Source organism: Papaver somniferum, unplaced genomic scaffold, assembly GCF_003573695.1.
Source record: "Papaver somniferum cultivar HN1 unplaced genomic scaffold, ASM357369v1 unplaced-scaffold_177, whole genome shotgun sequence".
Lineage (NCBI taxonomy): Eukaryota > Viridiplantae > Streptophyta > Magnoliopsida > Ranunculales > Papaveraceae > Papaver > Papaver somniferum.
In genome coordinates, this window is record NW_020627374.1 from 164,014 (window position 1) to 236,102 (window position 72,089).

General features: G+C 36.1%; 2 protein-coding genes across 3 annotated transcripts; one reads left to right on the top strand and one right to left on the bottom strand.

The window, feature by feature from the left end:
* The first annotated feature begins 33,184 nt into the window (after positions 1–33,184).
* Positions 33,185–36,553, top strand: LOC113337737 (nitrate regulatory gene2 protein-like). Of its 2 annotated transcripts, XM_026583336.1 has the most exons (4): positions 33,185–34,182; positions 34,270–34,472; positions 34,598–34,821; positions 35,223–36,553. In XM_026583336.1, the coding sequence occupies exons 1-4, from the start codon at positions 33,459–33,461 to the stop codon at positions 36,004–36,006; spliced, it is 1,935 nt and encodes a 644-aa protein (XP_026439121.1). In that variant the 5' UTR covers positions 33,185–33,458; the 3' UTR covers positions 36,007–36,553. The 2 variants fall into 2 exon arrangements, with proteins under 2 accessions (XP_026439121.1, XP_026439120.1); XM_026583335.1 differs by having other exon boundaries at positions 33,185–34,472.
* Positions 36,546–40,538, bottom strand: LOC113337738 (synaptotagmin-1-like). Its single transcript, XM_026583337.1, has 12 exons — positions 40,235–40,538; positions 40,023–40,121; positions 39,880–39,930; positions 39,676–39,799; positions 38,828–38,946; positions 38,625–38,726; positions 38,277–38,351; positions 38,063–38,139; positions 37,727–37,973; positions 37,292–37,642; positions 36,944–37,075; positions 36,546–36,857 (listed from the first exon to the last, which is right to left on the bottom strand). The coding sequence occupies exons 1-12, from the start codon at positions 40,343–40,345 to the stop codon at positions 36,729–36,731; spliced, it is 1,617 nt and encodes a 538-aa protein (XP_026439122.1). The 5' UTR covers positions 40,346–40,538; the 3' UTR covers positions 36,546–36,728.
* Between the last annotated feature and the right edge of the window lie 31,551 nt (positions 40,539–72,089).

A 72,089-nucleotide genomic window follows, 5' to 3' on the forward strand; every position in this document is an offset into this window, starting at 1 on the left:
AACATTATTCACTAAATGGAGTGGGAAAGATGTGGTTATTTCTCAAATCTATGTAGATGATATCATTTATGGATCAACTTCTGAAATATTTGCAAAGGACTTCCAAGTCTCTCTTGCTAAGGAATTTAAAATGAGTAATGTTGGAGAATTAAAATCCTTCTTAGGATTACAAATTCAACAACATAAGGATGGAATTTACTTATCGCAAGAAAAGTATGCTCGAGATCTTGTGACAAGGTTCTGATTGGATAAGTGTTCTCCAAAGTTGACACCAATTCCCACTACCGATAAACTACACAGAGATGAGAAAGGAGCAAAAGTGGATCAAAAGATGTATCGATCCATTATTGGTAGTCTTTTGTATCTTACAGCTACTAGACCTGATATTTCTTTCAGTGTTGGTTGTTGTGCTAGGTTTCAGGAAAATCCAAAGGAGTCTTATCTTGCTGCCGCAAAGAGAATTATATGATATATTAATCACACTGTTGGGTATGGTCTTTCTTACACTTTCGACACTAACACTGATCTCTCTTCTTATTCAGATGTTGATTGGGCAGGATGTGTAGAAGACAGAAAAAGTACTTCAGGGGGCTTCTACTATGAAGGACTTAACTTGTTGGTTGCCATAACAAGAAACAAAATTCTCAATCCTTGTCTACATGTGAGGCAGAATACATTGTTGCTGGATCATGTTGTACTCAACTCCTGCGGATGAAACAAATGCTAGCTGATTATGGAGTTGATACTGGAGTAATGAAGATCTTTTGTGATAACTCTAGCGCGATTCTTATCACTGAGAATACCGTTGAGCACTCACGAACCAAGCACATTGACATCAGGTACCATTTTATTCATGATCTTTATGAGAATGGAATCATAAGTATGGATTTTGTACCTTCCTAACAACAATTGGCTGATATTCTCACCAAACCATTAGATACTGCCACTTTTCAACATTTGCGGTAGTCTATTGGTGTTGTTTTGGTTCATTAAAAGCACTTCTGTGACTCTTGCCCCTATGCTTATCTCTATCTTTTGGTCAATTAAGTCTGAAACTCTGGTAGATCTCTTTTAGTTCAGTGTTTGTAAAGTTGATTTTGTCTTGTCTATAAAAATCCTTCTTTTCTCTCGAAATTAAGGTCACTCTTGTTGTTCCCTTGGTATTGACATCAAATGGGGGAGAGTTCTTTTGAACTTGTGCTTAATGGTCATATCTTGAGGGGTGTGCGGCTGTGGAATTTTAGAAGGGTAATCTTGTATCTTTAAACTCCTTGATGAATGCTATTAGCTTCGGCTATATGATTGCATCTAAATTAAGATGATGTATGTCTTTTCTTTTAGTCATGAAATGTGTTGGAGCATAGCTCGCTCAACCTCGCATGCGTTGCTATCTCAATCATGTTTGTCAAAGTTAGTGATCAAAACTATAAGTCTTGATTTCTAGTCTATTATAGCTAAGTCTCGGACTAGGTTAGAAGGTGTAGTTGAGATCAAGGACTTCATGGCGATTCATCAGACAAGAAGAAGAACTACTCAAGAAACAGGTGGAACTTCTCGACAAAAAGGTATGTGAAGACTTGAACTTATCTGTCACTCCGAAGTCTATCTAATCTATCTCCTACTTCTTGAGACGAAAGTAGTATGCTATATATATAGACTATGATCATATACAGTAGATATTTCGAGCTGAGTATATCTCTCTTATCTATATCTAGAAATGTGTGTTGGTAAAGCATTTCGCTTCGACCATAGTTTTCTTTACCTAGTGACGAAAGTCATGAATGTTTCAATCACTTTGAAAATTATTTTGACGAGAAATAGTGTAACAACTATATAACGTCGTCTAAGTATGTTTCAATGATTGGAATAAGAGTTTAGATTACATAACCATGGATTCCTTGAACCGAAGTTGTCCAACTTTGTTGATCAAGAGAAATCGGTAAGATTGTGGAATTGGCTTGCCAAGTCCGAGAACCTAGTTCGCGAACTCAGTCCGCGAACTGGCGGAAGTTCTCATCCCGAGAATTTCTGTTGGGATTTCCAATATAACTCGTTTGTTGATAAGTCTACGAACTGGCGGAGGTTCTCGACCGAGAATTTCTGCTGAGTTTGGAAAACTCAACCGATGTACTTAAGTCCGCGAACTTGTTTGTGAGCTTAAGTGGTTATGATTTAAAGATGATTTGTGAACATAGATATTAAATTATCAAGGAATGCTTTACGCAAACCGTGGATATAATGTTCATGAACCGATTCAATTGTATCGAATCATCTTTGTTTCAATTGTGTCTTGTGTAGTTACATAAGATCTCATAGCAATTGAACGACTCTTTAACTAGTTCGTGTGAGCCATATGAACTAGTTATGGTGAAGGAGAAAATGGTTGGTATGAAACACTCATACGGTTAACCTTTGGTTACTGTATTGAACCAACATACACGTACACGTTTGGGCACGGTTTTCACAAACCCAGTAAACGTGTATGGTATTGTGTATGACAAGCTAAATATTTCGATCTAACGGTTGAGAGATATTAGCTGGAATCTAAATAAGGTTTTCATCTAACGGTGGATATGGTTTTCTTAGTACCTAAGGCAAAACCATGATTTGAAGACTATATATAGGGGACATCTAGAAATGGGAAAAACTAATCCCCACACGTCTGTGTGCTACTAGTGTGCTCGCTAGATTCGATCTCCATTAACTCTTGAGTTTCTTCTCTAAACTCGAGTTAACGACTTAAAGACTTCATTGGGATTGTGAAGCCAGACCGATACTACTTTATCGTGGTTGTGTGATCTGATCTTGCATCTTCTATCGTACGAGTACAATCTTTGATTGGCTTGAGATCGTGAGAGTTCTCCGATAGGAAAGATAAAGTAATCACAAACATCTTCGTCTCTCTGTTTGTGATTCCTCGACAAACCGCCTGTGTAATCAGGAAAGATTGTTTGATTAGGTGATTGATTAATTTAGGTCGTTCTTCGGGAATATAAGACCGGATTATCAATTGGTTTCTGATTCACCTAGATTTTATAATAAAAAGACGAAACAGAATTAGGGTTTATTTGTGGGAGACAGATTTATCCTCTTTGATAGACTTTTCTGTGGGAGACGGATTTGTTTATTGTTAAGCCTGCGATTGTGCTCGTAGCAACTCTTAGTTGTGGGTGAGATCATCTAAGGGATTCAAGTGCGCAGCATCCTGCTGGGATCAGAGGCGTAAGAGCATAATTGTACCTTGTATCAGTGGGATATTGATAGGGGTTCAACTATAGGCCAGTCCGAAGTTAGTTTGTAGTAGGCTAGTGTCTGTAGCGGCTTAATACAATGTGTGTTCAATCTTGACTAGGTCCCGGGGTTTTTCTACATTTGCGGTTTCCTCATTAACTAAATCTCTGGTGTCTGTGTTATTTCTTTTCCGCATTATATTTTTTTATATAATAGAAATAATACAGGTTGTGCGTTCGATCTAATCAATTGGAAATCCAACCTTTAGTTGTTGATTGATCCTTGGACATTGGCCTTTGATACCTTCCAAGTTTATCTCTCTCTAATCAGGACTCGCAGTTTTCTTGAGTAAGAATTAGATTGAGAGATAGAGATATTAACTCCTTGAGACACTATATTCTAGATTGAGTCTGACTGTCTAGTTTATTCTCTAGTAGAGTGTTTCGAAGATTGTCCATACAGATTGCTAAACGAAATATTGGGTGGTGTTGTTAGACCCCCGCTTTTTCAATTGGTATCGGATCGGGAAAACACGTTCAAGACCTAATCAGTCTGTGTTTGTAGCGATCTGCTTCTATGGACAAGAGTACTATCTCTGATACGCAACACCAATTCAGAGCCACTCACGTAAGTCTCAACTGTTTGTAACTTTTGAGAAGAACTCAAAAAAAATTCCATTGATTGAATCCCCTTTCGACTGGAAAAAATCCCTTGAGGATCAGTTGGATGATCTGTCGGATGATAGTGATTCAGAAAAAGGACAGAGTATTGATGAGGAAGTCTCTCAATATATCAATTTGTTCAATCGTGCTCTGAAAGAAGAAAGGACAACAGCTGCTCTAAGAAAAACAATGGTCCTCTCTGCCAAGAAAACAGAAAGTTGAGAAAACTCTTTAAAGGTTATGATAATGGATATAAGCTCTTACAAGCCACTGTTAAAGATCATGAAGAAGAGGCTCACTCAAAAAATTCTGAATGTGATAATCTTCTTCGAAATATTTTTTTGTTAAAAGAAAGACTTGCCGAAACAGAAGAAAGATGTGAATCTCAACATAAATGTTTTCATAATAAAGAACGCAGCTTTCTTGCTAAAGAAAAGTCCTTGGAAACTAAGCTCAATGCTGCCTTTAACAAGGTGGAATCACTGGAAGAAAATCTTAAGAGATTTAGCACTAGATCTACAAAGTTATCTTCTATGATTGGAGCATGTAAAGAACATCGTGACACACGTGGTCTGGGCTATAAAGAATAGACGCTCCAAAAGGTAGTAAGACTAACTTTGTCAAAGCTGGTAATAAAACTCCAGGTGAAAGACCCCTAACAGCTAGTAATGCTTCTGGTAACAAGGACCCTGCTTCTCCTAAATCCACTCAGAAGAAAACAAATAAGAATAAGTCCTTTAACTGCTACTACTGTGGGATCAAAGGACCTTCTGAGCAGAGATGTCGACTTCGGTTGCGAAATGAAAAACTTCATAACATGCTTGTATGGATGTCCAAGGAAGTTGTTAAACCAATGTCACACACTGTCAAAGTTAACAATGATAGCTCTTATTTTGACTATGTGTTCAGAACAGACAAAGGCAGTAGAAGGAAGAACGAGAGTGGTACTAAGCGTGTGGATCCACCAGGAAAAAGGAAAAGACACAGGAGAAAGAAAGAAGAATTAAGCGCTTCTGCTACTCTCAAAAGGGATTGTAATACTTCAAACTCTAATTGCTTACATGTCAACAATATAGTTTCTGATTTAAAAATCAGTATAAACAAACTCAAACGGAATATCAAGAAAACATGGAATACGGCTAACCCAGGTACTCCTAAAACTCCTCTTGATACTACTTCTTCATCTATAAATACCAATGAAAAAGAAAATGAAGAAGTAAATATTGGTGAGCAGAGTGCTCATCTTATTTCTCCTTGACATGGTCATATGCATCTCGTTCTAATTATGTCTAGTTAAAACGGGATGCTCATGTCTCTCAGGATCACTGTCTTTAAAAAGCTGTCAAGTTTACACTTAATTTGGTATTACTTCTGTTTGTTTCCTTCCAGTTTTTCTTTTTTTTTCTTCTTCATCTTTTTGGGCTTCATGGTCTATCTTAGGCCCGTTTTCCCCAGTTTGCACACCGACCTTCACGAACGTCTCGTCTCTAGGTCTTTGGATCTCTTCTTATTTATAATGAGAAAAGAAAGGTTTTCTAAACATCCTTTTTGTGCATAATGGAGAGAAGCTACAGGGTTGATGATGCTGAGTTATGTCCGGTTAATATCGGATGCTTTTATGCTCTTGATCATGAAAACGAAGACAAACTTCCAGTTCAGATCTCTTCACAGCTGGTGGGAAATGTTCTTCAAGATTTTAGGATAGTTCGTGAACAACTCGGGATCACTTCAAGGAATATAGATTATGTGAAGAATCTCTTGAGGAATGAAATTGATGAACTTGATCATGTCCGTTCTCTAGTTTCTAACAAGGCTTAGAATCCTTGATTTCCTTGTAGATACCTAGTATGTCTTCTTTTTGATTAGTTGGAAGAATAACTAGTGTTGAATAGCGATGATTGTGACTACACATAGCTATCTTTGTTTTCAACTTCTTATTGTTATTTTTTAGGTTTATGGTATTAAATTCTAAAAATATTTTGAGGATGATGGTTTGCAATATTGTTAATGGTTTAATGTATTACAATATTTTTATGGGATATGTATTGTTTGCGTCCGTGAACTTGAAGGTCCCATATTTTGTCAAAAGTAAAGTCGTTCATGATCGATATCCACATATTGGTTTAAAGGATGAATACACTTTTGACAAACACAAAAGTTAAGCCTATATTGTCAATTCTTTTATGGAAGATAGGTTAAAATCTTTTGTGAACAAGGATAAAGTCTATTATGTCATTGTTATGATAAAAAGATAGAATCGATCCTTGTATGTTATCCACGGTATTGATCTTTATCGATTCAATTTCTTTTGTTACCGTGAAGGCTCCTTTGTGTATCTTATGTTGAGAACGATACGACTAAGTCGATTTTTATTGGCATGGTTGGTTGTTCCATAAGATGCTATTTTTCGAGCATTAGAAACTAAGTTAATCAACTTGTTTGGTTATTTAGTTTGTACTCCGTAAGCTTTATCACTTATGTTGAGTACATGTACGGTTAAGGATGTCATATTCTATGATAATCTTAATCGGGGTTCCATAATTCTCTTATGTTGAGCCCAAAAAATTATTAAATTGATTATTTCGGTGATTAGTTTGGTAATCTGTTATCCAATTATATTAACTATAGGTTCTCTTGTAATTAATCTAGTTGAAGGTTTCATATATTCCACAAGTTCTTGTGTTGAGTATATCAACGGCTACACTATCATGTTCTATTGATTAATGTAGTCATATATTCCGTAAGGTTTTCCTTATGTCGAGTATTTGAAGGGTTAAGTTGTCACCTCCATATGACCAATTTAGTCGTAGCTCCGTAAGTTTACTTATGTTGAGCATCTTTCAATTAAATTAATCATGGGTTTACTTGTGATTAATTTAGTTGAATTTTGGATATCATAATCACTAATCATGGTTTTTGGTATTCATTCAAATCCTTGTTTCTTTCGAAATTAAGGTCGCTCTTGTTGTTCATTTTTGGGAATGCTATCAAATGGGGGAGAGTTCTTTTGAACTTGTGCTTAATGGTCATATCTTTGTGGGGAGCGCGGCTGTGGAATTTTTAGGGGTTATCTTGTATCTTTAAACTCCTTGATGAATGTTGTTAGCTTCGGCTATATGATTGCATCTAAATTAAGTTGATATGTGTCTTTCTTTTTGTCATGAAATGTTTCTCGTGGAAATTTCATTATGAACCCGTTCTTGTACGTTTGCCAATTTTATTAACAAAAAGGGGGAGAAATATTGTAGGTCACACTACAAATACATATGGTTCTCAGATCATTGTGTAAGGGGGAGTGGTTTCCATGATCGAGATGGAGTATTGACTAAGGGGGAGTGATACATATCACCATAGTATTATTGTTGAAGTCGTGATACAATTGAACTTTGAGGTAACATAATACTACTATGTCACTGTATAACATTGATCGAGAATTTTGAGTTCTCTCATTGTTATAGCGCTACGGAACTTCAACAATGGTGATGCTAAACTTACAACCTTTGGGATCACTGGAGTACTTGGAAAGGACGAAGATTTCAAGGAACGTTGAAGAATTGGACTTATGGAATATGAGCTTTTTAGTTTCATTATCTCTTTTGTATTCCATATGTATTGATAGTTTTGTCACTAAAATTGACAAAGGGGGAGATTGTTAGAGCATAGCTCGGTCAACCTCGCATGCGTTGCTATCTCAAGCATGTTTGTCAATGTTAGTGATCAAAACTATAAGTCTTGATTTCTAGTCTATTATAGTTAAGTCTCGGACTAGGTTAGAAGGTGTAGTTGAACTCAAGGACTTCATGGTGATTCATCAGACAAGAAGAAGAACTACTCAAGAAACCGGTGGAACTTCTCGACAAATATGTGAAGACTTGAACTCATCTGTCACTCCAAATTCTATCTATTCTATCTTCTACTTCTTGAGACGAAAGTCATATGCTATATATATAGAATATGATCATACACAGTAGATATTTCGAGCTGAGTATATCTCTCTTATCTATATCTCGAAATGTGTGTTGGTAAAGAGTTTCGCTTCGACCATAGTTTTCTTTACCTAGTGACTAAAGTCATGAATGTTTCAATCACTTTGAAAATTTCTTTGACGAGAAATAGTGTAACAACTATATAACGTCCTCTAAGAATGTTTCAATGATTGGAATAAGAGTTTAGATTACATAACAATGGATTCCTTGAACCGAAGTTGTCCAACTTTGTTGATCAAGAGAAATCGGTAGGATTGTGGAATTGGCTTGCCAAGTCCGCGAACTGGCGGAAGTTCTCATCCCGAGAATTTCCGCTGGCATTTCCAATATAACTCGTTTGCTGATAAGTCCGTGAACTCAGTCCTGAACTGGCGGAAGTTCTCGACTGAGAATTTCTGCTGAGTTTGGAAAACTCAACCGATTGTACTTAAGTCCGCGAACTTGTTTGTGAGCTTCAGTGGTTATGATCTAAAGATGATTTCTGAACATAGATATTAAATTATCAAGGAATGCTTTATACAAACCGTGGATACAATGTTCATGAACCGATTCAATTGAATCGAATCATCTTTGTTTCAATTGTGTCTTGTGTAGTTACATAAGATCTCATAGAAATTGAACGACTCTTTAACTAGTTCATGTGAGCCATTTGAACTAGTTATGGTGAAGGAGAAAATGGTTGGTATGAAACACTCATATGGTTAACTTTTGGTTACTGTATTGAACCAACATACGTGTACACGTTTGGGCATGGTTTTCATAAACCCAGTAAACGTATATGGTATTGTGTGTGACAAGATAAAGATTTCGATCTAACGGTTGAGAGATATTAGCTTGAATCTAAATCAGGTTTTCATCTAACGGTGGATATGGATTGCTTAGTAACTAAGGCAAAACCCTGATTTGAAGACTATATATAGGGGACATCTAGCAATGGGCAAAACTAATCCCCACACGTTTGTGTGCTACTAGTGCGCTCGCTAGAGTCGATCTCCATTAACTCTTGAGTTTCTTCTCTAAACTCGAGTTAACGACTTAAAGACTTCATTGAGATTTTGAAGCCAGACCGATACTACTTTATCGTAGTTATGTGATCTGATCTTGCATCTTCTATCGTACGAGTAAAATCTTTGATTGGCTTGAGATCGTGAGAGTTCTCCGATAGGCAAGATAAAGTAATCACAAACATCTTCGTCTCTCTCTTTGTGATTCCTCGACAAACCTCCTGTGTAGTCAGGAAGGATTTTTGACTAGGTGATTGATTAATCTAGGTTGTTCTTCGGGAATATAAGACCGGATAACAATTGGTTTCTGATTCACATAGGTTTTATAATCGAAAGCCGAAACAGAATTAGGGTTTATCTGTGGGAGACAGATTTATCCTCTTTGATAGACTTTTCTGTGGGAGACAGATTTGTTTATTGTTAAGCCTGCGATTGTGTTCGTAGCAACTCTTAGTTGTGGGTGAGATCAGCTAAGGGAATCAAGTGCGCAGCATCCTGCTGGGATCAGAGTTGTAGGAGCATAACTGTACCTTGTATCAGTGGGAGATTGATAGGAGTTAAACTATAGGCCAGTCCGAAGTTAGTTTGTAGTAGGCTAGTGTTAGTAGCGGCTTAATACAGTGTGTGTTCAATCTGGACTAGGTTCCGGGGTTTTTCTGCATTTGCGGTTTCCTCGTTAACAAAATCTCCAGTGTCTGTGTTATTTCAATTTCCGCATTATATTGTTTTATCTTTATAATTGAAATAATACAGGTTGTGCGTTAGCTCTAATCAATTGGAAATCCAACCTTTGGTTGTTGATTGATATTGATTGATCCTTGGATATTGGTCTTTGGTACCGTCCAAGTTTATCTCTCTTTAATCAAAGACTCGCAGTTTGCTTGAGTAAGATTAAATTGAGAGATAGAGATATTAACTCCTTGAGATACTTTTATCTAGATTGAGTCTGACTGTCTAGTTGATTCTCTAGTAAAGTATTTCGGAGTTAGTCCATACAGATTGCTAAACGAAATATTGGGTGGTGTTGTTAGACCCCCGCTTTTTCATTAACGACTTTAAGACTTCATTGGGAGTGAAACCAGACCGATACTACTTTTATCGTAGTTGTGTGATCTGATCTTGCATCTTCTATCGTACGAGTACAATCTGATTGATTGGATTGAGATCGTGAGAGTTCTCCGATAGGCAAGATATAAAAGTAATCACAAAAATCTTCGTCTCATCGTTTGTGATTCCACGACGTCTTGTTTCGCTACCATACGATTAAGATTGTTGTGAGGTGATTAATTAATCTAGGCTGTTCTTCGGGAATACAAGACCGGATTATCAATTGGTTTCTGTTCACCTTGATTATATATCAAAAGACGAAACAACAACTTTAGGGTTTTTCTGTGGGAGACAGATTTATCCTTTGATAGACTTTTCTGTGGGAGACAGATTTCTTTATTGTTAAAGCCTGCGATTTTGGGTCATAGCAACTCTTAGTTATGGGTGAGATCATCTAAGGGAATCAAGTGTGTAGTATCTTGCTGGGATCAGAGGCGTAGGGGTGCAACTGTACCTTGGATCAGTGGGAGACTGATTGGGGTTCAACTACAGTCCAGTCCGAAGTTAGCTTGGAGTAGGCTAGTGTCTGTAGCGGCTTAATACAGTATGTATTCAATCTGGACTAGGTCCCGGTGTTTTTCTGCATTTGCGGTTTCCTCGTTAACAAAACTTCTGGTGTCTGTGTTATTTCTTTTCCATATTATATTTGTTTATATAATATAAATAATACAGGTTGTGCGTTAGATCAATCAATTGGATAGTCCGACCTTACGATTGTTGATTGATATTGATTGATCCTTGGATATTGGTCTTTGGTACCATCCAAGTATATCTCTCTTTAATCGAGACTCGCAGTTTGCTTGAATAAGATTAAATTGAGATATTGAGATATAAACTCTTTGATATATCTTTTTATTGATTGAGTCTGACTGTCTAGTTGATTCTCATGAAAAGTATATTGGAGTTTGTCCATACAGATTGGTAAGTGAAATATTGGGTGTGGTTGTTAGTATCGCACTTTTTCAAAATCTGTATCACACAGAAAAGTCTACGGTAATAGATAAATTTGTCTCCCACAGAAATACCTACAAGTTTTGTTTCGTCTTTTGATAAATCAAGGTGGACATGAACCAATTGATAACCCAGACTTATATTCCCGAAGAACAGCCTAGAATTATCAATCACCACACAATAATCTTAATCGACACGGCGAAAGAAGATATCGAGGAATCACAAACGATGAGACGAAGATGTTTGTGACTACTTTTATATCTTGCCTATCGGAGATATCAATCTCCAGCCAATCGTTGCATTTGTACTCGTACGATAGAATATGCAAGATCAGATCACACAACTACGATAAAAATAGTATCGGTCTGGTTTCACTCCCAATGAAGTCTTTAAGTCGTTAATGAAAAAGCGGGGGTCTAACAACACCACCCAATATTTCGTTTAGCAATCTGTATGGACTAACTCCGAAATACTTTACTAGAGAATCAACTAGACAGTCAGACTCAATCTAGATAAAAGTATCTCAAGGAGTTAATATCTCTATCTCTCAATTTAATCTTACTCAAGCAAACTTCGAGTCTTTGATTAAAGAGAGATAAACTTGGACGGTACCAAAGACCAATATCCAAGGATCAATCAATATCAATCAACAACCAAAGGTTGGATTTCCAATTGATTAGAGCTAACGCACAACCTGTATTATTTCAGTTATAAAGATAAAACAATATAATGCGGAAATTGAAATAACACAGACACTGGAGATTTGTTAACGAGGAAACCGCAAATGCAGAAAAACCCCGGAACCTAGTTCAGATTGAACACACACTGTATTAAGCCGCTACTAACACTAGCCTACTACAAACTAACTTCGGACTTTCCTATAGTTTAACCCCTATCAATCTCCCACTGATACAAAGTACAGTTATGCTCCTACAACTCTGATCCCAGCAGGATGCTGCGCACTTGATTCCCTTAGCTGATCTCACCTACAACTAAGAGTTGCTACGAACACAATCGCAGGCTTAACAATAAACAAATCTGTCTCCCACAGAAAAGCCTATCAAAGAGGATAAATTTGTCTTCCACAGATAAACCCTAATTCTGTTTCGGCTTTCGATTATAAAAACTTGGTGAATCAGAAACCAATTGTTATCCGGTCTTATATTCCCGAAGAAAACCTAGATTGATCAATCACCTACTCAACAATCCTTCCTGACTACACAGGAGGTTTGTCGAGGAATCACAAAGAGAGAGACGAAGATGTTTGTGATTACTTTATCTTGCCTATCGCAGAACTCTCATGATCTCAATCCAATCAAAGATTGTACTCGTACGATAGAAGATGCAAAATCAGATCACACAACTATGAGAAAGTAGTATCGGTCTAGCTTCACAATCCCAATGAAGTCTTTAAGTCGTTAACCTGGTTTTTAAGAAGAAACCTAAGGTTAAAGGAGAATCGACTCTAGAAAATACAACTAGTATCACACGTAAGGTGTGGGGATTAGGTTTCCCAATTGCTAGAATTCTCTCTTATATAGTCTTTCAAATCAGGATTTGCAATCAATGTTAGCTTGGTAACAAAGCACTCAATATTCACCGTTAGATGAAAATCTAATTAGATTCACGCTATTATCTTTTCAACCGTTGGATCGAAAACTTAGCGTGTTACACACAAATGAAATGTACGATTTTAGGTTTGTGTAACCGTACCCAAACATGTACATTTGTTGGTTCAACAATATTTAACCAAATGGTTAGCCATATGATCACTTTCATATCAACCATATTCTTCTTCACTATAACTAGTTCAAATGACTCAAATGAACTAGTTAGAGAGTTGTTCAATTGCTTAGATCTTATAGAAGTATACAAGACACAATCGAAGCAAAAACGATTTGATTCACTCGAATCAATTCATGAACTTTATAGCCACGGTTTGCAATTTGCATTCCTTAATATAAATATAAGTTCACAAACAATAGTCTTTAGATATAACCAACCCAAGTTCGCGAACTTAGTTCGCGGACTTAAGTTCCCGGAAGGAGTTCACAAACTCCAACAGATATTCTCGGGATGAAAACCTCCGCCAGTTCGCGGACTGGGTTCGCGGACTGAGTTCATAGATCTTGTTCCGGTTTTCCTGATCAACAAAGTACGCTTACTTTGGTTCAAGGAATCAGGACTTGTACATATATGTATTGCCACACAATGCTTATATCCAACAATGGTTATATAATCTAAACTCTCATTTCAATCATTGAAACATTCTTGGAGGACGTTATATAGTTGTTATTCACAAACCATTTTTCGTGAACCTTTTGTATCAAATAAAAGTTCAGGCGTTTAGATCACGACTTAAATTAGTAGTTGTTAATTAGCTGCACATAGCTGATAAGTTAAATTTTAATCTCTGATATGATTCCAAGTAGAGGACGGAAACTGTCTTCTGCTAGTGACGTTGTATGTCTAAATTTAGACCCAACAGTAATCTATGTTTTAAAGCTCGAGATTAGACATTTATGCTGTTATTGGCAGACTAATTTTAGACTGGTTTTACATTTACAAACCCTAACCATAGGTGCCAAGCCTTGATTTGATTCTGCGTTATAAGGATCCTAAGTTGAACTCCGCACCTTATGTTAAGGTTCTATTACCTCGTATCATATAGTTAGAATTCTGCATAGGGAACAACACTAAAGTTATTCATAATTCATCAATAAATTTCTGAAGAACATTAGAGTCAGTTATGTAGGTTTCTACGTGATAGCGATCATGATTTAAATTTTAACTACAGCCAAGCTCCGCATCTTACGGTAAAATCTATTGTGGATATCCCTGGTAAAATGTTGATAATTTATTTAAGTTTTCTGCTCCGTTAGGGGTTTTACTGGGAGCAAGGGTACAAAGAGTATCTTTTGTGGTCTAGCTGACGGATATCAGAAGACAAAGGAGGGAGAGATTAAGAAATTAAAAGGAGGAGGCAAGCAATGATCTGCTGAGTAGGGGGGAGAGAAACTCAGCTAAGAAGATATTTTGAAGTTGCTTCTTGTGTTTTCCGTTTGTAGATTGTTTAGGCAGTTGGTTAGGCATTGGTGTTGCCTTCGGGTTTTTGTTTCTACTTTGTTAGAGTTTGGCTTCTGTCTTAGCTCTTTGTTGCACTGCTTATCTATGTGCATACTGTTAGAAACAGTGAAAGGAGTATCTATGTGCCAGTTTACCTTAAGTTGCAATACTGCAGTTGTCTATACAGTTTCCTGGCAGATCAACTCGATACATAGAATCGAAGTTACTCTCTACATGGACTCATAATTGTTTTACTGGATTGGCTCTAAACTTTTTAAGGTGTAGCTGTAGAATTTTTCTCCATCAACTTTAAACCCTCTCCATTACTTTGCTTCTGTTTAAAACCCCACACCTTGAATCAAGTAAGCTTCTAGGTCCATGATCATTCATGTACTTGAACTCAGAAAAGCTCAGAAGTTATGGTTATATGCTGAGTGTAAACATTAATAAATTTGCTATTAACATTCCTCTATTTGGCACTGGAAAAGTACTTTTTTGACATCTGACTTTGTATTTTGATTTCCCTGCAGGTTTGAGCTGCATACTGAAATTGGAATGTTTGAGCTGCATACTGAGATTGATTTCCTGCATCCTGTTCCCCGGATTTATACTAGTTTTCGATGTTCCACCTCACAACTTGGTTGGTTCTTTTGTTTCTCTTACATCTTTTTGGTTTAAATAAGAGGACTTGAAGGTAACCTGTGTTATGAACTTAGTGAGGGATATAGTTACGATAGGGCTGTCTTGAGAGGGGCAATACTATTTGCCAATTGCCACTCTTGCTTAGACCTTTAAATACAGACTTCTTCGATATATGAGTTTACTTGCGACTCTAGCCTTACTCATCCCTTTCCTTCACTCATGCTTTTGTTGGTTTTGTTTGTGTATCCATTTTGAGACTTCATTGTTATGAAGATCCGGCTAGTGGCATTTTTAATCTTTATGAAATAGATTCAGTGAACTTATAGCTGCAATCCTTGTTCTGCATGGAGTCTGTGTAATGTTATTTTCTCCTCCTCTCACTGGTTCTTGTCAAATTGCAACTAAGTCACCTGCATCTTATTGTTACCGGTTTTCCTTTTCTATCTTGTTATATTGTGAATCAATGATGAACCCTACTTGCAGGGATTTTGTCAGACCCCAAGCTGGATCCTGACTTTAGGATCACTTAAACTTGTTCATCAATGAATATAAGTTTTTATCCTCCTAGAGAAATATTGAACTGAAGGCATAAGACTTAAATTGAAAATGTGTCTCGGTGTAGGCAATGTTGACTCATTTGTTTCGTGGAGTATTTTTATCCTCCTAGAGAAATATTGAACTGAAGGCATGACTTTTCTTCGGTGGTTTACTACACTTCAAACTCCATACTCGACAGCAACAGTCTCTTATCTAATCCAAAAAATTCTCAATTCTTCGAACCCTAGTTGATTATTTCTTATCACTGTAATCCTATAGGCTTAAGTGATTTACATTCACTCTCAAGAACATTAGAATATTACAGTACCACATCCGCCTACAAGTAATACCATTTTTTGATCACACATCCATTCATTGACCAAGAGTAAAGTCATTGGTGATGATACCCGTGACCCAAACCAGAATTCGAAACTCGCTGGCACCAAATTTACCCATCAAAAAGATAAATAAAAAGGGAAAATTAGGCTCAGGCCCCACCCATGGTAACCCATAATATGAGGCTCTTAATTAAAAGAAGTTTAAATCTAGGCACCGAGTTATTAAAAGACATACATGCCCTTTAATATATTGTCAAGCCCCGAGTTAAATAAAATTTAAATTTAAGCCCAAAATTATTAAATCTAGGCCCAAAATTATTAAAGTATAGTGTGAACGCGTAAACAGAAGTTACACATGCATATGACATGTGTATCCAGAAGTTACACATCCTTATGCCATGTGTAATGCAAAGTTACACATCAAAAAAAATAGACATAAAAAAGAACGCATACAAAAAATACATGTATTACTTTAATATTCATTTACAATAATTTTTAACATGTGTAACTAGAAGTTACACACACTTCTGTCTAGTGTAATTGAGAGTTACATATGCATCTATCTAGTGTAATTGAGAGTTACACATGCATCTGATTTGTGTATTCAGCGTCATCTCCAATTCCAACGAGACCATTATCACATTTAAGCAATTATCTTTTATGAAGTTATCTGAAAACTGAAATATAACAACAAGCAATCAGTATTTATAAGATTAAAATTAACGGTACATACAACAATGTATATTCAGTCTCACCTACACGAAATCACATTCTATCATAAGGAGATGTGAAATCAAGTAATTAAAAACCAGAGCTTAAGAAACAACTTTGCTGCAAGAATTCAATCTTTTTGCAAACTCAAAACAAGTGCTCATCAAACACACCAAAGTATAAGCATATGCAACAGATACACATCCACATAACATGTGTAATCACAATTACACATTCAATTAGCATGTGTAATTTATAGTTACACATCCAATTAGCATGTGTAACTGGCAGTTACACATCCATAAAGCTTGTGTAACTGGCATGCATAATTTTTGGGTTACAAGGTTTGTTCATTTTAGCATGTGTAATTAGAAGATACTCATGCATCTGTCTAGTGTAATTCAGAGTTACACATGCATCCTACTTGTGTAATTAGGAGTTACACAAGCATATAACATGTGCAACTAGAAGTTACACGTGCATCCTACATGTGTAATGTGAATAAATGCGCAGTCTAGACATAGAATTTGAAACTAAAAACAACAAGAGAGGGATCTAAAAAGGTGTACCAGCAAGCAAAGAAATGTCGTCTTCCCTGTCCCGTTTTCACCAAGCATAACTACAATCTGAGGATCAGCAAACTCTCCCTCCATGATATGAAGCTCAAATTTTCCTATCTGCAATACGAAGTTAACATCGAAAGATGAGGTCAATTCATGAACTATTGCATCGTTGAAAAGGTGGTTAAACAATAAAGACTTCAAACACATATGTAAACAGGAAAATATACAGTCCAATTAGAAGCTTCACCAAAAACACATATGACAACTGAAAGTCCCAATGATTCAGCTAATCCAGATTCTTCAATTATGTCTTTAGTTAATGATATTTCATAGTTAAACAAGCATTTATACGTATAATAGCAACTAAATCTCCTTCGTTTAAATCAAATATGGCTTTTACTGAAATCGAATCTTAACTGTAGCATAAACTGAAATCAAATGATTACCTATGACGACTGTCACCACCACTTTCTAGCAAACGATCATCATGCATATAGCATAGACTTTATATCCAATCCAATTAGCATGTGTATCTATAAGTTACACATCTAATTAGCATGTGTAACTAGTAGTTACACATCTAATTAGCATGTGTATATATAAGTTACACATCTAATTAACACATGTAACTAGTAGCTACAAGTCCATTTATCTTGCAAAGTTATAACATTCTGCAAATATGATCAAATCATGAACTGTACAATAAACGTATAATGTACGTTGATGTATATAAGAAATCACAGAGCTGATCCGCAGAATGATATATGGCATGACTATGCATTAAGATTCAGATACACCAGACTGGCCTCCAGCAATAAGCACACAGTTTTGTACAGGAACTCCAGCATACTCTGCCCCAGGGTGCAATGTAGTTACCATCTTTTCAGAGCTGAACGAAAACTCAAAAGTATTGTATTCCAAACTCTCTCATATTTCTTTTGTTATGATCTGAAACAAGATAAACAAACTTTTCAGTCGGCATTGTATTAAGATCAACACCAATACTAAGCACTGAAGCAACTTCTTCTGCTATCTTTTGCTTTTGTGCCTAAGATACTCACAAAGAAAAACTTCAAAAAGAATTTGAGTGCATTGAATAGTTTTTTTCCTTTTCATGGAAGAGTCAAAGGAGAGAGTTTTAAGATAAAGAATTGACCTGCTTTACTCGCTTCTTTAGCTAGATCATTATCCAAACCGATGATGGTCCTTTACTAAGAACAAGCTGGCCATAAAGCAACTGCCAACCAATGTTATCTAGTCATTCCAATATGCATGATATACCTTTTCATAAGAACATGCAATATATAGAACATAAACTTTATATCCCAGGATGTGTAACTAGCAGTTACACATCCTGCTAGTTACCGCTAGATCATCATCCAAACCGAATGATGGTCCTTTACTGAGAACAAGTTGGCCATAAAGAAACTGTCAACCAATGTTATCTAGTCATTCCAATATGCATGATATACCTTTTCATAAGAACCTGCAAATATAGAACATAAACTTTATATCCCAGGATGTGTAACTAGCAGTTACACATCTTGCTAGTTACTGCTAGTTACAGATTTCAGATAACTAGAAGTTATACATCCATATGCCAACATATATGGATACCTAGAAATGTGGAAATCAAATTTTATGGAGTCATGTTTACCTGAAGCTCACTCGATAACACCATCCTCATCTGTTTAACCACTTTTGTGGTATCAATATCAACACCACCATTCCCTGCAATCCACACATACAAGTAAACAACGTATAAAGTTATTAAGAACCTTATTTTTCTGAAACTTCATTTTTTCAATACCGTCCTAGCAATTGAAAACAGAAACACTGAAGATATACTTTGTTTCATTTCTTGGCAATTGAAACTCAGAAAATTACATTCATGGACAAGCATTACATTCACCAAAACTTATCACTGCAGCATGAGTCTCTCATCAGGTCATAAATTGTTTCTAAGAGAAACCTAAATCTCATTTCAAATAAAATTGTTCTTTCTCCTCCTGCACATGTGTGCTTCACAGATGGCATATCTTCCACTACCAAATTTCATCAAATCGAAGCATCTAGTAAATAACAGCAAAAACTTCATCTAATTGTCGATTTGATGAAATCTAACAGCAAAAATTTCATCAAATCGAAGCATCTATTAAATAACAGCAAAAACTTCATCTAGTAAATTTCATCAAATCGAAGCATCATTCAAAAACAACTTTCATATCATATATACCAAGAACACATGAAATTGAAAATTAAAATCGAAAATTAAAATCGAATTAAACCTACGGGTAATAGAGATGATGAATCTTCGATATCGAATATCTAATCAATTTTTAGATCGCAACTTCAAATTGAGAGTTGAATTTGACGAAGAACAGATCTGGAATTTTTATTCAAGATTCTTCAACAAAAATTACATTGATACAACCAGAGAGAGTAGATGAATGTAAATCTAAGATCTAATTTCGATTCACACAAGTTAATTGAAAAACCCCTAAAGATTTAGGTTTTGAAAAAAAAAATCTCAGATTTGTTCCTGAAATAAATAAAATAAAATAAAATCTCTCAATCTAAGTATAATCACTAATAGAAGAGGATACTTATCTATAGTTATCTTGCTGATGAACTTGTGTTGAATCTACAGTTCAATTAATCGATATTTGTTTCTCGGATCCGTTATCTTCTACTGCAACTGATGTCCTCCTTCTCCTGATGGTGGATTTATGATCTTTATCGTCGCCATCAATCGTCTCTGAATTAATTGTCTCCACTCAAAATCAGATTAGAAACCCTAGAAAGTGTTCTAGTAAGAACTGGAGAAAGGAAACTGGAGAGAGGAAATGAAATAAAAAATGAAAATATCTAATGAGTTTCCACGATATATATAGTAAATGGTAGTCTTGGTATTATTAAAATTCGTAATAATTAATTATGGGCCAGATCTGAAGAAAAATTGATTTTCTGGGCCTAGCAATATCATTTTCCTAAAGTATGGAGTTGACAATGGATGATCCATTTAATGGGGCTTCTATGTGTTGAACCCATATAGTAGGGTGGTTCTAGTATTTTTCACAAATCAATCAAAATCATTAAAAAAGAAAAGACTTGACTATTTGAAAGTTCATACTCTCCGACTTGTAATGATTCATACAGCAAGATCCAGCCTTTTTGTAAACCGGGCTTCGTAAAGATACAACTAAACAAACATGAATCGGTCTTGATTTCAACTTTCAACAACGGAACAAGTTTCGCAAGTCTACTTCTTTCAAATATAATTCCATGGTTTCTATTCATCCCGAATTTCAGTATATCAAAGAATAACCAATTACCAACTAGTGTCATGTCAATCTACGAAGTTCATAGATAAAATATACATCGTAACTCTATATACTCAAGTTGCATAAAACAAGTAGTATATCCTTCCTTGGTGCTTTGATCATATAATAATGACCGAGTCACCAATATTAGATACAACTAAACAAACTCTATCTCATATGTTATGTTTTCAATGAATATAAATTTGAAATGAGAAAAAGATAGAAAGGGAAAGTCAAGTTTATTGTTAATAACCTCAAACCGAATGATGATGCTAATACATCTTCAGGTTTTTCATGAGTAATTAGAGCAAGACTCAACATTTTTATATTTCTATTCTATCCTAACGAAGTTGACTCTAGTAATCAAACATCTTCAAGTTTTGGAACTAAATTTTACAACCAAACTTGACATACCAATGTTTGGTGGGTTTAATCAAGCAATGTTTAATAGTTGCAATGCTTACCTTTGTATGAATAGTTTAACAAGAAGAGGGCGAAAAGAAGTGAGTGTTTAAGGGATCAACGGATGTGAAGTGCGAAATTTCACACATATGTTTTACAACGGTTGCGAACTCAAATTTCGATTCTCAGAGGTATGTTTGCGCAAGATATGAGTAATAGGATAATATTAGTGAAAGTTTATATGGAACCCATGCTTCTATCTTAGGTATTTAGAAACTCCTTATATTTAGAATTTCATATATGAAACCTGATGTGGTTTTTTATGTTGTTGTAGATAGTGGTAAAAGGTTGTCGTTCACTCAGACTTGTGAAAATTTGTTTTAGACTTAAATTAAAATAAAAACTCAAGATGAATTTATTATCAAGATTATAAAAAGCACCGAGACTCAGGATTCCACCACTGGCCAATTAAGTGATTTAATCTAATCAATATTCATGCAATTCTTTGCGTTTAAAGTGATTCTAATATATTTCCTCTAGTAGATTTTTGAAGTAACAATTGTATACATCAAGCATGAAACATCAAAAGTCTTAAACTAAGCAAGCTCCATCAAAACGGATCACAATCATTCAATAAAAATCAATTTTCCAATATTAGTTCCATGCAAATAATCATAAAAGAAATTGCAAGAATTAATTAAAATAGAAATATACCACTTTTCATGGAACAATGGCTTCCTCCGTCGCCTCGGCTAAGGGGTTTAACTCCTCATATTATTCACATACTCAAAATAGGTTTTCATAGCTCAAAAGGGTGAAAAACAAGAGAAAACTAGTTAAGCAGACAGTTTGCAACGGTGTATAAGCGTTACAAACAGCTGTTAGAGAAACGATATACGAAAACTGTTATAGAAGAAACGACTGTCTCTGGGAGTAGTATGTTCTTCGTGTTCTTACCCTACACCAGCAGAACTGAATGTCTGTAATTTCAATTTTGAGCTTTCTGTGGTTATCTAAACTACCCCAAACTGTTCGTAACCCTTCTATGACCTATCTGAACTCCTTTTATACTGCTCAGAAACCTAAAATTTCCGATAAAAATTCTCTCTTTCTTTTCGTGCAAGTCACGGAAAGAATCTTCTCTGCCGACTTGTTTACGCATTTCTGAGCTTTCCAAATCATCCCAAACTCTCTATTAGGTAAGTACCTATCTCCGGAAAGATTATCTCCGGTTTAATCTCCCTCAAACTTCAAAAATCAGGCCAGCAGAGACCCGTGTGTAACTTCACCTCTGTTTTGCTCCAACTCGAGTTCTAGCCCAATTCAATCCATTCCAGCGCTCATACCAATCCTGTTATGCTAAATCACGTCCAGCCCAACAAATTCCCGCGATTGAATCTCCCTAAAACAGCCTAGAAATCCAACCCTAACTCTGGTATGCAAACTGGTTTATTTCCCGCCAATTTTTTCCTTTGAATTTTGAGAAGAAAGTGGTCTCCCCCTATCCAGAGTGGGGGTGCGAATAGTAGATGCCATGCAGGGATGCCCCTTAGTAATTAGGTTGCCCCTTATCCATGGTGAGATTCCGAATAGCAAATGTCCTCCGGGGGTGCCCCGCACAACTTTTCGAGCCGATTTTTCCAAAACTGTTTATTGGTCAAAAATACCTACACACATAAAACACCGTAATAAGTACAAAAATGAGCATTATCAATTATAGAATCGAGACAAATTAGAAACAAAAATGTGTCTATCAAAACCCATAAGTAAGTTTTTCACACATAAAATAGTCTTCTATATTTTCAAAAATAAGAATTTCAACAATAAGCCAACTAAGAGGTTTATGATCCTATTTTATCATAAACACAAGTAAGTTTTTAAAATGTCATTTTTTTAAAAGTAAAATAGCCAACTAAGAGGTTTACGTTACCATTTTATCTCCCGCATAAATTATCTAGATCCGACATTATGAACCTAGCATGTTCACACAAAAATGCCTACGAAAACGACAAAAAATTATAGAAGAGTTATATTCACTTTTTTCTTGGTTATCATGTCAGCATGTTTAGCTTGAAAATTTTCTTTTCACCTTTTTTGTGCGAAAAATAATCATTATTTATTTTCCTTTTATTTGACATTTTTGTATTTATTTATGGTTCTTCATATCTCCAAATTAGGTAAATCTCTAAAGCTTTTCAATCTCTATTCTTGCAAATAGTTCCGCAAATCATCAATATAATCACAACCCGTTGTTTTTCCCTCGTCAAACTCTTTTAATGGGGACTAAATTTCGTACAACTGAACATTTCCCCGCTAAAAAGGATTTCTCTGCATCGATTGATCCCGTAACTATGAGAAGCATAGTATTAGAGTTACGTTTATAGTTTTTACGATTTTTGAGAGAAAGATAAAATGAGAATATGTGGAAGTGTGAGCTGGCCTAGGAGTGTGAATATGAGATCACGTGAATATTTAGTCCATGCACGTGACATTGATTATACTGTCACCGTTTGTAAGACATTGAATATGATTAAATTTCGTAGTTAAACAACCAATTAATCAAAAACATCTGTGATGACAATGAAACTTAACATATTTTCACGAGATAAAGCAAGATCTTAATCTCAAAGATTTCCTAAATAGCGCTTTCTCTTTGGTTACTACTTATTACCAACATAGAGTTTTTTTTAACTCATGTTGCATTGACCTAGTGTTCTGTTATTTCCCCCTAAAATCTGAACAGATTCACGTTGTTGTTGTTTTTGTTTATATTACAATATTTAATCATTTTCCATTTCATCTGGTTGGTCGAATTATAACGTCTTAAGGAAATATGATTGATGATAAAGTATATATGGGTGCAGTTGTTATACACGTAATTATGGAAGTTTCTATTCAGCTCATGAAATCATTCTAAAATGTTATGTTCAACTATTTGAATCCAACGGGGTAATATTTAGGAGACCGGTTGTTATGGATGAAGCCTAGCTTATATTAGTACAATACTCTGTTTCACCTTTTAATCGTCATAGAGCATTATTTCTTCCCAATACCTTATATGATAGATGAATATGAAGAGTTTCTCTTCCAACATTTTTTTATTGGGATGTCCATTTTAGTTCGACGGATTAATCCCATTTGTATTTCTCAATGGTCGGGAGATGCCGAGATGACAATAGGTGTTACAAATGTGGGCTAACGTATCGCAATATTTTATTGTTGCACTTACAAGTTGGTGAACACATATATAATAAATAAAATGGATTCTATTTGGATTTATAAAGTTATTAATATTTTTAATGGCTCGTATCATGTAGATATGACAGTCCAAGTTTGAAATAAATACATCTGAAGGATGGTTATTAAAAATGTGTTTGGAGTGTCGAAAAGAAGATTGTATTATGCTAGAAAAAAAGAACCACCTACCAGCATCACCTATGATGCAAGTATGGTAATTATGTTTCGTTAACTTTAACATAAAAATGAAAAAGGAGATGAAGAATTCTCAAAAGGTGTATTGTGTTAAACATCAACAATATTATATCATAACAGTAGAGCATAAATTTCAATTTACATTCGTAATATGGGAGAAAAACTTTTAAATTATGATCGTTGATCCCAAATTGAGGATCCCAATATGAGCAATACTTTCAAGTTACCTTAAACCCTCGAGTAAATGCTTCCACCGCCGGTTGACCAAAATGAGGATCCCAAATTACATGCACAATTGGTCTTACATGTAAAGGGTCTTTTACCTAGGAATCAAGATTTCCTTGCCAAGCTACATGAAATAGATTTCCAGAAGTCCAAAGAAAATTATTGCTAACTTCCCGAAGTGAGAAGCAAAAATATTCTGATAAAGACGTTCCTCAGTAATATCATCATGACTCAAAGTCATGTGCGGTAGCAATATCAAACCAAGTACGACGAGTAGTGGTATGATAGTTGTAGTCATAAGTCGGGGTTTGTCTGAATTACTAATAATAGACATGAAAATAAATACTGATATTATTATAGAACAGTAAATCGACCCTAAATTCTAGTAGTATAACAGCTAGAAAATTACAATTGTCACACACAGCTATATAATAGTACTAATTCCAATGGGATTTTGTACATATTCTAGATTATATTTATGAATTTCAATATGTTTGTCTTAGTTATAGATAAGTTATTGGTTTAGTATCATAAAAGAATATCAAGATAGAGCTAATTTTGGAAATGAGCATTAATGTGCATAATTCGATTTCAAAAATCATCTTGTTTCCATAATAAGCCTTGATATAAACACTATAAATAGTGGAGTTATGTTTTCTTACAAACTCCTCCAAGAACATACCAAATTGTGTGTAAGTTATCGAAGAACGAAACAATCATCGTCGCAAACAGTTATTGAAGAAGAACAAACTCTTAGCACAACACAAGCAGAAATGGCTCTGATTAGGTACTTTCATATCAACTCGATACTCAAAATTAGGTTTTAACAACAAGCATTCACTTAAAAATTGTTTTTTATTAAATCAAAGTTTTCTGGGTTTACCAGAAGCGGTCTACGTTAATGCAGTTATATACCGATTGCTTTCAGGAAACGGTTATTGTTCATGCCAACAACCGCTTGTTTTGGATGTGGTTGATGTGTCATATGTAGAGAAATAACCATGTTTCTGTTGGCTATTTTGGATAGAATCGGATTATTACTATGTTCACATAAACCAATTATATATCTTGTGAATTCTAGATTGCTTGTCCCATAATTGGTTTATGTAAATGTCCATATAAACCGATTCTTAGTGGAGAAAATTCCCAATTTTTTTGTATAATTTCTTTACCTATAATCGGTTTTTATAAGCAGTTAGATAGACCGATTCTTTTGTTGAATAGTTACGAACCGGTCTTTGTGGAGGTATCGTGCTAACCAATTTTGTACTTGGATTTTGTAAATATACTTGAATTTGATTTTTGTTTATCTTGTATCCCCATAATCTCTAGGGACAACAAGGAAAAGTAAAATCAAGCCGAAAAGATAGAAAAGAAGAAACATGATCTTTGTTCTTCTAAGAGTTTGGAACCTCATCAAAAAGATGAAATTTATTTGGCTGCTTCCCATGTAGGGACTCGGTAAAACTAAAGGGATCCAAATCAATGAAGTAAATCCAGTGATCATGCCAACACACGAACAATCTGAATCTCGTATAACAAGTGAAGAAGAATTTGGTGAAGAACAAATTGGTAATGAAAAAATTGTTGAAAGACAAAAGTGGCGACGAAGAATTTGATGAAGAATGAGGAAAAGAAGATCAATAACAACAAGGAGAAGGCTCCAAATCGACCACCAAAGGTAAAGAAAAATCTCCAAATGGACCACCAAAAAAGAAAGGGAACCACATGCCTGAGTCAGAGAAGATGTTCCCTCATAGCCCTAATGATCATGTTTATGGGTTACCCGATGAAAAAAGAGAGTTGTTTTGGAGGCACAAACAGAGTTGGGTTGTTGTCGTCTGCCATACCATAGTAACTATCTCAACCTTATTCTATGTTTCAAACTTGTATTAAGATAAGAATTTATTTTCCCTTTAGTTTTTTGATTATTGTATATCAGTATGTGTCGAGTTGTGCGTCCTCTTAAGCCGGGACGTCAATAAGTATGATGGCCTTATGGATACCAAAAGAAGACGCAAAGAAAGTATTTGATCTAGTTGACGTTACATGGTTGTTGGTTGCAGGCGAGAATTCAATGTTTGGATATGAAAAACCTCTTATTTCTGCCTTCACCAAGATATTTTATGGGAAAACGTATACTTTCCATCTTTCGGTTGGCGAAATGACAATAACTCCAAATCATGTGCAGTTGGTTACTAATCCAAGCATAACCGGTAAAGCCGTGAGAAGGGGCGACTACGTGAATGAGCTTGAATGGAAGAAGACTTACGAGTTCACCAAGAGGATATTCGGGAGTCTGTAAAATTCTTGAACATTTGAAGAACACCTCGAACTGAATTTCCTGGTAGAATACACCGGGTAAGTACTAAATCCAATTGGTTTAGACATACGAATCTCAATTACATCTTTGAGAATCAAATCTAAGGTGTGTTGAAGATGACTGAAAGAATTGGCATTCAACCTGGATTTTTTCTTTTGTTCACCATAACCTTTTGGATCACAAAATAGATATACTTTGTGATCTCTTGAGTGATTATAAGGAACATATTCAACACTATTGTTGGGAGAATTATTCCTTGATTAGAGGAAGATACGACCACATTATTTCCAACTGGAAGGGTTTTTGTTTTTGCTTATGGAACTGATTCCTTGTTGTGTACTTTCAACAAATTAACAACAAAAATGGAAGAATTGGTAGATAAATCGAAATTAGTAGCTCCCAAATCAAAGATTTGGACCAAATATGGTTGTAAACAGCGCATCCAATAAGTTCATTTATTTCACATCATAAACAGATAAGAGTTTCTCTTACAATATTTAACCAATCGATAAACCTAGAGAGGCGCAATGGATGGACAACAAGTGATGGGAATCAAATGGACAGGACTGATTGTATTAAGGCACTCGACAGATAGATAAGGACATCCTAAATCTAGCCGTTACAGCTTAAGTATGCAACATTGCCTCCCCATAAGCAGCATCCTTGTCCTCAAGGATGAATTTGGGATAGTGTGTTCTGATATTTGTGATGGCTTCCCAAGTAGCATTCTCTGGTGATGAGTTGGTTCACTGGATTAGGACCTGGCGTATCAATTTGCTGCCAATCAGCACAGTCCTCTGCTGCAACACTCTTTCAGGAACCATAATGATATCACCATGAAGATCTACCACTGGCAGAGTAGGAGAATAAATGAGCTGGGTACCAATGTGTTTCCTCAGTTGAGATACATGGAATACTGGGTGTATGCGTAAATGATAAGGTAACTCCATCTGGTAAGCTACTGGGCCAATTTTCTGCAGTATAGGAAATGGTCCTTAGTATTTTGCGGAAAGCTTAAAATTTCTTCTAACTGCAACAAATGCCTGCCTGTAAGGTTGCAGTTTAAGGTACACCACATCACCCACATTGAAGGATCTTTCAACTCTAGTGGTGTCTGCATACAACTTCATCCTCTCTTGAGCTTTATGGAGTGACTTCTTAAGTAGGTACAACATGGCATCTCTTTCTTTAAGATAAGTTTCAACAGTTGCTACAGATGTGGTGGAAGAAGTAGGAAATTCCATATGAGGTGGTACATGGCTATAAAGAGCTTGAAAGGGGGACATTCTTAAGCCTCTATGGAAACTGGTATTATACCACTATTCAGCAAGAGCAAGCCATTGACTCCATTGACTAGGTTTATGACCAATATTGCATCTTAAATAGTTTTCCAAGCCTTTCAGTTTGGCCATCTGTTTGTGGGTGATAAGTTGTGCTTAAGTTCAAGCTAGTGCCTAGAGCCTTGAATAAGTCTTGCCAAAAATTGCTTGGAAACACCTTATCTCTGTCAGATACAATGTAAGATGGTAAGCCATGAAGTTTGAATACCTGATTGATATATGCCTTGGACACAGATGCAGCTGTATAAGGATGTTGTAGAGCAATGAAGTGTCCATACTTGGTGAGTCTATCCACAATGACCAAAATCACACTCTTCCTGTCACTGATATGTAGTCCTTCAATAAAATCCATAGTAATGTATTGCCAAGAGCGATCTGGAACAGGGAGAGGTTGGAGAAGACCAATATGAGTGGTGGTATCACTCTTATTTCTCTGACATATATCACAGTGAGACACAAAAAGTAGGATATCCTTCTTCATTCCTGGCCAATAGAAATGGTGTTTGACTTTCACATAAGTAGATTGGATGCCAGAATGGCCACCCACAGTGGAGGCATGTAAAGAATCCAATACCTTTGTTCTGGTATCATGACCAGAACCATGATAGATTCTGGTTTTATATCTCAAGATACCTTCAACAAGTGTAAAAGGAGGAGGGGATTTTGGCTGGAGCAGTAATTATGAAGTGAGTTGTTGAGCTTTAGAATCATTTTCATAGCTGAGTAACACCTCATGCATCCATGCTGGGGTAGAGAGTGACAGAGAATTTCATTGTGCATAAGGATATGGAATTATGGAGAGAGCATCAGCCACCACATTCTCAGAGCCCTTCTTGTACTGGATTTCATAATCAAAGCCAAATATTTTAATGAGCCATTTTTGTTGTTGAGTGGTGGTAATCTTCTGATTGAGGAAGTACTGAATGCTTTGATGATCAGTCTTGATGATAAATTTCTTATCCTGCAGATAATACTTCCATCTTTGCACTGCCATGACAATTTCTAAAAACTCCTTCTCATAGGTGGACAATGCCTGAGCTCTTGGGCCCAATGCTTTGCTATAATAAGCAATTGGTTTATTGTCTTGAAGTAGAACAGCTTCAATGCTAGCATCACTGGTATCACTCTCAACCAAAAATGGTTTAGTGAAATCTGGTAGAGCTAATATTGGGGTTTGAGTCATTGCTTCCTTGAGTGTATTGAATGCAGTAGTAGCTTCTTGACTCCATATGAATGAATTCTTCTTAAGTAAATCAGTTAATGGTTTACTAATGGAATCATATCCTCTTACAAACTTCCTATAATATCCAGTAAGACCAAGAAAACCTCTGAGTTCTTTAATAGTTGTAGGAATTGGCCATTGTTGCATACAAGAAATCTTGTTAGGATCTGCATACACTCCTTCAGATGTAATTATATGCCCCAAATATTCTAAAGAATGTTGACCAAAACAACATTTAGACTCCTTTGCAAATAGTTGGTGTTGTCTGAGGAGAGAAAAAAACAACCTGAGATGTTTCAAATGCTCAGACATACTTGAACTGTAAATGAGGATATCATCAAAGAACACCATTTTTTTTTTTGAGATATGGTTGAAAGATTTCATTCATGAGTGCTTGGAATGTGGAAGGGGCATTGGTAAGCCCAAAAGGCATGACTTTGAATTCATAATGACCTTGATGTGTCCTAAATGCAGTTTTGAAAATGTCCAAACCATGGACTCTGATTTGAAAATAGCCAGCTCTAAGATCAATCTTTGTGAAAATAACTGCACCTTGAGGCTCATCTAATAACTCATCAATAATGGGTATAGGAAATTTGTTTTTAATAGTAATGTTGTTGAGTTTCCTATAATCCACACAAAACCTCCAAGACCCATCTTTCTTTTTCACCAAAAGTATAGGGGAAGCAAATGGGTTGTGGCTGGGCTGAATAATACCAGAATTCAACATCTCCTGAACTAGTTGTTCTACTACTGATTTTTGGGTGTAGGGGCATCTGTAAGCCCTTTAGTTTACATGAGTGGCATTTGGATGTAATGGGATTGTGTGGTCTAGACTTCTTTTAGGAGGCACGGTGGTAGGTTCTTGAAAAATATTTGTGAATTCCTGTAGTAAGGGCATAAGAGGTTCAGGAGGGGAAGTGGGTGTTGCAGTGGCAGAAATAGAATATAAATGACCCACAACACCATGAGTAGTGTTGGCAAGGAACTTCTTAGCTTCTGAGCTACTCATCATGAGTAATTTTTTGTCTGGGGTAACTCCTTGTAGAGTAATCTTCTTATTGTGGTACTTAAAGGTAATGCTCAGTTTAGAGAATTTGAAAACCACATCACCTAACTTCCTCAACCAATCAGCTCCCAAGATAATATCACAACCCCCCAAAGGTAAAATTATCAGATCTTCTACAAATATGTTCCCTTGCATACTCCAGGGAAGCTGATAACAGATGTCAGTGCTACTTTTTTTATCCCCATTAGCAACAGTGACCAACATTGGAGAAGTAGGAGTAACAGTACAATGAAGTGTAGAAGCTAAACTACTATCAATGAAGCTAGTGGTACTCCCAGAGTCAATTAGAATTGATACCTTCTGCTTTTGAGGATACCAGGAATCCTTATGGTGTCCCTTATAACTGTGCCAGTTAGAGCATGAAGGGATATCTCAATATCAAGGTTGAGTGGAGACTCAACAACTTCCTCAAAAACTTCAGTGTCATGTGACCCAGAAATTTCCATTTGGAGCATGAATATTTTTTGTTTCCCCTTGCAAAAATGGCATGGCTTATAAACTGCATCGCAATTGTAGCACAACCCTTGATCTCTTCTCTTCTGCATTTCCTCTTGAGTTAGCCTCTCAATAATAGGACTTGCAGAATTGGATTTGGATTAAGTAGGAGAAAAATATTTTGGTGTCACTAGTGCAAATTTAGGTGAAGTAAGAATTGGCTTAGGAGGAAAATTGGGTGAGGAAAATGATTTGTTATGCTGAAAAGAAGTATTGAAAGATCTAGTGAATGGCTTAGTGGCAGTAGATGCAATATTAACTTTCTGCTCTTGCAATCTAGATAGGGAAAAAGCTTCAGATAAGGTAGAAGGGTGAAACATAGAAATAGATCTACCAAATCTTGGCGCGTTCAAACAAAAATTTTCTGTTTGTATGTTGAAACTTTGCTCTGACATGAACAAATGGATCAAGTAACGACAGTATAGTCGATGCACTTGCTAGGCACTTGAGAAATTTTGCCATTACTGGGCATTGAGTGTTGAAGCATTTGCAAGTATTTTTTGCTCCAATTTCTTAATTTGGCGCGTTCTACTTCTCCTCGTATTAAAAGTTAAGCAAACTGATACATTTTCTTATCACCTTTCTCTTTCGAAAACAGAAGAAACATTTATAGCGTGTTTGGATAACAGTTCAAAAATTACTTTTGATTTTTGGAAACAAAAAAATCAGAAGTTAATTTAGGCAACAACAAAATTAGTTTTTATGAAGTAGATTGTTTTTGTTTTTGCTAGTTCTTGTATCGGAACGAGCTATTAGAAAACAATGATTTTATGTGCATGTTTCATGAGAAACAACGAGTTTTCTCTTTTCAGATCTTTCTGGATGTAGGTTTCTCCACATAAACCGTCTTGAATACATCATCATTCGATGATGATTACAGTGGTCTGACTTCAAAATTTATCAACATCACATTTTTTTATCGAAATTAAAAAAGAAACAATTGGATCAAAGGACGGACGAAAAGAAATTCGAAATCATTCTCAGGGGGTTAATCTTTTTGTTTGAGAAAAATAAAACAACTGAACAAGTATCCCGGAGCAGTTAATCATGCACTACTTATAGCGCGCTTGGATATAAATCTACTTTTGATTTCTGCTTCTCCACAAAACGACGTTAGGCGCAAAACTATTTTGCTTCACAAGAAATTTATTTTTCAACTTTTAAAAGTCGCCTTGAAATTTATTTCTGATGTGTTATCCAAACGGGCTACTACTGAATACTGATATACAAGAAGGTGGTGGTGCATTTGCATTGTCTTGTGTGAGCCAATGCATCGGCAACAGAAAAGTAGAATCAAATTGTTGGACGCAGTTGCTTAGAGCAAGTCTTATGGTGGAATACAAACTATTCCAAGTGTGGAAAAATCATGGAATGTCAAGTCTAGTGGCTTCCAAGTTGGGGTCTTCCACAGAAAATCCAAGCAAGGTTCCACGGTGTCGTGGAAGGGTTCGTGGAATCCATTTGAACGCCAATAAGAATAGCGTTAAACGCAATTAAGAATGAAGCTAAAAAAACGCAATTAAGAATTGCGTTTTTTTTTATCCGTAGATTTAAAATGAGTTGTTGAAATCTAACGGCTGAAAAAAAAGCTCCACTAAGAATAGCGTTTTTTTAGCTCCATTAAGAATAACGTTTTTTTTTTGTCCGTAAATTTAAAATGAGTTGTTGAAATCTAACGGCTGAAAAAAGAGCTCCATTAAAAATAGCGTTTTTTAGCTCCATTAAGAATAACATTTCTACTATTCCACAATTACACTTGCACTTCCATCCACAGTTCCAAGTGTTGAGGTGGCGTGGAAGATGGGAGATAAATGGAATCAACCATAAGACTTGCTCTTATGACTAGAGTCCGGTTCCAACATTCAATAATCATTGAGCTATGAGCCTCCCGATCTACCTTGTACTTGTCATTTGACTCATTGTCATTCCCACAGTAAAAATACAAAAAACAGGTATTCCTACTCCCACAGTAAAAGTAAAAAGACAAAAGTGGTTAGCAAAAATTGTGGGGAAACATGATGGACAACCAAGATTTTACGCCTGTACGGTATAAAAAGTTAAAAACAACTGAAAAAAAACGTAAATATCCAACAGTATAAAGGATAATATCGTCAAAACAATGCCAAAGTTTAGCAACTCCAAAAATGTACTTCCCTGCTTCCACTAACACAGTTCCCTACAAAATCCCAATCTCTTCCCAATAAGTGCAAGTTTCCAAAAATACCCATCCAGATTAACCAACATTAATTCTCATTCAATAAAATCATAATCAAAATATAATCGAGTTACCAAAATTAGATTTAAATTTCCGTTGAATTACCTACTGACTAAACTGCCCTTTTCCATGCAAGAAAACTTTGTAACTGTCCCATTCTGTTCTGGCGCAATAATTAACCAGGTAAATTTGGGATCTTTTTGGATCTGTATAATTAATTGCGTACAGTGAAAATAACGTATGACATAAAGGGTAATACTGGTAAAAAAACATTCAAATAAAGAAATACCCCTCGCACCCCTTCCAACGCTCATTGTCTCTCCTCTGTACATCTCAAAACTGTTGTTTCTGCTCATCATCTTTCAAGTTCTAGAGAGAGAGATAGACTGAGAGAAGAGAAACCCAGAGAGTAGATAAGCTTCAGCCCGAACCAGATACATAAAAAGCAAAGTTTTGATCTTTCTTGGTTGAGAATTCAGAAATGAAAAACAAAAACAAGACAAAACCCAGTTTTCTTTAGTGAAACACAAGAAGAAGCAGCAAAAGTTGGTAGAGAATCAGAAAGTTTTTAAGAGAAGAAGAGCCCCCCAAGTTTGTTGTTTGTTGTTTCAGAGATGGGTTGTTGTTATTCAAGAGTAGAAAGAGAGGAGATGGTAACAAGATGTAAAGCAAGAAAAAGATACATGAAACAATTAGTAAAAGCAAGACAAGCTTTTTCAGCTGCACATATATTATATCTAAGATCTTTAAGAGGAACTGGTTCTGCACTGTTACAGTTTGCAACAGCTGAAACAAGTCTTCATCATCACCATCAGAAGCTTCATAATCATAATCATAATCATGTTCCATCATCACCAGCACCATTAACACCACAACCACCACCACTACCACCAATGAGTCCAATAAGTTCTGATAACTGGACATCAGTTACAGCTTCTCCACTACCACCACCACCTCCACCTCCACCACCACCACCACCTCAATCAGCTTGGGATTTCTGGGACCCATTTACTGTTGATCCTTCAGCATCGAGGTCTATTGTTACTGAAGAAGAGGATTGGGAAGCTACTACTACAACTACTTCTGAAGTTGTAACAACAACAGCTATCACATCAGCAAGTATTGCTGCACCACCTTCTGTTATTACTAGTTGTTCTAAGGATACCACTGTTACTAGTGAACTTGCTATGGTTGTCTCAAGAAATACTAAAGATCTTGTTGAGATTATTAAAGACCTTGATGAGTATTTCCTCAAAGCTGCTGATACTGGTGCTCATGTTTCTGTTCTTTTAGAAGTTTCAAATTCTAGTTTCTCATCTGATCAGCTAAGAGCATCAGGTGAATGGAGTTTTTCTTTCTTCTTTGTTTGTCCTATGTACTGTTGTAGGTTCTTAATTGAATTAATGGGGTTGTTTTCTTTTGCAGGTAAGGTGTATAACTATGGCAGAAACTTCAGTCCATTAATGTGGACATGGGGTTCAAATTCTAAATCAAGTGGGTTTGGTAGGTTGGATGAGGAGATAATAGCAGGAAGTAATGCTGGTAATGGAAGCTTTCTTAATACTAGTCACTGTTCTACTGTTGAAAGGCTTTATGTTTGGGAGAAAAAACTGTTCCAAGAAGTAAAGGTGCTTCAATTCTGTTCATAACTCATAATTCAGTTTTTGTTGGATACTACTAGTACTGCCCATGTTTTAAATTTCAAATTTGACTTTTGATTTTGATTTATTTTACATTTTTTTGTTTGTCTTAGGAAGCTGAGAGTATTAGGATAGAGCATGAGAAGAGAGTGTCACAGTTGAGGAAACAAGAGATTAAAGGAGGTGATTATATGAAGATTGAGAAGAACAAGAAAGAAATTGAGAAATTGGAATCAAGAATGATGGTGGCTTCTCAGGCCATGGAGACTACTTCTTCAGAGATCATCAGATTGAGGGAATTTGAGCTCTACCCACAACTACTTGAACTAGTCAAAGGGTCTGTTTCCTTTATGTTTTTCTGACTCCATTTCCTCTGCATTTTGGTTTTGGGTGCTCCTGAACTAAGTTGTCTTTACCTTTAAGTGGTTAAACTGAGATACTGCTAGAATGTACTGCAAAGCAAATTTCTGAAGATGCTGGTCTAGTGCTCTGGCATAGTCAACTGTTTCTTTTTAGGTCAAAAAGTTCACCACCAGCTGGTGATTTTTCTTGCATAGGTTTTACTCATCTAGTCTTCCTGCTTTAGCACATTGTACTTACAAAAACATCTTTTTGTAAACATAAATTTCTTGAGTTTTGTGGTTTGTTTTTTGTTCACTAATTGTCACAACCTGGATTGACAATTAGTTCGTTTGGTTTCACAACCTGGATTGACAAACTTTCTATTTCGTTTTGCAGCTTGATGATCATGTGGAGGAGCATGTATGAATGTCACCAAGTTCAAACCCACATCGTTCAGCAGCTCAAGTTTCTCAACATCATCCCATCCCTTGACCCGACATCTGAAATCCATAAACAATCAACTCTCCAGCTTGAGCTCGAGGTCCAACAGTGGCACCTCGCATTCTGCAACCTCATGAAGTTCCAGCGAGATTACATTCACTCACTCACAGGCTGGCTTCGTCTCAGTCTCTTCCATTTTAGCAATCATCCACTTACTAAAACCAAACAGAATGCCGCAATCTACTCTCTCTGTGATCAGTGGCAGCTTGAACTTGATAGAATTCCAGACAAGGTAGCCTCAGATGGGATCAATGGCCTTTTGACAGTAATTCATGCCATTGTTGTTCAACAAGCAGAAGAACAGAAACAAAAGAAGAAGTCGGAGGCTGCTTTCAAGGAACTCGAGAAGAAGGTGGTTGAGCTTCGATCATTGGAGTGTAAGTATGGGCCTTTCTCTACGGTGGGAAGTTCTAGTCTTAAAGGAAATCGAGACCTGGTCGCAGAGAAGCGTGCAAAGGTTGATATTCTGAAAGCAAAAGCAGAGGAGGAGAAATCAAAACATGAGAAGTTGGTGAATGTGACAAGAGCAATGACAATCAACAACCTGCAAATGGGGTTCCCAAATGCTTTCGAGGCAATTACAGGATTTTCTAGAGTGTTCATGAATGCATTCGAGACCGTTTACAACCAAGCTAAAAGCACTGGCGAGAATCATGAATTGAAGAGGATACTTGCTTAAGAAGATGGTGAGAAATCTGTTTATATGTGATAACTTATTTCGGTTGTAGTAGGGTTTGGATCGTAGTGCTTTTCAACATCAATATTTTGATCTTGGCGCTCCCTATCTCAATAACAAAATACAAGTTCTTAGTTAAAACTTGATGACATGGATTAGTGCGATATAGTAAATTTGCCAGGGAGCTGTACTGTAAGTAATGCGTCAGCCATAATTAACTGCAGCACATACAATAGAACGGAGGAACATACAGTATTATTGATCAGGAAAAATCAAGATAGGGATCCGTGAAATTTGTGTTTGGAACTTGATACACATGTAGTTTTAATCTTATATATAGAATGGAACTTGAAACTTTTCTGATGCTTTTTATGGGCCAATTCTGTCTGGGTTCGATAAAGTTGTGAAAAGATTTAAACAGAAGTCAACACAAAACCTGAAATTACTTGCAGTAAAATCGTCAACCTAATGAAACAAATGAAAATAAGAAGGAAAAAGATGCAGATATGCGACACTATTACATTATATGCTGTTAATGTACAGTGATCAAAGTCGAAAGATGGCCAAGAGTATGTCCATAACTCATCCAGGAGCCTACACTCCTCTACTTTTTCTAACCGAAAATTAAAAAGAGGTAAAAGTACTGTTGTCTTTCTTTCCTGTAATGTCTGTACCAACACATACCACGAAGAGGAATTAAAAGTGGAATTATCATCTTTTATCAACTAGGAGGTTCTCCATTGCATCTCAATTTGGAGCTTGCCGTTCTTCGAGTCGATCAGGTGATATTTCTCATTGATTCGTTTGTTGCTGATGACATCCGCAAGGTTGATATCAACATAACCCAGAGTTTCCTACCCAAATGAATATTCAAGATAATGTTACTATGTTAGTACTTTTTTGCTAAACTGAACTGTGATGTGTGAGTTGTGTGAATTACCTTGGGATGCAGGAGCCCTATCCTCGAGGAGGAGCTGACAACTTCGAAATGTATTCTTTCATTCTGGGGGGGTTCCTCCAGCATAAAAGTGAATTCCTCTTCCCACCTAGGATCTCTGTTTTTCTTCACATGCTGTAACCAATAACAGACAAAGAGATAATATGAACACCAACAATCTGGAAAAACAGGACAAAAATTGTGGTCACTTGGGACCAGAAAAAGGAAAAGAATGCTCGACCCTCTTCAGTTCTTTTTTTATTGCAAGATTAAGAAGAGAATATGTTTACAAATAAGACATGTTTTCATAGAGCACCATGCATATAAGTTTTGGTGCAGAAAATTGTGTACCTTAGTTTTTCGTTCTTCCCCTCGGAAAATGAGACGCACATAAGGATTAGTGTGGTGCTTTCCTTCGACATCCTCAGCTGAGTGAATAATAACTACAAGCATACCCCCACCAGAAGGTGTACCTTCAGGAGCCTTTTCAACCTCGTTTGTTTCTTCAAAGTCTTTAGGTATATCTTCCTCCTTAAAGGGTTTGTATGTAACTTCCACAACAATTTGCCCACGCGACTTCTCATTTGTAACATCATTAGGATCCATGTTTTTTAGTAAATCAAGAATCATTTCTTTTGGCTCATTGGGGGGAAGATCTTTCACAGGAATAACATTCATACCCATCTTGTCATGTTTGCCAACCTACAGACATCATTTATCTTTAGAGTACATCTGTTAGACGAAAAAAAAGGATAATAGTTGGGAGTAGAGAACCAGATGGTGTACCTGCTCCCAGTCGAAAACGTTAATCTCTAAAGCCTGCAATTCTGGATCTTTGACAACCAGATTAAACTCCTCGTTCCATTCAGGGTTCAAGTTTCTGTGCTTGACAGTAGTCTTTTTCGATGGAACTCTATCCTCAGTCAGCTTTAGTTTTACGTAAGGATCTGATGCACCCATTAGATCTTTCTTTCTGAGCTTCATTGCGCGCACAACCTTCACATGAAGAATACCAACAGGCCTTCTCTGGGCTCTATATATTCAGCAGAAACTCATCAGAAAAAAATAATTTAGCACAGACAGAGGCTAAAATAAATTACAACACGAAGGAAAGATGCTAACTTTGTTGGATCCAGAATTTGCACTTCCAGGGTTCTGGGCCATAGGTACATGTTAGCAACCTGATCTTTAATAAGCTCCTGCAAGAGAAAACCATATATTACCAGTGGGATTGTGTTGTAACTTTGTCTTTGGTACTCTCTTTTTGACATTTCATTTCAGCTAACTAAATGAAAAGAAGTAATATGTAGTGATATGGCATTATAAGGAGCTTTACCTGCACAAATCTATACAGACCCGGTATCGCCATCAGATCTGCCCCTAGAACTCTCAGTCCGAAGTCAACATGCGGCTGGAAAACCAAGAGAGTTAGTCAATTTAGGAGGTGAAGATTCCTCTCCCAAAAAATCCTGGCGAGGAGCTTCGATGGCAATCAAAACTACTAATGGTCCAAACTACACATTATCTTGCACAATCATGAAGAACGAAATTCTAATGCAAGGGAACCTAATGCTTATGACAAAAAAAAATGATTTGACTTCAAACTTTTGTAGAAGGTTATTTTTCTGTTTTCACTTGAAAAAACTTCTCAATACTTAAAAATAGCACATTATATATCACTTACCTTTTCCATGAGAGAGACCAGAATTTTAGCAAAACAAGGAAAGGTAGGAACCAGTGGCTTTAGGGTAATCCGTGGTTGAGCAAAGACTTGCAAATCAACCACCTGCAGTTCTCAGCAGAAGCAGTATTCATATTAGGATAGCAACTCAAAAATGAAAAGGAGAACTAAATAGACGTTACTTAACAGGGGAAAAGATGGATAACCTGAACAGTAGCTTTCAACCCATATGCCTTGATGGCAACAGTAACATTAGGATTTCCTGCCCATTTCAAGCATGGCTCCATTATCAGCTCCTTTTCGTCAGTCATATAAACTTTGATTCCTGAAACAAATGCGGAAACATGAGTTTTTCAATATTTTAAGAGCTCATTTAACGGTAACTATACAATAAAAAATATCAAGCAAATGGACTATTATTTACAAATCATCAAAGCTAAAAGCCTGCATAATAATAATAAAAAGCATTGCATATTTGGTTAACACCAAAAATAAAAATTGCAAGGAACAAAATCGAGTGATTCAATTGATGCATAATGCATCTACCATTCTCTCTGCAAATAACTACAAACTGAGATAGTTTCTCTCTCAAAGGCTAAAGACTAAACTGCTGGGCTCTAATCCAATACATTATACATATCAAACCTCCTTAGCAGCAAGATAGGTTTATAAGCTGAAGCAGCTTACATTATTTCCGATACCCTTAAAACTTCAATCACTTTGGCTAAGATTTGGATCTAGGGAATAAATAGAATTATCACGCAGCTAAGTATGGCAATTATCTCTGCAACTTTTGTATAATGAGTGTGCAAAATGTGACACTCTAGGTTCTGAAAAATGCTTCAACTTTCATTAAAGTTCACATAAAGCACAGGAAGAGTCACTGAGTTGGACTAGAGTATCCACTGTAAACTATTAACTTGATACGGAGTATGTAACAAAGATTGGTTAGCATAATGATACGAGGCTCAAAGAAATTTTGATGGAAATGCATACATTCATATACATGGGGGCAAATGGATACCAAGATTCAGGTTTATCGAATCCTACTAACCTTGGAAAGTTGGTGGTAAAACGCCCAAAGTAAGTACTTCAAATTCAACCGAGTCAATTTTATACTTTGGAATTTGCTCAGCTATAATTGGTTTAGCTATAGCTTTCGCAGTTTTGCAAATTGCCTACATAATAAACACTTCACATTCAAAACTCATAAAAAAAAACAATCTAATAAAAAAAAAAACTATTCAAACACACATACCTTATCCAAGTAAGGCCACATCTTTTCTACAAACTGGCTTAGCCAATCAACCTTCAAATAAACAGAAATGACCATCAGCATCCCAGCGAAACCCAGGATTCGTGGGCACAAAAAATTGTTAAATGCAAGTTACAAATACATACACGATCATAGTCTGGGTTTTTCACCCAAAACGGTATCTCAGGAAGTAAACCCTCCAATGTTTTCGTGTCTTGCTCCACCAATGGATGAATCTTCGGATTCTACACAATCAGAAGAAGAAAAAAACAGCTTAAATTAGGGTAAAATAAAACAACTCATGGAGATAACAATCACAAAATTAGGGTAAGTAAAACAAACAAACAAACAAACAAACCTTAACATCAGTAGGTTGAAAGTATATGAAAAGAAAATACCCAACCACAACTCCAATTGAAATTCCAATCCCAAATCCACAACAACCTAGTATAGTACTAAAAAAACCCATCTCACTTGAGATATTTTTACCCAAATCTACAATTTTCTTCAAAACATATACATTTCCAGTTTTTGTTTATTTGATTCTTTAGCTCCTATTAGGGTTTTGAGCTCAAAAACTTGCTCTAATATCAAGTAATCACAGATCACTCGTCTTCTCTCTCTCTCTCTGTCTCTTGAATTTCAATCTTAATATTTATTCCTTTCTTTGCTTATTATTACTCCGCACGATATATTCTGATGCGTCTCTAAGTTACAGTAGAGATGATATTGTGTGACTCATGTTAACGTGAGTCAGTAGAACCCATTTTATGATATTTCCATGGTCTTTGATATTGATATGGATGGTATTGTTCACACGCGTTAAAAGGAGGTGGATAAAAATGGTATGTTATCCTCGACAGGTGTAATAGAAAGTAAACTCTTCTTGTTTTTGTGTAATTGATTTCGTGCGCCCGCAATTTTTTAAGGGTTATCTTTAAACGGACAACCATTAGTCGTAACGATCGCTTGAGTGTGACTCGTCGTTTCTCAGTATTTGGTTTTCTTTGTTTAATGACGATGCTATTTTCGGGCGAAAGAGACGAATTCATATTGTTTGGCCGTCCATAATTTATTTTCAAAGTTCATGTGCAATTTTGCTGCGTGCTTCCCCGGCATGGACATTTGCCAAATGAGTGGATCTGCAATGAGAGTGACAAAAAAAACTGCCGGTTGATGTTTCCTGCAATTTCTTGGATAAAGAAACTTTGCTAGGATTAAACCGTCTCCCAACTCTTAATTTCAATTTAACATTTGTTTTTAGTATTCCCTCCGTTCTTTAATTATAGGTTGGTTTCATGTACAATTTGTAACAACATGCACTAAAAGACCAGGCCTTACAATATAAAAGCCCACACTTTATCCTTATCTACTACTTATCTAGTCCATTTAACCATCAGTCAGCGGATTGAGGTTCCGCTCACTGAGTTTGGAGATCTCATGAAATACTCCTCTTATATAAATTTAATTTAATTTAAGTTGTTAATGTATCTTCTTTCCTATTAAAAAAAGTACATTTTTCCATCGAGAGTAGCTCTTTTTTTTTTCTACAATGTTGAGTGACTAACTCACTAAAATTGAAATATCGAAACCAATATTGGAGGGAACCCCATCGAAACAAAAGCCTCTATCCTCGGTCAGCTTTAATTTTACATAAGGATCTGAATCTGATGCACCCATTAGATCTTTCTTTCTGAGCTTCATTGCGCGCACAACCTTCACATGAAGAATACCAACAGGCCTTCTTTGGGCTCTACATATTCAGCGGAAACTCGAGCAACAAAAAAAAAAAAAAAAAAGCGCAAATGCATGCTCAAATAAATTACAGTAGAAAGGAAAGACGCTAACTTTGCTGGATCCAGAATTGGAACTTTCAGGATTCTGGGCAATAGGTACATGTTAGCAACGGATCCTTTATAAGCTCCTGCAAGAGAAACCCATGCATTACTAGTGGGATTGTGTTGTAATTTTGTCTTTCCAACTCTTTTTTTTTCATATTGCTTCTACTTTTTACTTATTTTCATTGCATGTGTTGTTCCCTTATGATTGCTTTCAATAAAAAAAATTCTGGTCAGAAATTCCTCAGCTAACCACCTAAACGAAAAGAAGTAAAATGTAATGATATATGGAATTATAAGGAGTTTTACCTGCACAAATCTATACAGACTCGGTATCGGCATAAGATCTGCCCCCAGAACTTTCAATCTGAAGTCCACATGTGGCTGGAAAACCAAAAAAGTTGGTCATTCAATGTTGTAAGTAGCATGGAACAACATACTCAATTTAGGAGGTGAAGATTCCTATCCCAGGAAATCCTGGCAAGGGGCTTCGTTGGCAATGAAAACTAAAAGTCCAAACTACATAGCACATACTGTCTGGCACAATCATGAATAATGAATTTCTAATGCAAGGGAACCTAATTCTTATGATAAAAAATGATTTAACTTCAAACTTTGTAGAAGGTAAACATATCAGGATAAAATAACGCATCATATCACTAATTACCTTCTCCAGAAGAGAGGCCAGAATTTTTGCAAAACAAGGAAAGGTAGAACCAGTGGTTTCAGGGTAATCCACGGCACCTGCAGTTCTCAGCAGAAGACATAACATTTTCAAGTCTTATGATGCAGATTTTCTTGGAGTAATTCGACCAATATTAATCATTGAACCATGTCTTATACAAAGACATAACATTTTCAAGTCTCATTGTCTCATTGAAGAGAAGCTTTGCAGTATGATCATTGATAGTGGGAGTACAGTAAATTATGTTTCTGCAAAGTTAGTTGAGAAACTTGGTTTACCTGTTTCTATTCATCCAAATCCATATTCATTTGGTTGGATAAACAGTTTTTCAACTCAGCAAATCACTCATCAGTGCCTAGTCAAATTTTCTTTTTCCTGGATATGAGGATTATGCTCTATGTGATGTTATTAATATGAATGCAGTAAGCTTACTGTTAGGAAGACCATGGCAATATGACATTCGTGATGTTCATAATTGTTATGACAATATTTATACTTTTATTCATGAAGGTTTTACTAAAGTTTTGTGGCCTTTACAAACTTCTACTTCAACAAAGGAACCAACAGATAAGAAGACAACTGCCCTAGTTGCTACTATTGTTCGTTCTTTACATCATACTCATTTTCTGAGTTCTCATGAAGTTGCTAAACCTATGATGGATATTCCAGACAAGGTACAACCTTTATTATCTTCTTTTAGTGACTTATTTCCTGCTGAGTTACCTAATATTTTACCTCCACTTAGAGATTTACAACATCAGATGGACTTTATACCTGGAACTTCTATTCCTACTCAACCTAATTATAGGTTAAGTCCTAAAGAGCATGATATATTACAAGGTCAGTTTGATGATTTGTTACAAAAAGGTTTGGTAAGACTTAGCAAAAGTCCTTGTGCTAGTCCAACCTTTTTAGTAGACAAGAAGGATGGTGGATTTCGTATGTGTATAGACTGTAGAGCTTTAAATAGAGTTACTATACCATATAGGTTTACTATACCAAGAATTGATGATATGATTGATATGCTTTCTGGTGCTAAAGTCTTTACCAAGCTTGATTTACGTAGTGCATATCATCAAATACGTATTCGTGAACGTGATGAATGGAAAACAACTTTCAAGACAAAAGAAGGCATGTATGAATGGTTAGTCATGCCTTTTGGCTCATCTAATGCACCTAGTACTTTTATGCGACTCATGAATCATGTTCTACAACCTTTTCTTGGAAAGTTTGTCATCGTATATTTTGGTGACATACTGATTTTTAGCAACAATGAAGAAGATCATATTTCACATTTATCTCAAGTGTTTCAGGCTTTACAAAACAATGTTTTGTATGTGAACTTAAAGAAGTGCACATTTTTTACAAACAGAGTTACATTTTTGGGCTATGTTATGTTTGATATTGTTATCTCTGTGGATGATTCTAAAGTTAAGGAAATTGTGGAATGGCCTACTCCAACATCTATATGTGAAGTACGAAGTTTTCATGGGTTGGCTTCATTCTATAGAAGATTTGTGAGAAACTTTAGTACAATTGCAGCTGGTTTGACAGATTGTTTGAACTGTGATACTTTTGAATGGACTGAAGAAGCGGATAAGAGATTTAATCTTCTCAAGGAAAAATTGTGCAGTGTGTTAGAGCATATCTCGGTCAACCTAGCATGCATTTCTATATCAAGCATGTTTGTCAATGTTAGTGATCAAAACTATAAGTCTTGATTTCTAGTCTACTATAGCTAAGTCTGGGACTAGGATAGTAAGTGTAGTTGAGCTCAAGGACTTCATGGAGATTCATCATACAAGAAGAAGGACTACTCAAGGAACCGGTGGAACTTATCGACAAAAAGGTATGTGAATACTTGAACTTATCTGTCACTCAAATGTCTATCTATTATATCTCCTACTTCTTGAGACAAAAGTCGTATGCTATATATATATAGACTATGATCATACACATTTGGTATTTCGAGCCGAGTATATCTCGCCTATATATATCTCGAAATGTGTGATTGGTAAGCGTTTCGCTTCGACCATGTTTTATTTACCTAGTGACGCAAGTCATGTATGTTTCGATCATCTTTAAAATTGGTTTGACGAGAAATAGTGTAACAACTATATAACTTCCTCTAAGAATGTTTCAATGATTGAAATAAGAGTTTAGATTACATAACCATGTATTCCTTGAACCGAAGTTGTCTAAATTTGTTATCAAGAGAAATCGGTAGGATTGTGGAATTGGCTTTGCCAAGTCCGCGAACTCAGTCCGTGAACTGACGGAAGTTCTCGACCGAGAATTTCTGCTGGATTTTACAAAACTCATTTGTGTGCTTAGTCCGCGAACTGGCGGAAGTTCTCTTCCTGAGAATTTATGTTGAGTTTGGAAAACTCAACCGATTGAACTTAAGTCTGCGAACTTGTTTGTGAGCTTAAGTGGTTATGATATAAAAATGAGTTCTGGACATGAGTATTAAATTACTAAGGAATGTTTTATGCAAACCGTGGCTACAATGTTCATGAGACGATTCAATCGAATCGAATCATCTTGGCTTCAATTGTGTCTTGTGTAGTACATGAGATTTCCTTGCAATTGAATAACTAATTAGCTAGTTCATTTGATCCAATTGAACTAGTTATGGTGAAGACGAACAAGGTTAATATGAAATGCTCACATGGTTAACCTTTTGGTTACTATGTTGAACCAACATGCGCGTACACGTTTGGACACGATTTCACAAACCCAATAAACGTGTATGTCAACTGTGTGTGACAAGTTAAGTTTTCGATCTAACGGTTGAGAAATATTAGATTGAATCTAAATCGGGTTTTTATCTAACGGTGAATATGGATTTCTTTGTAACTAAGGAAAAACCCTTATTTGAAGACTATATATAGGGGACATCTAGCTTTGAGTAAAACTAATCCCCACACGTCTTGTGTGATACTAGTGCGCTCGCTAGAGTCGATCTCCATTAACCTTTGATTTTCTTCTCTAAAATCAGGTTAACGACTTGAAGACTTCATTGGGATTATGAAGCCAGACCGATACTACTTTATCGTAGTTTTGTGATCTGATCTTGCATCTTCTATCGTACCAGCACAATCTTTGATTGTCTTGAGATCGTGAGAGTTCTCCGATAGGCAAGATAAAGAAGTCACAAACATCTTCGTCTCTCTGTTTGTGATTCCTTGACAAACCGCCTGTGTATTCAGGAAGGATTGTTGAGAGGTGATTGATTAATCTAGGTTGTTCTTCTGGAATATAAGACCGGATTATCAATTGGATTCGGTTCACCTTGATTTCATATCAAAAGACGAAACAAACTTTAGGGTTTATCTGTGGGAGACAGATTTATCCTTTGATAGACTTTTCTGTGGGAGACAAATTTGTTTATTGTTAAAGCCTGCGATTGTGTTCGTAACAACTCTTAGTTGTGGGTAAGATCAGCTAAGGGAATCAAGTACGTAGCATCCTGGTAGGATCAGAGGCGTTGGAGCATAACTGTGCCTTGGATTAGTGGGAGACTGATTGGGGTTCAACTATAGGCAAGTCCGAAGTTAGTTTGTAGTAGGCTAGTGTCTGTAGCGGCTTAACACAGTGTGTGTTCAATCTGGACTAGGTCCCGGGGTTTTTCTGTATTTGTGGTTTCCTCGTTGACAAAACTTCTGGTGTCTGTGTTATTTCTATTAATGTATAAGTCCTATTCCTTGAACCAAAACTTGCGAACTTTGTTGATCAAGAGAACCGAAATTGTTTGCACAGTTTGCGAACTCAGTCCCCGAACTGGCGGAAGTTCTCATCCGAGAATATCTGCTGGAGTTTGAAAACTAACTCAGAAAGCTCAATCCTCGAACTAGCGAAGTTCTCAAATCCGAGAATTTATGCTGGAGTTTGTGAACTCCATCCGGGAACTTAAGTCCGCGAACTTGAGTAGGTTATATCTAAAAACGATTGTTCTTGAACACATCTTTATTGATTAAGGAATGCTTTTGCAAATCGTGGCTATAAAGTTCATGAACCGATTCGAGTGAATCAAATCGTTTTTGCTTTGATTGTGTCTTGTGAAGTTATATAAGATCTAAGAAATTGAACAACTCTCTAACTAGTTCATTTGAGTCATTTGAACTAGTTATGGTGAAGAAGAATATGGTTGATATGAAAGTGATCATATGGCTAACCATTTGGTTAACTATTGTTGAACCAACTAATGTACAAGTTTGGGTACGGTTACACAATCCCGTGAACGTACATTTCATTTGTGTATAACAAGCTATGTTTTCGATCTAACGGTTGATAAATATTAGCTTGAATCTAATCAGGTTTTCATCTAACGGTGAATATTGAATGCTTTGTTACTAAGCTAACATTGATTGCAAACCTTGATTTGTAAGACTATATAATGGAGAACTCTAGCAACTGGGAAACCTAATCCCCACACATTTTGTGTGATACTAGTTTTGCTAAGCTATAGTCGATTCTCCTTTAACCTATGGTTTTCTTTTCTCAAACCGGGTTAACGACTTAAAGACTTCATTGGGATTGTGAAGCCAGACTGATACTACTTTTCTTGTAGTTGTGTGATGATGTGATTTTCAATGTTGTTGTAGTAATAGGTTCGTTGAGACTTGCCTTTTACTCCAAGTCTTTAAGTATTCACCAAAAGCTTTAGCAAAATTTTCTTTCGCTCCAAATTCCAAATTCTGAAAGGAAAAGAAAAAAATCCAAAAACGTAAAGAAGAACAAATAAAATAAAAACCTAAAAAAAAAAATCTAAAAACTCTAGGCGAAAGACAAGTCTGCATCGGCGACGCCAAGAATTGATGTGATTTTCAATGTTGTTGTAGTAATAGGTTCGTTGAGACTTGTGACAGCGGATTTTTAGACTTAATTTTTATAAATAAAAATAGCAAACTAAATTAAAAAGATGTTGTGAATATGGAGAGAATGGGGCTAGGATTCCACCATTGGTCGATATTAGTGATTTAATAAAACAATAATTATGCAACTCAATATTTAAATTAATTCTAATAGTATTGCCTAGACATGTAGATTTCCAAAAAAATAGATGTTAATCCAAGCATAGAATATCAAAACCCTAAAGCAAGCATATTCTATCAAGAGAAAATACACCTAACTAATCAAAATCACATAAACAATTTTTAGTTCAATGCAAAAATCATAATAGAGTTGTTGTAATTAATTAATGGAAATATATCACTTTTACCGAAACAACGGCTTCCTCCATAGCCCCAAGGATTGGGTTTAGCTCCTCATTATTACAAAGAAAACTAAATAGAAGAAATAAAAGAAAATTGTGAAACTGGCTACCGGCTCTCCCTTGATTGTGCTCTCTTGCTCTCTATTTATACACACAAACCCATTAATCAGATATATTCTTCCATAACTCCAAAATCTTCTTCTTTTTAATTAAAAATATCTTCAAGAATTTTTCTTCTTCTTCATATTCTCTAAATTTCTTTATTATACCCAAATCTTCTTTAATTCGCAGAATCAAATCCAAGAGAAAATCCTCTAAGATATCTTTCATGTTTAATAGAAGATAACTTCATTTTTTTCAAAACTCCGGTAATTAATACTCATAGATTTCCTGTTTATAAGGAAGAAGATATTCTTGTCTTAAAAATTGTAAATACTTTACTGTTGAAACCCAAATTTCTCGCCAATATTCTGTTTGAAAATGAAGAAGAAGGTGGTGCCCCTATCCAAAGTGCAGGTGCCTTTATTAATTTTCTCAGAGAGGTGCAAGCATCACTATTCGAGCAACTTTTTCAACACAAGTGTATTTCTCCAGAAACACGTACGCAAACATAAAAACACTATAATAAGTACAAAATCAAGCACTAATAATAGAGACACTGAGGACAATTCAGACACAAAAATGTGTCTATCAAATACCCCCAAACTTATTATTTGTTAGTCCTCGAGCAAATCTAGAAAAATGACTACACTTAGCACGTGCAGCAAGCCGTTAAACCACTAGGTGGCCCTAGTGTCGGAGTGTTGTCTCCGGAGGGTTTACCAGAGGTGTACCCACAAAACCTTTACTCCAGACCCTAGATATCTACACAGACTCTTGGAAGGCACTAAAGAATCTCCTTGGTTGGCATACTCTCATTGACTACAGGAGGAAGTACCCTGATGCGAAATTCCAATTGTTGTACACAAGTTTGCACTCAGCATATTAAAATTCATATGTAAGTGACATAGCTCTACTCGGATAGTTTCTGTACATCATAACTGGAGTCAACCAATCACATGGAAAGATTAAGAATATGGATAAAGAGATGGTTAAAAGTGAACGGTGTTTCCCATATCTGTATGAAGGCCTCTGCCAAGGTGAACCTATCCTAATGGACTGAGATACCGGTCTGACTAATATCAACACAACTGGCATATACAAGGGGACCAGTGGTCGATAAACCTAACTCTAGGTCAACACAACTGGCATATACAAGGGCACCAGTGGTCGAATTTATTGAATTTATTCCGGTTGGTCTAATGGTCTGGTCTCATTTTTTTTTTTTGGTATCTCAATCACTCTATTCCACCCTAGCAAAGGTAACAAATTGAATCGTGTGCCCCACCAAATCACTTAAAAAATAAAAACAGAAGGTTTAGGATTCAACGAGATATGGCGAAACTACCATGTTTTTTTTTAATTCTAACACCTGAGCTCTGTGCTTTTATGAATAGACTCTTTAGATGTTTCCATCTAATCAGATTGGTTCCTCAACTCCTACAACCAAGATGTTCCCATCCACTTAGATTGGTTAGTGCCAACCTTAATAAGCATAAATTTCTAGGCTCTAGAGTTTATTTATTGCAACTAAAAGTTTCTCCCATACCCCCAAACTTAAATCTAACATTGTCCTCAATGTTCTAAAGATAAAATTAAAAACATAAACAAGGAGAAACTGTTACCACTTGAAGCAAAAGAGTTAAGGAAAGATATTACCGTGTTGCATGAGCATGGGTTACCTCCCAGGAAGTGCTAAGTTTAAAGTCTTCAGCCAGACTAAGAAAGGATTAGTCACCACGAAGAATCATATAGCAGCAGCCGGAATAATTGCGGGTCATCTGAATCAAAAAGTGTTACCCAAACGAAGAGAAAATCGCAACAGACCATGAAGATACCGAACATACCCTTACTTAACTTTAAGATAACAATATCTAGTTGTGGTTCAGGTTCAGGTTCTATAACTGGGTATAGATAAAAGGTGTTCATCGGCTGGACTTTCTCAAAGGCAGGATCCTGAAGGTCAGGTTGTAGAGTCTGGAAATACTCAACTAAGAATTTAGAAGCACATAAAAGTAACCTGAATAACTGGGGATCCTCTAAGTCAATCAAATTTGACTTACACAGCTGACCATAATGAACGTGGTGGTCTTCCTTAAACAAATGTGTCGACCTTAATCTTCTAAAGTAATTTGGTTTAGTCTCAAAATTCAATAATTGACACATATGAAACTTATACGTTCCCACAATTGGTTGAAAAATATTTGGTGGGAAAACAAAGTCAATTTGGGTACTATCGCCTGGGTAAACCACATCAACCAGAGGATGGGTTTCTAACAACTGAACTTCTTCCTGGACATTATTAGGTCCAGGAGATCTAGTATGAAGGTATTCTAGCACAATTGTTGAGGCACATATATCAAGTCCCAAGTGAGGGACCTTTCTGAGAGTTAAAGGTAAGGCACTAGGAAAGTGATAATCACCCCCAAACTTAGAGTTTTCAGTGTCTCTAGATAGACTAGTCACAATCTCCCTAATTTCTAGATCATCAGATTCTTGAAAATGGTCAATTGATTCTTCTAAGTTACAATCAGCATCCTCACTTATCTCTACGAGTTTATATTCTTCTAAGACTAGCGTTTTTAACTCGCTAGACTCTAAAACAATATTCTCAGGGTAAACTCTTTCCTCTAAACCATTATTGGCTTCGCAAAAAGGAGATACTACATCATCTAAAACGGGGATACTTCTAGTCAAATCGTCGTCCTTTTGAATAGGTGAATAATTACTAAAATTATTTGGATTTGAACTAGAAATAATATTATTATTGTAAAGCTCAATTGGAGTAACAAATTCCTGATCACTATGCTTATATGTGTCTGATTCTTCATCAACACTATCCTCATCATAATCATCATTATAATAATATGAAAATGGTCGAACCTCATCTAAACTAGTAGTGTTACCAATTCCAACCTCGTCATCTTGATTATGTGAATAAAAACTATCCTTATTTTCAAGGGTGGTATTGGGAACACTATATTGGAAGTTAAGACTATCTTGAGCAAATTTTTCCATAATCCTATTTGTACTCTCATTAAACTGCTTGAGGGACTTTTCTAGAGACATCTTAGTTGACTGCTCTATGGACTCTTCTGGAAGCGGAATATTATAAGTCTCTTTCATGAATAAGTGAAACTTATGTGTTGACTCATTGAAACTCTTGAGAGACTCTTCCAGAGAAATAGGAGGATTGTTTTGCTCATATTACCTGTGGGTGTGTGAATAGTAATTAGGCTCATCATGGTATGACCCATAACCTTCAAAAGGAGGATGTTCCCAACCACTATTCACACTATGGTCAAAGTAGTAATGTCCATTTTGTTCAGTTGGATATTCGTTGTATTGGTTATTGTACCAGTTTGACATTCTCAAAATAAACCCACTGACAAGGCTGACTCCACCACAACAAACCTACTGATTTCTAGCAAACAAAAAGCATGATGGCTCCACTTAGATTGTTTCTAGACCAGCTTCTAATCCTTCGAAAGGGAATTCGTTACAATTTAAGCAAACACCTCTGGAATCAATCCGAGTTAAAGTAAGTTGAATAGAGGCGAGGGAAGCTCGGTGAAGCTTTGATACCCAAGGCCTCACCGGTATTACAAGGCGGCGCATTCATGCATTCAACTTACAGAAACCGTCAAGAACTTCGAAGTATTCTTAAAAGAGTAACCAATATTTTTCGAATGACTTTCCTGTTAAGCTCGTTACCCTATCGGTCTCGTTCTAGTCAAAATTTTAGGCTTAGGTTCGCGTTTGGTGTCGTTTTCCTAAGGCGGGCAAGAAGAGAACGGTGATAAATTCCGAACCCTTATATTGTATGGCCAGTCCTTTCCCTTTACTAGGAAATTAAAGCAGCCGTTTTCAAGTACTCAACATATATGCATACGAAGGAAGACAGTAACTCGCTGACAGGGGATTCGCGAGTGTTTCGACAAACTTACCTCCCGTACCAGACGGGAGATGAACCTTTGTAGTCGACTCGGGCCACGACTCCTATGTCATGTACGAACCCGAGGGGCCGAGACGATATCGTAATCGTCGTCCTTCTCTGCAAACAGTTTATATTTAAACTACCCTTCCGTAGGGTTTAAAAATAATGTCATAAAATTTAAAGTTCAAAGTACAAAAAAAATAAAGTGCAAAAGAAAAAGGAAGTCCAAAAAAAAATCTACAAAAAATAAAAATGTCTCTCTTTTTTTTTCTCTCTCTTTTTTTATAAAATAAAAAAAAATCTTCTTCTTTCGCTCCTTTTGCTTTGCCTTTTACTCCAAGTCTTTAAGTATTCACCAAAAGCTTTAGCAAAATTTTCTTTCGCTCCAAATTCCAAATTCTGAAAGGAAAAGAAAAAAATCCAAAAACGTAAAGAAGAACAAATAAAATAAAAACCTAAAAAAAAAATCTAAAAACTCTAGGCGAAAGACAAGTCCGCATCGGCGACGCCAAGAATTGATGTGATTTTCAATGTTGTTGTAGTAATAGGTTCGTTGAGACTTGTGAAAGCGGATTTTTAGACTTAATTTTTATGAATAAAAATAGAAAACTAAATTAAAAAGATGTTGTGAAAATTATGGAGAGAATGGGGCTAGGATTCCACCATTGGTCGATATTAGTGATTTAATAAAACAATAATTATGCAACTCAACATTTAAATTGATTCTAATAGTATTGCCTAGACATGTAGATTTCCAAAAGAATAGATGTTAATCCAAGCATAGAATATCAAAACCCTAAAGCAAGCATATTCTATCAAGAGAAAATAGACCTAACTAATCAAAATCATATAAACAATTTTTAGTTCAATGCAAAAATCATAATAGAGTTGTTGTAATTAATTAATGGAAATATATCACTTTTACCGAAACAACGGCTTCCTCCATAGCCCCAAGGATTGGGTTTAGCTCCTCATTATTACAAAGAAAACTAAATAGAAGAAATAAAAGAAAATTGTGAAACTGACTACCGGCTCACTGGCTCTCCCTTGATTGTGCTCTCTTGCTCTCTATTTATACACACAAACCCATTAATCAGATATATTCTTCCATAACTCCAAAATCTTCTTCTTTTTAATTAAAAATATCTTCAAGAATTTTTCTTCTTCTTTATATTCTCTAAATTTATTTATTATACCCAAATCTTCTTTAATTCGCAGAATCAAATCCAAGAGAAAATCCTCTAAGATATCTTTCATGTTTAATAGAAGATAACTTCCTTTTTTTCAAAACTCCAGTACTCATAGATTTCCTGTTTATAAGGAAGAAAATATTCTTGTCTTAAAAATTGTAAATCCTTTACTGTTGAAACCCAAATTTCTCGCCAATATTCTGTTTGAAAATGAAGAAGAAGGTGGTGCCCCTATCCAAAGTGCAGGTGCCTTTATTAATTTTCTCAGAGAGGTGCAAGCATCACTATTCGAGCAACTTTTTCCACACAAGTGTATTTCTCCAAAAACACGTGCACAAAGATAAAAACACCATAATAAGTACAAAATCAAGCACTAACAATAGAGACACTGAGGACAATTCAGACACAAAAATGTGTCTACCATGTGATCTGATCTTCTTGTTTCTCTCGTACGAGTACAATTGTAATAATTAGCTTGAGATTTCTATATCCGATAGGTAAGATAAAAAGTAATCACAAACATCTTCGTCTCATTTTTTGTGATTCCACAACATCTTTTTTCGCTGTCGATTAAGACTATTTTGAGGTGATTGATAATACTAGGCTGTTCTTCGGGAATATAAGTCCGGATTATCAATTGGTTCCTGTTCACCTTGATTTATCAAAAGACGTAACAAAATTCTTAGGTATATTCGTGGGAGACGGATTTATCTAATACTGTAGACTTTTCTGTGTGATATAGATTTGTTTATTAAAGTGTTCGACTTTGGTCGTAGCAACTCTTAGTTGTGGGTGAGATCAGCTAAGGGAATCAAGTACGTAGCATCCTGCTGGGATCAGAGACGTAGGAGCATAACTGTACCTTGGATCAGTGTGAGATTGGTTGGGGTTCAACTACAGTCCATACCGAAGTTAGTTTGGAGTAGGATAGTGTCTGTAGCGGCTTAATACTGTGTGTATTCAATCTGGACTAGGTCCCGGGGTTTTTCTGCATTTGCGGTTTCCTCGTTAACAAAATTTTGGTGTCTGTATTATTTCTTTTTCCGCATTATATTGTTTATCTTTATAATTGAAATAATATAGGTTATGCGTTGAAAATCAATCAATTAGAATATCCGACCTTTTGGTTGTTGATTTAAATTGATTGACACTTGGATATTGGGCTTTGGTACCATCCAATTTATCTCTCTTTGATAATGACTCGCAGATTTCTATTTGCTTGAGTAAAGATCAAATCGAGAGATTGAGATATAAACTCTTTGATATACTTTTTATCTAGATTGAATCTGACGATCTAGTTGATTCTCTAGAAAGTATATTGGAGTTTTTCCATACAGATTGTTGGGCGGTGTTGTTAGATCATAGCTCAGTCAACCTCGCATGCGTTGCTATCTCAAGCATGTTTGTCAATGTTAGTGATCAAAACTATAAGTCTTGATTTCTAGTCTATTATAGCTAAGTCTCGGACTAGGTTAGAAGGTGAAGTTGAGCTCAAGGACTTCATGGCGATTCATCAGACAAGAAGAAGAACTAATCAAGAAACCGGTGGAACTTCTCGATAAAAAGGTATGTGAAGACTTGAACTCATCTGTCACTCCTAAGTCTATCTATTCTATCTCCTACTTCTAGAGACAAAAGTCGTATGTTATATATATAGACTATGATCATACACAGTAGAAATTTCGAGCTGAGTATATCTCTCTTATCTATATCTCGAAATGTGTGTTGGTAAAGCGTTTCGCTTCGACCATACTTTTCTTTACCTAGTGACGAAAGTCATGAATGTTTCAATCACTTTGAAATTTGCTTTGACGAGAAATCGTGTAACAACTATATAACGTCCTCTAAGAAATGTTTCAATGATTGGAATAAGAGTTTAGATAACATAACCATGGATTCCTTGAACCGAAGTTGTCCAACTTTGTTGATCAAGAGAAATCGGTAGGATTGTGGAATTGGCTTGACAAGTCCGCGAACCTAGTCCACGAACCCAGTCCGCGAACTGGCGGAAGTTCTCATCCCGAGAATTTCTGCTGGGATTTCCAATAACTCGTTTGCTGATTAAGTCCGCGAACTCAGTCCGCGAACCCAGTCTACGAACTGGCGGAAGTTCTTGACCGAGAATTTCTGCTGAGTTTGGAAAACTCAACCGATGTACTTAAGTCCGCGAACTTGTTTTTGAGCTTAAGTGGTTATGATCTAAAGATGATTTGTGAACACAGATATTAAATTATCAAGGAATGCTTACAAACCGTGGGTATAATGTTCATGAACCGATTCAATCGAATCGAATCATCTTTGTTTCAATTGTGTCTTGTGTAGTTACATAAGATCTCATAGCAATTGAACGACTCTTTAACTAGTTCGTGTGAGCCATATGAACTAGTTATGGTGAAGGAGAAAATGGTTGGTATAACACACTCATATGGTTAACCCTTGGTTACTGTATTGAACCAACATACACGTACACGTTTGGGCACGGTTTTCACAAACCCAGTAAACGTGTATGGTATTGTGTATGACAAGCTAAAGATTTTGATCTAACGGTTGAGAGATATTATCTTGAATCTAAACTTACGATGGATATGGTTTGCTTAGTACCTAAGGCAAAACCCTGATTTGAAGACTATATATAGGAGACACCTAGCAAGGGGAAAAAGTAATCCCCACACGTCCGTGTGCTACTAGTTCTCTCACTATATTCAATCTCCATTAACTCTTGAGTTTCTTCTCTAAGCTCGAGTTAACGACTAAAAGACTTCATTGGGATTGTGAAGCCAGACCGATACTACTTTATCGTAGTTGTGTGATCTGATCTTGCATCTTCTATCGTACGAGTACAATCTTTGATTGGCTTGAGATCGTGAGAGTTCTCCGATAGGCAAGATAAAGTAATCACAAACATCTTCGTCTCTCTGTTTGTGATTCCTCGACAAACCGCCTGTGTAGTCAGGAAGGATTGTTTGAGTAGGTGATTGATTAATCTAGGCTGTTCTTCGGGAATATAAGACCGGATTATCAATTGGTTTCTGATTCACCTAGATTTTTATAATCAAAGACGAAACAAATTTAGGGTTTATCTGTGAGAGACATATTTATCCTCTTTGATAGACTTTTCTGTGGGAGACAGATTTGTTTATTGTTAAGCCTGCGATTGTGTTCGTAGCAACTCTTAGTTGTGGGTGAGATCAGCTAAGGGATTCAAGTGCGCAGCATCCTGCTGGGATCATAGGCGTAGGAGCATAATTGTACCTTGTATCAGTGGAAGATTGATAGGGGTTCAACTATAGGCCAGTCCGAAGTTAGTTGTAATAGGCTAGTGTATGTAGCGGCTTAATACAGTGTGTGTTCAATCTGGACTACGTCCCGGGGTTTTTCTGCATTTGTGGTTTCCTCGTTAACAAAATCTCTGGTGTCTGTGTTATTTCTTTTCCGCATTATATTTTTTTATATAATATAAATAATACAGGTTGTGCGTTAGATCTAATCAATTGGAAATCCAACCTTTGGTTGTTGATTGATATTGATTGATCCTTGGACACTGGTCTTTGGTACCGTCCAAGTTTATCTCTCTCTAATCAAGACTTGCAGTTTGCTTGAGTAAGAATTAGATTGAGAGATAAAGATATTAACTCCTTGAGACACTATATTCTAGATTGAGTCTGACTGTGTAGTTGATTCTCTAGTAGAGTGTTTCGGAGATTGTCCATACAGATTTCTAAACGAAATATCGGGTGGTGTTGTTAGACCCACGGTTTTTCAATTGGTATCAGAGCAGGCAAACACGTTCAATACCTAATCAGTTTGTGTTTGTAGCGATCAGATTCTATGGACAGAGGTGCTATCTCTATTAACGTACCACCAGTCTTCGATGGCTCTAATTACTTATGGTGGAAAATTGCTATGCGAGCTTTTCTCAAAGCACGTGATTTTCAATCATGGGTATTAGTTGTTAATGGCTATGATGTTCCTGTTGTGGCAGTTGGAGATGCAAACGTTCCCAAACCTATTGGTGAATATAGCCCTGCCGAGATACTTGTTGCTAAACAAAATTCCGACGGTTTGAATGCCATCATACATGCCATTACCCCAAACCTCCAGCATCATGTGTGTAATTGCACAAAGTCAAAGGAGGCGTGGGATATCTTAGAAACCGTATTTGAAGTAAACTCCAGTGAAAAGGAAGCGAGGCTTCAAAACCATAATTCTGATTGGGAGAACCTTCGTATGGCAGATGAAGATTCATTTGATAAGTTTAATCACAAAGTGTCTGAAATTGTTAATGCATCTTTTGCATTGGGTAAGACTATTCTGAAAAGGACATTCTGCCATCTAGATACGAGTCTAAGAAGCATGCCATCGTTGAAGGAATAACCTAAATGATCTTTCTAGAAATACCTTGGTTGGAAAGCTCAAGATCTTTGACCATGATCACGCATCCAAAGTCAGAAAGGATGTTGCCTTTAAAGCATAAAAAAACATTAAATTACTTGATAAGAGTAAAAGTGTTTATGTATCTGAGGATGATCAGGTCGAAGACAAATCAGTCTCCTTGATCACAATATAGTTTAGGGATCTTCTATTGAAGAGAAGTAAACGGTTTTCAAGAGACAAACCCAGGTCATCAGACAAACCTCACGGTCGCATACCTCCTAAAAACAGGGATGCAGACGAGGCTGATGACGAGGACATGCCTCAGTGCTTTAAGTGTAAGGGTTTTGGTCATTTCGCTAACGAATTCCCTAATCGTAGGAAATACACTGGGAACAAAGGTCTAGCTGTAACACTTGATGAGATGTCAGAGATCTATGATCCCGAAGAAGATAGGAAATCAAGTGTCGGTCTTCTATGTGAGAATATTTATTTTGATAATTGTAGCAATACATATATCAACCTTGATGGTTTCAGGGAAGAAGAAGATCCAATCAAGCTGGAAGAATGAATTGACCCTCTCCTTGGAATTCTACCAGTAACAATTCAGGATTCAACGTGTGCTTAGCAGCGATTGCACCACATATGCCTGACTATTACCAAAGTGTGACGTGCTCATTCTGTTCTCAAAAGGGTCATGAACTTTCAAGATGTTACAAGTACAAGCATCAAATGAGGCACGCCAGCAAACTTCAATGGAGATCAAACCAGTTAGCAAGGAATATCAAACTCACTCAAAAGACCACTGAGGTATGTAAAATTTTATCTTCGTCTAAGAAGTTGATTTCCAAGGATAAGATAAGACCATTAGATAAGAAGACATGGTCAAACCGCTTTGTTAGACAGGAGATAGAGGATTCCTCTCAAGAGGAAAATGGTGGACAAATTGTTGTTCACCCCAGCACAAACTAATCGTGTTGGGTGATGTATCTTGTCTCATGTGCCTGATCAAAAGAGACAAGATCGTGTACGAACAGGCTTTGAAGAAAGTTTTTCTTAGGTTTGTTATTTTCTATCTATCAAATAAAAGAAAGGGTCTTTATCGACAATTCTACTCTTCATAGGGTTTAGAGTTGACCGATCGGAAACCTATTTTTAGGTTGCGAACCCTACATTCTTTTTTCCTTCGTTGACACTCTTTATATATCAAGACTGCTTTATGAGATTGTGAATTCCATCCAAAAAAAATTAGTTGGTTATAACTATTCCCAAAGATTGTATCTATAGAGAGAAAATATGTCAATATGATTGTAAATCCTTCAATCAAGGAAAAAGGAAAATCTCCTAATTCTAGGTCTTTGAAAAGGAAAAGAACAAGAAAGGAAAAGGCAAAGGTTGTTCCTTCTAATTCTCAGAAGTACTCTGATGTTCTTGATGAATTGAAGGAGATAAGAAAGGAGATTCATAAAATAAAATCTTTTGTTTCAAGATCTTTGGAGATTCAGAGAGCCCTGGTTCGATATAATCAGCCAAGACAGTTCGTTGATATTAACTCCTATCTTCGCGAACCGTATGTTCCAATGGCTGTTGACGATAAGGAGTTTGGGAATGATGCTTCAAATATATTAAAGCCTAGGAAGTATTCTTTTTGATTGTTGGAAGAATAACTAGTGCTATGAATAGCAATGATTGTGACTACACATAGCTATCTTTGTTTTCATTCTCTTATTGTTATTTTTTTAGGTTTATTGGTATTAAATTCTAAAAATATTTTGAGGATGATGGGTTGCAATATTGTTAATGGTTTAATGTATTGTAATATTTTTATGGGATATGTATTGTTTGCGTCCGTGAACTTGAAGGTCCCATATTTTGTCAAAAGTAAAGTCGTTCATGATCGATATTCACATATTGGTTTAAAGGATGAATAGACTTTTGACAAACACAAAAGTCAAGCCTATATTGTCAATTCTTTGATGGAAGATAGGTTCAAATCTTTTGTGAACAAGGATAAAGTTTATTATGTCATTGTTGTGATAAAAAGATAGAATAGATCCTTGTATGTTATCCACAGTATTGATCTTTATTGATCCAATTTGTTGAATTACCGTGAAGGCTCCATTGTGTATCTTATGTTGAGCACGATACGACTAAGTCGATTTTTATGGGCATAGTTGGTTGTTACATAAGATGCTATTTGTCGAGCATTAGAAACTAAGTTAATCAACCGGTTTGGTTATTTAGTTAGTACTCCATAAGCTTTATCACTTATGTTGAGTACATGTACGGTTAAGGATGTCATATTCTATGATAATCTTAATCGGAGTTCCATAATTCTCTTATGTTGAGCCCAAAAATTATTAAATTGATTACTTCGGTGATTAGTTTGGTAATCTTTTATCCAATTAGATTAACTATAAGTTCTCTTGTAATTAATCTAGTTGAAGGTTTCATATATTCCACAAGTTCTTGTGTTGAGTATATGAACGGCAACACTATCATGTTCTATTGGTTAATGTAGTCATATATTCAGTAAGCTTTTCCTTATGTTGAGTATACTAATATTCCGTAAGGTCTTCCTTATGTCGAGTATTGAACGATTAAGTTGTCACCTCCATATGACCAATTTAGTCGTAGCTCCGTAAGTTTACTTATGTTGAGCACATTTCAATTAAATTAATCACGAGTTTACTTGTGATTAATTTAGTTGAGTTGTGGATATCATAATCACTAATCATGGTTTTTGGTATTCATTCAAATCCTTGTTTCTTTTGAAATTGAGGTCGCTTTTGTTGTTCCTTTTTGGGAATGACATCAAATGGGGGAGAGTTCTCTTGAACTTGTGCTTAATGGTCATATCTTTGTGGGGAGTGCGGCTGTGGAATTTTTAGAGGTTATGTTGTATCTTTACACTGCTTGATGAATGTTGTTAGCTTCGGCTATATGATTTCATCTAAATTAAGTTGATATGTGTCTTTATTTTATTCATGAAATATTTCTCGTGGAAATTTTATTATGAACCCGTTCTTGTACCTTTACCAATTTTATTGACAAAAAGGGGGAGAAATATTGTAGGTCACACTACAAATACATATGGTTCTCAGATCATTGTGTAAGGGGGAGTGGTTTCCATGATCGAGATGGAGTATTGACTAAGGGGGAGTGATACATATCACCATAGTATTATTGTTGAAGTCGTGATACAATTGGACTTTGATATTACATAATAGTATTATGTCACTGTATAACATTGATCGAGAATTTCGAGTTCTCTCATTGTTGTAGCGCTACGGATCTTCAACAACGCTGATGCTAAACTTACAACCTTTGGGATCACTGGAGTACTTGGAAAGGACGAAGATTTCAAGGAACGTTGAAGAATTGGACTTATGGAATATGAGCTTTTTAGTTTCATTATCTTTTTTGTATTCCATATGTATTGATAGTTTTGTCACTAAAATTGACAAAGGGGGAGATTGTTAGAGCATAGCTCGGTCAACCTCGCATACGTTGCTATCTCAAGCATGTTTGTCAATGTTAGTGATCAAAGCTATAAGTCTTGATTTCTAGTCTATTATAAATAAGTCTCGGACTAGGTTAGAAGGTCTAGTTGAGCTCAAGGACTTCATGGCGATTCATCAGACAAGAGGAAGAACTACTCAAGAAACCGGTGAAACTTCTCGACAAAAAGGTATGTGAAGACTTGAACTCATCTGTCACTCCAAAGTCTATCTATTCTATCTCCTACTTCTAGAGACAAAAGTCGTATGCTATATATATAGACTATGATCATACACAATAGAAATTTCGAGCTGAGTATATCTCTCTTATCTATATCTCGAAATGTGTGTTGGTAAAGCGTTTCGCTTCGACCATAGTTTTCTTTACCTAGTGACGAAAGTCATGAATGTTTCAATCACTTTGACGAGAAATAGTGTAACAACTATATAACATCCTCTAAGAATGTTTCAATGATTGGAATAAGAGTTTAGATTACATAACCATGGATTCCTTGAACCGAAGTTGTCCAACTTTGTCGATCAAGAGAAATCGGTAGGATTGTGGAATTGGATTGTCAAGTCCACGAACCTAGTTCGCGAACCCAGTCCGCGAACTGGCGGAAGTTCTCATCCCGATAATTTCTGCTGAGTTTGGAAAACTCAACCGATGTACTTAAGTCCGCGAACTTGTTTGTGAGCTTAAGTAGTTATGATCTAAAGATGATTTGTGAACACAGATATTAAATTATCAAGGAATGCTTTATGCAAACCGTGGGTATAATGTTCATGAACCGATTCAATCGAATCGAATCATGTTTGTTTCAATTGTGTCTTGTGTAGTTACATAAGATCTCATAGCAATTGAACGACTCTTTAACTAGTTCGTGTGATCCATATGAACTAGTTATGGTGAAGGGGAAAATGGTTGGTATGAAACACTCATATGGTTAACCTTTGGTTACTGTATTGAACCAACATACACGTACACGTTTGGGCACGGTTTTCACAAACCCAGTAAACGTGTATGGTATTGTGTATGACAAGCTAAAGATTTCGATCTAACGGTTGAGAGATATTAGCTTGAATCTAAATCAGGTTTTCATCTAACGGTGGATATGGTTTGCTTAGTACCTAAGGAAAAACCCTGATTTGAAGACTATATATAAGAGAATCTAGCAATGGGCAAAAGTAATCCCCACACGTCCGTGTGCTACTAGTGCTCTCGCTAGAGTCGATCTTCATTAACTCTTGAGTTTCTTCTCTGAACTCGAGTTAACGACTTAAAGACTTCATTGGGATTATGAATCCAGACCGATACTACTTTATCGTAGTTGTGTGATCTGATCTTGCATCTTCTATCGTACGAGTACAATCTTTGATTGGCTTGATATCGTGAGAGTTCTCTGATAAGCAAGATAAAGTAATCACAAACATCTTCGTCTCTCTGTTTGTGATTCCTCGACAAACCGCCTGTGTAGTCAGGAAGGATTGTCTGAGTAGGTGATTGATTAATCTAGGTTGTTCTTCGGGAATATAAGACCGGATTATCAATTGGTTTCTGATTCACCTAGATTTTTATAATCAAAGACGAAACAGATTTAGGGTTTATCCGTGGGAGACAGATTTATCCTCTTTGATAGACTTTTCTGTGGGAGACAGATTTGTTTATTGTTAAGCCCGCGATTGTGTTCGTAGCAACTCTTAGTTGTGGGTGAGATCAACTAAGGGATTCAAGTGCGCAGCATCCTGCTGGATCAAAGGCGTAGGAGCATAACTGTACCTTGTATCAGTGGGAGATTGATAGGGGTTCAACTATAGGCCAGTCCGAAGTTAGTTGTAGTAGGCTAGTGTCTGTAGCGGCTTAATACAGTGTGTGTGTTCAATCTGGACTAGGTCCCGAGGTTTTTCTGCATTTGCAGTTTCCTCGTTAACAAAATCTCTGGTGTCTGTGTTATTTCTTTTCCGCATTATATTTGTTTATATAATAGAAATAATACAGATTGTGCATTAGATCTAATCAATTGGAAATCCAACCTTTGGTTGTTGATTGATATTTATTGATCCTTGAACATTGGTATTTGGTGCTGTACAAGTTTATCTCTCTCTAATCAAGACTTGCAGTTTGCTTGAGTAAGAATTAGATTGAGAGATAGAGATATTAACTCCTTGAGACACTATATTCTAGATTGAGTGTGACTGTCTAGTTGATTCTCTAGTAGAGTGTTTCGGAGATTGTACATACAGATTGCTAAACGAAATATTGGGTGGTGTTGTTAGACCCACGCTTTTTCATAAACAACTCGTTGCATCTCTAAAAAGACACACAAAACTATCAGGAAATTCTAAACAGAATAATACTAATAGCATGGGTGCTTTTGCTTTAAAATCAACATCACCCTTTCAATGGTTTCTTGACAGTGGATGTAGCAGACATATGACAGGTGATCTCACTTGGTTTATTTCTTTTGATGACTATGAAGGCGGACCAGTAACATTCGGAGATGGTATTTGTTGCTACATAAGCAAGAAGGGAACGATCAAATTACCAGGTGTACCTGAAATTCATGATATAGTCTACGTAAAAGGTATGATCGCAAATCTTCTTTATATTAGTCAAATCTGTGACAAAGGCCAGCCAGTTATCTTCAATTCAAATGGATGTGACATTGTAGACAAAACTGGGAAAGTAATTTTTCAGGGAATTCGTGGCAATAACTGTTATCTTCTGGATACTCAGTTCATCAATTGTTGCAATTTGACTAAAGTGGAATTTACACATCTTTGGCATGAGCGTTTGGTCACATCAACTATCGTCTTCTAACTAAGATCATTAACAAAGAACTTGTTAGAGGCGTTCCCAAAATCAATGCAAAAATTAAAGGTGTATGTGGTGCCTGTCAAAAGTGTAAACAAACAAAAGTTCACCATAAATCATCTCGAGATATTCTCACTAAAGCTCCACTTGATTTAATTCATATGGATCTCTTCGGATAAATTCAACAAGCCACGGTTGCTGGTAAGAAGTATGCTTTGGTTATGGTAGATGATTACACCAGGTTCACTTAGGTTGCATTCCTATCTCATAAGAATGAAACCCTTGATGAATTTAAGATTATTATTGATAGAATCCAGAACGAACAAGGTCGCAAACTAAAGAAGATTATAAGCGACCGTGGAACTGAATTCAAGGACGCCAAAGTGTTTGAATTTTGTGACGAACTGGGAATTATTCAACAATATTCTCCACCCATTAATCCTCAAGCTAATGGAGTTGTAGAAAGAAAAAACAGAAACATTCAGGAAATGGCCAGGGTAATGCTCCATAACAAAAACTTACCTTTAAGGTTTTAGGGAGAAGCTGTCTTCAAGCATGCTATTTGATCAACCGTGTCTATTTACGGTCTAAAACCCTCAACGCTCCTTACGAGTTGTGGTACGGTAGAAAACCCAACTTGCACTATCTTCGAGTGTTTGGTAGTTAGTGCTATATTCTAAAAGATCGAGAACAGAAAGGGAAATTTGATACCAAAAGTGATGAAGGTATCTTCCTTGGCTATGCTTTTGATAGTCGTGGTTTCCGAGTATTCAATCTTAGAACCCAGGTCATGATGGAATCTGCTAATGTTATCATAACATTGATGATATTAGTAACTTTCATCGTGACAATCCTTCTGCTGAATTTCCTCCAACTGAGACAATTGATAAAGTCAAAGAAATACCATATTCAGTTGAAGTCATCCCAACCATTATTGATCCTGATATTTCTAGTGACCAGGAGAAGAGCACTGATCAGGATACTCCTGATGAACAAGAATGTGTCCCTCCACGACACCTCTGGGTTCAAAGGAATCATGATCCAAACAGTATTATTGGAGGAAGAGATTCTACAACTAAAACTAGATGAAAACTTCAAAATATGTGCAATTTTGGTAGTTATCTGTCACAAGTAGAACCAAGAAATATTGATGAAGCTCTTGGCGATCCCTTATGGGTGAACGCAATGCATGAAGAGTTAAATCGATTTCAGAGACAAGACGTATGGGAACTTGTACCTGTCCCTCCAATATTAATATTGATGGTACAAAATGGATATTCAAGAACAAGGATGATGAATTTGGCATAATTATTAGAAATAAAGCCAAACTTGTCGCTCAAGGATACTCAAAAATTGAAGGTATCGACTTTGACGAAACCTTTGCTCCTGTGGCACACCTTGAGTCCATTAGACTTTCATTAGCTCATGCTTGTTTTCTCAAGGTCAAACTTTTCCCGATGGATATTAAATCCGCATTCCTAAACAAAATCTTAAAAGAGTAAGTCTATGTTGCTCAACCTAAAGGATTTAAAAACCTTGATTTCCCAGTTCATTTCCTTAAACTCAAAAAGGCATTATATGGGTTAAAACAAGCACCTAGAGCCTGGTTTGAAAAACTTACCACTTCTCTTATTAGGAAAGGTTTTTCAAGAGACGGAGATGATAAAACCTTGTTTACCAAATGGAGTGGGAAAGATGTTGTCATTGCTCAAATCTATGTAGATGATATTATCTATGGTTCAACTTCTGAGAAGTTTTCAAAGGATTTCCAAGTTTCACTTTCCAAAGAATTTGAAATGAGCAATGTTGGTGAATTAAAGTTCTTCTTAGGATTACAAATTCAACAACATAAGGATGGAGTTTACTTATCCCAGGAAAAGTATGCAAGGGATCTTGTAACAAGATTCGACATGGATAAGTCATCTCCAAAAGTGACACCTATGCCCACTACTGGTAAACTTCATAGAGATGAAAAAGGAGTAAAAGTAGATCAAAAATTGTATCGATCTATTATTGGTCGCCTTTTATATCTTACAGCTACTAGACCTGATATTTCTTTTAGTGTTGGTTGTTGTGCTCGATTTCAGGCTAATCCAAAGGAATCTCATCTTGAAGCTACAAAGAAGATCATACGATATATCAATCACACTGTCGGGTATGGTCTATCTTACACCTTTGACACTAACACCGACCTTTCTGCTTATTCAGATGTTGATTAGGCATGGTGTGTAGAATATAGAAAAAGTACATCAGGGGGTTTCTACTTTGTAGGACTGAATCTTGTGGCTTGGCATAGCAAGAAGCAGAATTCACAATCCCTGTCTACACGTGAAGCAGAATATATCGCTGCGGGTTCATGTTGCTCTCAACTTCTATGGATGAAACAAATGCTAGATGATTATGGAATTGATACTGGAATAATGAAGATCTTTTGTGATAATTCTAGTGCGATTCGAATCACTGAGAATCCCGTTGAGCACTCAAGAACTAAGCACATTGATATAAGGTACCATTTTATTCGAGATCTCTATGAAAATGGTATCATAAGTATGGAATTTGTGCCTTATGAACAAAAATTGGATGATATTCTCAACAAACCATTAGATACTGCTACATTTCAACACTTACGGCAGTCTATTGGTGTTGTTTTGGTTCATTAATTGTTTCTATAACTCTTGCCCCTGTGCCTATCTCGATCTTTTGGGCAATTGAGTTTGAAACTCCAGTAAGTGTTTATCTTAATTCTGTATTTGTTTCCGTAGGATTGATTTTTCTGTTCTTCGTGTTGTGTCTTTAAAAGAAAAAATCCTTCTTTTCTCTTGAAATTAAGGTCGTTCTTGTTGTTCTTTCGGGATTAACATTTAATGGGGGAGAGTTCTTTTGAACTTGTGCTTAATTTCCAAATCTTTGTGGGGAGTGCGGTTGTGGAATATTTTATGGGTTATCTTGTATCTTTAAACTCCTTGATGAATGCATTTAGCTTCGGCTTTATGATTGCATCTAAAGAACAAGTTGATATATGCTTTCTTTTGGAAATTAAGCTTCGGATTTATGTTTCCGTATGATTGATTTTTCTGTTCTTTGTGTCGTGTCTTTAAAAGAAAAAATCATTCTTTTCTCTTGAAATTAAGGTCGCTCTTGTTGTTCTTTCGGAATTGACATTTAATGGGGGAGAGTTCTTTTGAACTTGTGCTTAATTTCCAAATCTTTGTGGGGAGTGCGGCTGTGGAATATTTTAGGGGTTATCTTGTATCTTTAAACTCCTTGATGAATGCATTTAGCTTCGGCTTTATGATTGCATCTAAATAACAAGTTGATATATGCTTTCTTTTGGTCATGAAATGTCTCTCTTGGAAATTTTATTAGGATCTCGTTCTTGTACCTTTGCCAATTTTATTGACAAAAAGGGGTAGAATTAATATGTAGTTTACACTACGAATACATATGGTTTTCGGATCATTATGTAAGGGGGAGTGGTTTCCATGTGAGATGGAGTATTGACTAAGGGGAGTGACATATCACCATAGTATTGTTGTTAAAGTTGTGATACAATTGAACTTTGACATTGTGTAATGATACTATGACACTGTATAACAATGATTGAGAACTCTTGTTTTCTCGTTGTTATAGCTACGGATTTTCAACAACGATGATGCTAAACTTACAACCTGTGGGATCATTGGAGTACTTGGGAGTGACGAAGATTTCAAGTAATGTTGAAGATTAGGCATGTGGAATAGGAGCTTCAAAAATGTATTTATCTTTTTTTGTATTCCATATGTATTAATAGTTTTTCCACTAAAATTGACAAAGGGGGAGATTGTTAGAGCATTGCTCAGTCGAACTCGCATGCGTTGCTATCTCAAGCATGTTTGTCAATGTTAGTGATCAAAACTATAAGTCTTGATTTCTAGTATACTATAGCTAAGGTCTCGGACTAGGATAGAAAGTGTAGTTGAGCTCAAGAACTCCATGGCAATCATCATACAAGACGAAGGACTACTCAAGGAACCGGTGGATCTTCATCGACTAAAAGGTATGTGGAGACTTGAACTTATCTATCACTCAAAAGTCTATCTACTCTATCTCCTATATATAGACTTAGATTATACACATTTGGTATTTCTAGCCGAGTTTACCTCGCCTATCTATTTCTCGAAATATGTGTTGGTAAAGCTTTCGCTTTATCCAAGTTCATCTTTACCTAGTGACGAAAGTCATGTTATGTTTCAATCACTTTGAAAATTGCTCTGACGAAAAATGGTTTGTGAATTACAACTATATAACGTCCTCTGAGAGTGTTTCAATGATTGAAATGAGAGTTTAGATTGTATAACCATTGATGGATATAAGCATTGTTGTGGAAACACATACATGTTTAAGTCCTATTCCTTGAACCAAAGTTTGCAAACTTTGTTGATCAAGAGAACCGAAATTGTTTGCACAGTTTGCGAACTCAGTCCGCGAACTGGCGGAAGTTCTCATCAGAGAATATCTGTTGGAGTTTGAAAACTCACTCAGCAAGCTCGGTCCGCGAACTGGAGAAGTTCTCAAACCCGAGAATTTATGCTGGAGTTTGTGAACTCCATCCGGGAACTTAAGTCCGCGAATCCAGTCCGCGAACTTGAGTAGGTTATATCTAAAAGGATCGTTCTTGAACTCATCTTTATTGATTAATGAATGCTTTTGCAAACCGTAGCTATAAAGTTCATGAACCGATTCGAGTGAATCAAATCGTTTTTGCTTCGATCGTGTCTTGTGAAGTTACATATGATCTAAGCAATAGAACAACTCTCTAACTAGTTCATTTGAGTCATTTGAACTAGTTATGGTGAAGAAGAACATGGTTGATATGAAAGTGATCATATGGCTAACCATTTGGTTAACTATTGTTGAACCAACTAATGTACAAGCTTGGGTACGGTTGCACAAGCCCAGGAACGTGCATTTCATTTGTGTATAACAAGCTATGTTTTCGATCTAACGGTTGATAAATATTAGCTTGAATCTAATCAGGTTTTCATCTAACGGTGAATATTGAATGCTTTGTTACTAAGCTAACATTGATTGCAAACCCTGATTTGAAAAACTATATAAGGGAGAACTCTAGCAACTGGGAAACCTATTCCCCACACATTCTGTGTGATACTAGTTGTTCTAAGCTAGAGTCGATTCTCCTTTAACCTCTGGTTTTATTTTCTCAAACCGAGTTAACGACTTAAAGACTTCATTGGGATTGTGAAGCCAGACCGATACTACTTTTCTTGTAGTTGTGTAATATGATCTTGTTGTTTCTATCGTACAAGTACAATTGTAATAATCGTCTTGAGATTTCTATCTCCGATAGGCAAGATAAAAAGTAATCACAAACATCTTCATCTCATTGTTTGTGATTCCACAATATCTTTTTTCGCTGCGTCGATTAAAACTATTGTGAGGTGATTGATAATACTACACTACGCCAGAAATCACCTTTATTGACAGTCCTCTCCCGTCAGACGGCCTGTCATATTTTAAGGTGTCAAAAACCTTATTTGATGGTAACCTACTATCAATAAAAATTAATGATAAACTACAGGCTATGCTTGTCAATAATTTTTGACGGGCCTTACTTGTCAATCAATTCAAAATTGATTTATTAGCCTACAAACATTTCTTGATAATTATATAAATAATTTTATCGCTTAATTAATAATTAGAAGAAACATTAAGACATTCTTAACTTTAAAATAAGTTTCCATAAATCGTAAATGTTTAACCAAACTGATTCTTCATCCAAACAACATCCAACAAGACCGACATAAGAAAAGACAACAATAGACAAGAAAAGTAATTCATTCAAAAATATAATATTGAAGTATAAAACTAAAGTGGCATAGTTTACTACCCATAAGACCAAATGCTTGCTTTTGGCCAATTGATACCTGCCCAAGCATAACATCACGAAACATTACATCTTTCATCATACAACTCTGCATCTTTATCAAATATTTATTTAATAGTTGCGTTATAAACATGTTCCATGGGTGCAGTTACAGTATTGTAAGTTCCCAGAGCAATGTTTTTACCTTTAAAGTTTTTTATGAAGCATCCACTAGCAGGAAAGTCGAACTCATCACACGCCTACATGCATCAATGCCAAGCAAAAAGAAGGTCCAACAATAACTATCTGAAAGAAGCATCTACTAGCCTGACAAATTCTCATTATCTGAAATAAGGTGAATGCTAAGATACATGAGTCAGAAAGTATTAACTATCCAGCTCTCTACTGTAATACAATTGTTCCATTAATTCAAAGTGATATGCACAAGGTGACTGCTCACATAAACAAGAAATCAGACTCTTAAGCTTCACAAGTGCTTGTAAACATCAAATCAAACAACAATCAGAACCTTAAGAATAGTCATGAGATTCTGAGGCAAATTGGAAGGTTCAGTTCTGCCTAGACACGATAATCATCATAATCATAAGAAAGAGAATATTCTATTTCGTAGCTAGAAAATTTACTAAGCAATTACCTAAAACAGACCGATAGAAAAACAACATGATCAGAGGAGTGGCAGAGTTATAATAATTGGATTTGAGATGAAAGGATATAATACCTTGATGAATTTGAACAAGGATATAAAAGCTTAACCATATTGGTACTATAACGTACCCTCCCGCATCGATTCTTCCATAACACCCTCTTCTCCATTTGATCTGATGGAGAAAGCAAGAAAGTTGAAGGTTGGAATCATTCATACAGTTGTAGCTTACAAGTTAAGATGCTTTACAGGACAGTCATTCATCAGTTGATATATGAAGAATGTTTGATGTTATCATGCATCAAGAGTTTGGATACTCACCATTATCTCATTAACTTTTATAAACATCTTCGATAACTACTGCAAATGGGTACTCCCACATCGCTCGATCATCTTCTTGCTTTTGGAGAAGATCCTGAAAAGATCTCTGCAAGCCAAAATTTTGAGCACTTAGTTAAGTTTACATGAATAACAAAAGAACAAAGATACTGATAAATGTACAAAATGGGAATATTTCTTCAACATCCAATCAAAGAAACGGGGAAGTGAGGATATGAGCAACACACTTTGTATGCCCTTGCAAAAAACAATAAATTCTTTAATGATATGAAACCATCACCCTTTATGAAAGGAAACAACTATTCACATATTCATTATAAAATAAGCAACATACAAGACACGTCACATCTATAAGCAAACAATGTAAAACAGAACATACCTGAAATCTGCAGATGGGTCTTTTCCTTGCCATCCCATGTCCTTCCATTGTTTAGATATATGCTAACCTCTGAAGTTCTTCTCCAGGATATGAAGCATCACACAAAGCCCTCATTGTCTCCTGAAATCATATAATTGCAATAAGAAATAGCAGCAAAATACTTTGCATAAGTGGATAGGTACATCATAATCAGACGCAGGGGAAGCCTAAAACAGTAAGATTAAGGGACTAGGCGTGTATTTATATACAAGATACAAATGAATCAACTTCTATACAAATGTTGCTTCTTTAACCAGATTTATCGCTCAATATCAGCTATGTATAACAACAAGGTACAAATACTTAGCTGCAACCAACACAACTGAAATCAAATTTCTGTAATAAACAACAAATTAAATCTAATGCATCAAACTTCCACTATAATTCAGGGGCCTAAATGTAAAGGACCGAACGAAAACGTATACGACAATAGGATACGGGTTCATAACTATCATCAACATGATTAAAAACCAGCAACAACAGACGTAAAATATTAATGTTGGTGGAGTCCACATGAGCATACCTCCACCAACTTCAACTTAATGCTAGTGGAGTCCACGTGAGCATACCTCCACCAATCTCGGGTTCATAACTATCCATAAACGATTACAAGAAGTGTGAACCGATTAGTTGCATTATCTCGACTCAGTCCATAGACAATCACTTTCGGAGAAAGGACTTATACGTAGGAAGAGTTTTAGATTGAGGTATATTTGGGTATCCTCGTCTTTTCAGATACGTGATCGAGACAATACATCAACGAAGTATGTTTACTTGATAAAAAGGTTCGGACTTAACCAAACACAATAGGATTACTTATCAAGTAAATAGGAATTAATGTGTATGTAATTTACTTTAAATTATAGTGACAACAATTATAATTGCGTAAAATAAAAGTAAATGACACAACAAGATTTTGTTAACGAGGAAACCTCAAATGCAGAAAAACCCCGAGACCTTGTCCAGAACTGAATATTGTCAGGATTAAGCCGCTATACAAAATCAAACCAACTTCGTATAGTTGAGACCAAGCAACTAAACCTATAGTTCACCTAGTTACGTCTGTATTCCCACGCCTCCGACCTGTAATAAGTCGCGTACTTGGAACAATTTCTTTGGTTCGTACTCCAAACAGTAAAGGAACAACAAATCTGTTTGGTATCACCTCTTTTCAACCAAGTGATATGAGTTCGACAAAGGATCTTCTGTTTATCTCAATAAACTCCTTCGTCAGGTTCTTATATCTATCTTATTATCAACTACCGAAATAATTGTT

Bases quoted from the DNA above. Each gene is read 5' to 3' on its own strand.
- LOC113337737 (XM_026583335.1), top strand. From the start codon at position 33,459: ATGGGTTGTTGTTATTCAAGAGTAGAAAGAGAGGAGATGGTAACAAGA. The intron at 34,473-34,597 runs GTGCTTCAATTC...TGTTTGTCTTAG, and splicing joins AACTGTTCCAAGAAGTAAAG to GAAGCTGAGAGTATTAGGAT. The intron at 34,822-35,222 runs GTCTGTTTCCTT...TTCGTTTTGCAG, and splicing joins CTACTTGAACTAGTCAAAGG to CTTGATGATCATGTGGAGGA.
- LOC113337738 (XM_026583337.1), bottom strand. From the start codon at position 40,345: ATGGGTTTTTTTAGTACTATACTAGGTTGTTGTGGATTTGGGATTGGA. The intron at 40,122-40,234 runs GTTTGTTTGTTT...CTGATTGTGTAG, and splicing joins TTCAACCTACTGATGTTAAG to AATCCGAAGATTCATCCATT. The intron at 39,931-40,022 runs GTATGTATTTGT...GTTTATTTGAAG, and splicing joins AAAACCCAGACTATGATCGT to GTTGATTGGCTAAGCCAGTT.